Raw genomic sequence first — 71,725 nt, 5'->3', positions numbered from 1 at the left:
CTGTTGTCTTAGAACAAAAATTCAATTCGGCACACAATGAAAAAGAGCATTAGTTTTATTTTCCATTCTGCTGGAAAGAAAACATTTTTTAAGTAGTTTAATTCCGTGGGCCTTTATGTCATTAAAAGACATTCAGTAGTCTAGTGATAATTCGAGATGGAAAAGCAAGTTGGAGGCATATGTTTATCCTTGAAATGATTTGTGTCATATGGGATGACATCTTACTTATTTGCCTCTTTTTAGATAGTATTTTGAATCTTTGCATTTTCAAAGACTTTTTTTTTGGTTGAAATAAGAATTACAGTTAAAATGAATACATTGACAAGAATCCAAATGCCTGTTCGCGCTGAGCAAACGTAAAGAAATATTATACCTGAAGGTTATGCTTGAAAAGTTATTTGTCCTCATTGATAAGAAGAATCAAAATGATAAGGTTTTGAAATTTTCTTGAAGACCGTGATAGAAGGAGCTCTCTCATGTAATGAGAGTTATTTTTACTGATATTACAAAATATTTTGTGGGCTTTCCTATGTTTATGTCAATGTGTATTTCTTTACTGAAAAACATATACGGTGTTTATGATGGCATTTATTCCCACATGTAATGTATTGCTTGTTTATTTCAGAGTATTTCAAAGACTGATGACTCATCGGTGGTGTCTAAATATTAGTGATGAGCTTGTGAAAATAAAAATCAGTTTAGCCCAAGTGCTTTTTGAGGTTTGTTTTTTAATTTCTTAAAAAAATTAAAGTTAAAATGATGGAAATACCACAAATGAAAAAATTTTTAAAAAAGAATATTACTTGGAAAGAAGTAAAAACATTTTACTCTAGATGGGGTTTAAAATCAACTGTAAAAATAAGTTAGTCTTTTATTTTAGAAAGTTTTCTATCTGATGGTGTGGTATGATAGAAGGAGACATAGGCTATATAATGATCTAAAATTGCACAACGTGTATTAAAAAATTTGGATAAAGAGTCATTCACTCCAAAATGTAAAAGAATATTCTCTGTCGATTTAATTAATGAAGTGAGTAAAGGACTGTTTTAGTAAGCTCAAGTTACATATATAGAAAGATTTGTAAGAATAAATACTTTGGTGTTCTGTGGCCGAAAAGCAGACAGAACTATAATATAGCAAATAAAACTCCCTAGCATGTAGGCATCCAAGATCCAATTTTTAAAAAATTTGTCAGTTACAGAAAAGAAGGGAAAAAGCTTATTAACTCAGGGCAACTATAAAATGTTGACAGATATCAAGTTTCATAGCCAACCAGGCTGTTAGAAAACTGCTCAGATGTTGGTGGAGAGCAAGTTACTCTGTGAAACCAGTTTCACAGTGAATTATCTTCTTAATAAATTTAAACTCCAGCTTCATAGACTAACCATTTTCTTCCTCTCTCCTCTCCTCCCTCCCTCCCTCCCTCTCTGCCTTTTCTCCCCCGCCTTTTTTTTAAGTCTGTAAGCAGTTGGGTGAGGCTGCTTTAGTGAGGGTCTGAGCGACCCCCAGGGGGATTTCAGGTACTCAGCCTCACTGTTTAGACACTATTAGTGACACACATCGAGGTGAGATATATCTGTGCTCTCTCAAAACATTTATTTTCTTTCCTCATCCAACTGCTAGCATCTTTTAAAGAGAGAACCAGGCAATGTCTACCAAAGGCAAAATAAATCAGAGAATTTAATTAATTATTTGAAGAATTCAGGCATTGCTGCGCTTCCTTCTGCCTGGCTATTAAGAAAAAAAAAAAAGAGAGAGAGAGAGAGTGAAATTTGAACAGTCTAGATTGGCTATCTATAGTGATTAAATTTGTAAGCTAGCAACAAATTCTAGAAGATCTTGCTTGATTCCTCATTGTACCGATGGAACACACACCTGAATGGACCTCCAGGTGAGGCAGTTACTAGATATAAATAGAGTGGAGGGGGCTGACTTTCCAGGTTTGGCTGAGTACATTGATTGAAGTTCTTAGATAATTGTTCACCTTTCTACTTAGCCCCATGAGAGGAGACACACACATATTATAAAATACTTTAAATTAATGTTAAATAGTCCAACTGGGATTGCTAAAGTTATTTACATTTAGCAATGGATTAAAATGTTAGCATTATACATTTAATGAATTAGAATCTTGTACGCTCTGACTTGGAAACATCTGCTGAACACATTTTCAAGGGTCTTTTAGGGAGGACAATTTTCTCTGTGTAATTTGAATTCAAAGGTGCAGTCCCTTTACCTTCAGTGTGGGACAAAAATATGAGAGGACAATGTTATGTATTGTAGGTGGTAATTAGGTCCATAGACTATTTTAAAGTAGTCTTTGGTAGAGTAGGATAAGATTCGGGTTTAGTTTATAGAACATTAGTAAACCTTAATTACAGGAGATTTTTAAAAAGATATCTAGTTGCAAATATTATTTTAAAAATAGCACCTAGAATCTATATTAATGAGCTTTGCTTACTTTCTCAAAAATTTCTGGAAAATTATGTCACTACATTTTGCATTCATCTAATTAAACAACTGAAATATTGTTCTAACACATAAGCTACTCCAAGAACAAATAAAATGTATGCCAGATAAAAAATATTGCTGATTTCATATTTGCTATAATAACAAGAGGGAGTGGCCAGGTGAAAACTATAGGTGAGTAATGCTTTATATTTATTTATAAAGTTGTTTCATTACACTAACAGAAATTATGAAAAAGTGTGATCATCTTTTGAAATTTTTCATGATTCCTATTTCTAGATGCACCTAAAAATAGGGAAATACTTAGAGCTTTAATGTTTGCTTGCACAGAAAGTAAACATCTAGAAAAATGTAATGAATAAGTGAATGAAGGATATTTAACAACTGGGCAGTTAAACCTAAGATTGTACTTTTGCTATTTACCATTATTAGTCGTACTACCCTATTTTTTCCTTGAGCCTCCAAGGACTTACACAACGTGGAATTGTTACGGAATCACTCATTATTTCTCACCCCAGACCCTTTTCAATAAAATAATGCCATCCACTGAAGATTTATGGCAAAACAAGATAATAGGCTTATTATTGGGAAGTTCTCCTGTCATAAGAATTTACAAGATTTTTTGGAAATAATACCTCTAGGGATATCTATTTTGCTTCCTTTTTTCTCATTTTAGAGTTAAGGCCTAATTTTCCATGTTGGCCGTTGATCATGGTAGAGGCTGTTCAGAGGTAGCCATGTAATTTCTTTATCTTTCACCTGCAAATTACACACATTATTTTGCAGCTCAAAATAAGCATTCCCAATGAGTTGCATTCAGTAAATGTCTTTCACAGCATTAGTACAGAACTGAGGTACAAAAGAATATTAATCTAATACATTCCAAAATTCAAATACTTGTGATTAATAAGCATTATTATCTATAAATAAGGCCCTAATGATACTTTGGCAGTGTTGTAAACACAAGAATCAGAGGCAATTATTGTCATTATTGTTCAGCAAGTACTTCCCATGAATACCAAATGGGTATTGCTGTCCAGCTACTTGGCAAGTAAGGTTCCCATAAAGAAGCAGCTGTTGGCCAATCAGGACTGGCTACTGTTTACTGCCCTTAACCCCAAATGCAGGGTCCTTAAAGAAAGGAAAAAAAAAAACAAAACAAAAAACCCAAGCCATCAAAAGAGTTTTGATGCGATTTAAAAAAATATCGTTTCTAATAAATATAAAAGCATCTTGAAAATAGTGCTGTTGTGAAGTACTGACGTTGGTGAATTGGATACATTAGCAACCATTGTGTTCGCGAGAAGGAAAGGTCTCATTTGTGAGGCTCTAGGCCCAGTGTGGTGAGCTGCCCTGGAAGTAAAATCAGTGGACAACGAAAAATCAATGGCAACGACATGAATTACCCTTCAAAGAGCATGGGCTGGAGCACGTCCTCGCTTTTTTACCTTCCTCAGTCTACACAGAGCTCACCCCTCTCTGTTAAACAGGACCAGCCCACCAGACCCAGCTCTAAAGTGGGGTGTGAGTGAGTGTGTGTGTGTGTGTGTGTGTGTGTGAGAGACCTGCTGCAGTACAAGTAAAGTAAGTTGCTCATGTTCATAGGAAACCGGACACAGTCACACATGCACTCTGCCCTCCGGCTCTTAGAAGTCAATGCCGGACCGGCTTTGGTTGTGTCCATGAGCTGATTTTAGCTTGCAGTCTCAGTCAATTCAGTGGCACTGGTTAAAAGCTAAGTTGGTTTTCGTGGAGAGGGGGAAAAAGTTTCATATACATTTTCCTAAGGGATACATGCATTTAGCATCAAATGTAGAGTTGTCTATTTTTAAATTTTCTTGTGCCAAGCCTTATGCTTTAAAGATGTTATAGGTATACAGTGGGGGTAGGGAAGCATTGAATTGGTTTCCCAAGGCATCGGAGAAACTTAGGAGGGCTGGGGTGGCAGCGGGGTAGGTGATGCGGGAGAAACCACCGTTGGCAGTCAATTTGCGCGAGGGTGGTGGTCTTTCTGGAGCATGCGCCGTGCACCCGCTGGAGGTACAGACTCTCCCACGCCCAACCGCCGACAGGCCCCTGGGTACCAGCGCTTCGGGTTTGATGGGGTTTCCCCTCTTGCCCTCAGAAAACTGAAACAGCCGGGATTCCATTGTCCTCCCAGTAAACTGGGAGGGCGACCAGGGAGAGTGTCAAGCTATGAGGTCCTTCTGTCCTTCTGAAAATGTTCTTGCCACCGTCGCCTGGGCTTTGTCATGGGAGCGAGGTAGCCACGCTTGGGGATGCTGGTGGCTGGACTCCAAGGCTGTTGCTGATGGGAAACAGTGGATTCTAACCTGGTCCCTGGCCACCCTCTTCTCTCTCCCCTCTTCTGTCTCTTCCGTTTTGAACTCCTCTGCATGGGCTGGAGGGTGGATGGTCCACCAGGACTCAGCAGCTTGTGTTCGATCTCTGAGTTTGGGAAGATGAGAAAAGGCGAGCTCTTCCAAGCAAATCTTTTCTCGTTTTCAAGCATGAAGACTCAAAAGAGAATTTCTATGACAACAACAGTAATAATAACAACCACGTTTCACTAAGGACTTACCAGGTACCAGGTATTGAAACATGCACCTTGTGTGCCTTGTCCTAGTTAAGCCTCTAAACACCCCTTGAAATGCAGCCTGTATCCCAGTTGGACAAATGAGCCAACCGAGGCTTCCAGGGGCTAAGTTACCTGCCCAAGGTCCCGGAGTGGTGGTACCCAGTTCTGAACTTTGGTCATGTCTCTTGGAGACAAGGTGCTTGTACCAGCGATGCTTTACTGCTTTGCAAATTCTGGGACCCTGCTGCTTTCTCCCCTTCTTGGAGATCCCCAGATGTCCCCTCTTTAGGGCCACCTCTCTGCTTGCTTGCAAAGCAGTCCTGTGACATCTGTGAGTGCAGTGTCCCCAGCAGTGTCACGTCAAAACCAGGATGGTAAAGGCTCTTGGGACCTCTGTGTACACTAGTACCGTAGTGAGCCCCGTCTCCCAGCCCTCCGTGATCATGAGGGCGGAATAAGGCTCCATAAGGCTTCACGGATTCACCAGAAATGAGTATTACAATTTGGTTTGGATGCTCCATTAACACTGAGATATGGCAAGTTAAGGGGCATGAGTGTGTATCTGTAAACCTTGCACTAAATAGACAACAGTAGTGTGTCTGTTTCTCTGTATCCGAGCACCCTGGGGAGGAGGGTAACCTGCTGATGGGAAGCGCCATCCCTAAACGTGATGTTGGCTCTGAGTCCGGAGATGTCTCTTCTTCCAGGCTGATGGAGGAGCTCGCGGGGCCGCGCTGGCTGGTTCTGCTTCAATCTCTGCTCAGCCCGTAAACACCTTCGCGGGGACCATGCTGGATGCCTTGCAGCTACAGGCAGAGCCACTGTCTTTAACCTTCTCACCGATCCGGCATCGTTCGGAGACAAAGGAGCTGTTTCAGGCGAGCCCGGGATCAATCAGCGAGGCTGGACTCTGTGCCCCCCCGGGGAGCGCCTTGAATCTGGGCCACGGAGCAGAGTGTGCAAGCCTGGTTCCCGGCGAGAGGGAAAAGATGGGGTTTTGTCTGGGGTCCAAGAGGAAATAGAGTCGGCTGTGGAACCCTGAGAAACACCGGTGCTCCACCTGTGACCGTGACATCAAGGTTGAAAAAAGCTCTGCAATGATTTCATTCGAAATGACATCTTCCTTGCTGCCACTGGTCTCCAAAGGGCAAAATGTTATTTGTAAAGGTCAAAGTGAAAAGGTCACTTGGCTTTTAGAAAGTGACTTTCACCAAGTTATTAGTTAATTAATATGCTGCCTCATTCCAAGAAAGAATTTGAGGCAGTTTATAAAAATATGTGACAGGCGAAACTAATTTGGGGAAGATGAGCCAGGTGAAGTCAGCATACACTGATACATACCCTCAAATGCTTACTCTGCTTAGTGATGTTAGAAAGTCATGACGTGAGATAGGGTTTGCTTTCTCCACAGCAAAAAAAGAGAAAAAGAATAAAAAAAGAGTTTTACAATAAGCTATCAATCTATGTTAACTTTTATTTTAAAAAGGCACTCTTTTCAAGATGAACTATCAACTACATCTGACTTGAATGTATTTCCTAAACATCTTTGATATAATATTTAACCTCCAAGAAAATGTTCTGGAAAGAATTCACTATGATATCTTTTGTTTTAAAAATAAAAAAGCTAATCTTGAGTCCGTTAGGATTTTATATTGGAGAAAAAGTGTTATGATATTCTTTGACAATTTTTAATGCTAGCAATTGGCGTTTTACTTCCTATGTTTACTTCCCATAAGATAATTTGACACTTTGCAAAATATAGATCACGTCTGCTTCTTCTCAGTAAGTCGCAGGAAATCAATAAGTGATATATGTTTTGCTGTTCCTTCTATTTTTTTCTTTAGGTAGTCAAGAGGCAGGTAGTATAAAGAACTCAGTAAGTTTCCATATCTTCAGGGGTGTATAAATTCATGCACAAAGCCACAAGTAGGTTAGTGACGTGGTTCCCTCATGCCATCTTTCTGGTCTCAGTTTCTCATCTATTAAATCAGGGCATGGGATTTACTTGATCTCTGAGTTGCCTTCTAGTCATAAAATTCTGTGTTTTGAATTTTCTGTCATCCTGAGAATCCATTAATGTAAGCATGATTTTTAAATATCTAGTTATATTTCAATTGATACAGAAATGCATGGAAAGGAGATTACAGGGCATGCTATTATGCAGTGTAAATCAATAAAATGAAAATGTATCCATTGACAACATTTGTATTTTCACCTATTACAGAGCTGTGCCATCTCTTTGAATACAATACACTTTTATGCCCCATTAAAGCATGCTTGACATAGCTTTCAACTACTTGCAAATGCTGAGAAGTTGAAAAACATAACATTTACAAAAGATACATCTGGTGCATATTTACATGACTTGGAATAAGGAGTCATTTAAATACTGCTGAGCCATCTCCATATTAGGAGAAACGATATTCCACGTCCATATGTGAAATCGGTAGTAAAATACATGTAGGTTTAAATTTCTCTTAGGCATCTTTTTTTTACTTTACACATGTTAGAAATATGGAAATATTGATTAGGGCTTAATTCATCTATTTGAGTTGTTGGGATTGCTTTCTCCCTGTATTTTATAGATTACATCATTAACTCTAGTTTCTATTCTAGAGGAGATAAGTTTTGAAAGGGGTTGAAAGTAGCACTTTCTCCTTAGAAAACTTGCTTCTTCAGGTATAGGAGTTCTTAACCTGGGGACCATGGGCCCGGTAACATCCAGAGGCAGACTTCAGAGGCTCTGTGACCCTCCTGAGTTCATATGCAAACATTGGTGTGTGTAGATGTGCAGATCATCTTTTTTTTTTCCCCCTTTGGAGAAGACCTAACTTGTATTTGTATCTCAAAGAGATATGGCCCTGGTGTAGTAGAAAACTTAGAATCATAAGAAATACTTGGGGTTACCCCTTACTAGTTGTTGGACCCACCTTCTGCAGGCCTTACCTGTGAAGTAAAAGGATTGTACCAGATAATCTTAGATGCCCTTTCCAGCACCAGCATTCTCCAGGCAGAAACTTACCTCCATCTACCTAAATGTTTAAGCCACCGGTGCCCTCAGCATCTGTTCTATCCGCTGCGTTGCTTTTTAGGCTGTTATTGTGGAGTTTCTGCATGAAGTCTAGGCGAGACTGTGCTGCATAGCGTGCAGGGCTGCATACATAGCAAGTTGGGAAAAAAAGCACACCTAAAAATTGTACAGCTCTTCTAGAATGCCATGTGGTACAGCATATGAAATATAACTTGTACCCTCCAGCTCACACACACACTTTAATTAATGTTATGGGCTGTGCTTTAAACTGAGAGAAGTGAGAAAATCAAGGTTAAGGATGCTCTGTTCTTTACTATGTAGAAGGAAAAAAGAGACAGCTATATAAATGAAGGGTTTCGCATCTCCTTGTCAATTTCTTATCTGTTGTCAGTTTGAATGATTTCTAAATCAGAAGAATGCTGAAGATCTGTTTTCCCATCAGTTTTGAGCCTAAGGAATTTGGAGCTGGAGTTCTGAGCCAGGAAACAGTCCTGTTTTGAATTCAGAGGCTCTACTACTGAGCACAGATGCCAGGCTGATGATAAATTCCAAGAGGTTCAGCTTGATATTTCAACCCCAAGGTCAGAGAGAATTCCTTGGAGTTGGGCAAATGAAGAAAGTGAGTGTGGCCGGGGCATCTCCAGCGGTCGCCCTGGGAGAGGAACACCTCACCAGGTTGTGGCGATGTGGTCAGCTAGGAGAGACGCACCTTTACCAAGTAGAATATTGTGGTAATGGGCACCGCTGGCCTCAGGCAATACGGTAACCCTCAATTTCTATATATTTCACATGGTGTAGCTCCAACATCAAGAAGGCTTTCTAAAATTTTCACTTTACAGTTAGTTATTATGGTATCATGTAGACCCAACCTCCGAAGCTGATATGATCTATTGTGCAAAAATTCTTAATTTGAGACGTATTTGTTGTACAGATTCTCCCAGGTTTATTTATTTATTTTTGAGCCCTTAAGATGGATTATGACAGTGTGGGCTAACTCCACATGCATGCTGTACACCAGATTCCAACCTCAGAGGCTGGCACTCACCCCACCTTTCCTTCCTCTCATTCCCCAGATATTTTTCTGTATTGCAGATTTATTAACAACTCATTCAATACAACAAGAGGTGATAACTTTTTCTGAGTTCAAACCCCCAAAAGAGACAATTTTTCCGGGAGGTGGTTTGAAAGGGTCCTCTATCGAGATATCTGTGGTCATGAACTTCATATGAAGTCTGAAATATCACATACATTGTGATGTATCCTAATGACACTAGGAAATCTGAGCACCTTGGGATTTATTTACTATTAATTCGTCTTTCTAATGGTTGACAGAACTTTTCATGACCAATTGAAATGATAAAAAAAAGAGACATGATTAAGGATTGAAATATCACAGACCAAATTTCGATGAGGAAATAAACAAAAATGTATTTTTTTCTAAAGGGTCATCACTGTAATGTTCCAAAGCATTGTCAAAAGCAAAACTACATCCTGCACTGAATGTCTTCTGAAGCAATTGAGTTTTGGCTCTGCCCCTTAACCGTTGTTCACCTTGATGGAAAGATGCTTTGATTCAGCCTGCGTCCCAGGCAACCCCAGGAGGTGGGAGGTCCGAGTCAATTTGGGTAATGATGTCATGTTTTCATCTCTGGAAGGAAGGAAAATAAAAGACTGCCAATGTTCGATGGCATTTTGTCTACCTTGGAAAAGATCTGAGTGACCAAGTTTTGTCCCCTGGAGCTCCGTGTCCTGTAGCCTGTGATTCTCTGGAACACCACCCCACTCCCCTTCTGCCACAGGGAAGAATAGCCACGCGGGGCTTTGCTAAATGACATTTGAGCTTTCTGCCTTGGAATATTCTCGTGGGAAAAGCTCTGAGCACACGGCTAAAGCGACCACAGTAAAACTGAATGGCATGCTGTCGATGACATTAGCTGGTTTAGGTTAAGTATAACCCCGTCCATCAACAGTGTATCTGTTTATTCATAGGCGTTAACACTATTTGAATTCCAAGAAGAAGTGAAATAAAGTGTGTCTACAGCTCCTTAGAAGAAACTGCTTTACAGGTTGAAAGGATCGTTACCTCCTTTCAACGGGAGATCGTGAAATGGAAGGTGACAGAGAATAAACAAACGAAAAAGGATCTCTGACACTCCCTGTGATGCACCTTATTCAGACTTTCCCAAGTCCCTTCCCTAAGGCCTGGGCGATCCTGCTGTACTTAAGTACCTACCTTATTTTGATTTGGAAACCTCATTTGTTTACAATGGTAATTTGGGGGTTGGATAGCTTCAGACCAGGGATGGAATTCCACCTTGGGGAGGTTATGCATTTGCACAGGTGAGAACTGAGATCCTCTGCTGGGATTTCTAGTCTGGGGTCTGCCTAGAGAATGTTTTCTTCTGTCTCTTGAACCTTATTTATGTATGTATGTGAATTCCAGAGCAGTATTGCTAAGTAAATATGAAACAGGCACCTGGATGGGGAAAAAAATCAGTTGTTCAGCCACCTCACTTCTCTCCAGTGAAGGCACCGAGACCAGAAATCTCTATGATTCTTCTCTAGGAGTTATTTACAAAACACCACCATGAGATTACAAAAATGACCAGGACAGTTTCCTAAACTCTATTTTTGCATTCTAAGATGGAAAGCATTATCATTTTAAATATAAAAATATTTCCTTTACTTACTAGTTGTTCTAAGAATACTACACATGGTCTTAAGTTTCTGCTTTTCCTCATGTTATCAACCAGGAAGATTTTTCTGATGGAAAAGATGATTAAAAGAGATCAGGAAGTGTGCCTTTTAAAGGTATGATTCTTCATAAGAAAAGACATGGGCTACTAAATTATCTAGATAAAGTGGCCTGGGCTATTAAGTTATCCCTTCAAATTTGGGGATTTATGGATGAACATTCACTGTGCAATATTGAAGATTCGTGTTATAGATCCAGAATTTAAGAAAAACCATTTTGCCAATGATCTGCAGTGAGGAAGCGCTGCAAATTAATTACTATTGAGGAAAGCACATCATGTGTCTATATCCTTAAACAGCTGGCCTGTGTGGACTGAAATGAGTGATAATTCAGCTATAAATTCCAGTTAAGTTGGTGAACCAGTTAACTCAGTAAACAAATTCAGTAGAGCTAAGTTAAAAAAATTAATTGGATGGTTCAAGTAGATCAAAATCAAAGAATGCTATAAAGGAGTATGGACGTGCCTCCCCAAATGATGACTATCTTGTGATGCCATTTGCAAAGAAGTGAAAAAAGAGATTGCAAACATTTTTGTCAATTATTTGAGATGAACGTGTCCATTTTTGGGTACATAAAGTAGGAAAGTAAGTGGAGAAAAAGACTAGCTAAAAACCTGGAGGATTACACCAAAAATCTTTTTTAGAAACCTGCATGTGTTTTGAATATTAAAAGGCTTTCCTTTCTCTTCTTTCGGTTATGCTTTTTTAAGTAGCTAATGGTTTTATTGGCATTCTTAACCTGAGTCAGATGATTTGGCCTTTGATGTTTCTAGTGCCTCTGACGTCTGTTTCAACTTGTTTTCTAAGGAGACAGTGTGTATATACTTTTATGCAGAAATAATTTTGGCCATTTCAAACCCCTCAGTTTTAGGTTTATTTATTTTTTTTCATTTTGCTGCTTGGATTTTCTTCCCTTTTGTCCTTACCCTCTTTTTAATATTTAAAATCAATCTCCCATGCCCACATTTGCTGTTCTTTGCTTTGCTCCGTGGTTCCCTTCTTTCCCAGTGATATTGCTGGATTTCTTCTCTGCCCCACCATCAAGTTTCCCTCTTAATGTCCCATAGGCATCTGTTGACTGCCCTTTATCCCTGCATCCTTATCTTTTCCTGTTCTCTTTGCTTTTAGGGATATGGTATGTTGTCTTCTTCCCATAGATATTTCCCAAGCTATTGGAAATATCAAACCAATCTGTGTTGACAACGAGTTTTCATAGTTTTCATTTAGTTTGTAGGTGGACTTGCTCCCTAATTTCTTTTCCACAGTTGCTCAGTCCTTTCCTCTTTCTTATGGGCACAGATCCTGTCTTTCTTCCTCACTTGCCTTGTTGAGTCCTTGGTTGTCTGGTGAGCTTTGGTTCCATCGTGGAGATTTCTGCCAAGCCCACTTCACATGGGCAGTTTAGGACAGCCTCTTGTCGGCTAACTAGATCGTGCGTCCACACCCATCCTTTTGGAACAGACTTGGCTGGTCCCAGGAAGACACCCTAGGTGGGACATCGCACCGTGTACATGTTGAGTCAACAGACAGACAGTCAGAGTTCTGACCGGGGCTCTCCCCTTGCCACTGTTGGTGTCACCTTGGGTAAACACTGAATTCTCTGTGCCTCTGTGCATTCTTGGAGATAGTAACACCCAACTCATAGGGTTTTTGTGTGAGTTGTGTACTTGGAGCATTTCCAGTGTATGCTAATTCCCTCTGTACTTAGAGGTTGCAGAAAACTTAAAGCCTGTAAGTTAGACACAGCAGACACGCTAGATGTGATGGGAGAAATAATGCCGTGAATGTAGCACTTCTGGTGTTTCAAAGTATATTCATATCGTCCGTTTCACTTCATCTTTACAATGACCCCGAGGGCTGCTGAGGACTCCAGGCCCCTCAACAGTGGCCCTCTTGGGGCCACTGCTGCCATATGATTCACTTGGGAGGAAAGAAATGCCCACTAAAAAGCCACGTGGATATTATGAAGGTAATGGGGACAAAGAGGTCGTCCTGAGTGTAGAAAATTGGAGCCATTCAGCCTCATAGAAAAGAGGAGTTTTATGTTTCATTCCCAAGTTCAGAGAAAAGAAAACCTTTCCTTTTCTTTCCTCTTTGCTGTTGTTGGCAAGACTCTGTAAGACGGCAACTCACATAGAAGGCACACACTGGGCCAGATTTTCAAAGAGCCTCTATGCTTTGCATGTGTTAGATTTTTTCATGCAGAGCTGCAGCTCTGGGTGGTGGGGAAGTTTGTGGGGTGGAGGGGAGGGTGGGCACAGATGGCTTTTCACATGTGCCACCTCACTTTGAATGTGGAAATGTACTAATTTTGTGAGACTTAGTTTTCTTAAAAGTAGAGTTCCTTAAGAAGGCTTATATCCTGAGCAGTGCAGTCTTTAAATGAACAGTTCTGCAGATGAGACGCAACCTGGGTCTGTCTGGTGGACAGTGGAGCAAAGGTGCTTTATTGTTGGAAACAGAGCTCAGCTGAAGAGACTCCAAATTACCTTGCAGTCCGTGTGGATTATGGTGACTTTCAATTGCTTGCAGGTCATGTTATACCTTTGTCCTGGGCACTTTTTGCTAGAATAGACCTTTGCTAGGGAACGATTAAATGCCTCGGAGTTAGTGATTTGATAACAGAGCCTTGAGGATTTGGTTTAGTCTCAGAAAGATGTAGGTTCCTTCTTTCCCACGTGACCACCAGTGACTTTAAACTGTCTTCCTTTGGCTCTTTGCCAGTTGTATCTGTTCAGATAGAGAAGATTATGCTGTGGTAGAAAAAAAACATCAAAATCTCAGTGGCTTTACAGCAACAAGTCTGTTTCTTTGTTTTTTTTTAATTAAAAAAATTTTTTTATTGAAATATAGTACAATGTTGTGTTAGTTTCAGGTGTATAGCAAAGCGATTCAGTTATTTATATATATGTATGTATGTATGTATGTATGTATGTATGTATGTATGTGTGTGTATTGCAAGTCTGTTTCTTGATTCCATGTCTTGTCTGTTGTGGGCTGGAAGACGTATCCGCCAGCTGTAGACATTTAGGGACTCAGGGTGCTGAGGCCCTTCTCTGTACCTGGTCCCCCACGTGCCACAGCAGGGGGAAGGGGACCTGGTGAAGCTAGCTTTGGCTTCTGCAGCTTCTGCCCAGAAGAGCCACCTGTCACTCCTAACATCTCATTGGTCAAAAAAGTCATGTGACCATGCCTGATTTCAAAGTAGTTGGGGCCATTCAACCCTACTCTGAGCCTCGAAGGAGGGGAAGAGAAATATAAATAAACCGCCTCCGACGACCTCATCCTCGATTACACAGATCTACACAGGGAAGGGATTTCTCTATATTTATTGTAATTAGCACTGCCGGTGTGCATTTCTCTGCCCCAGACATTTTCGAGCCTTGCTAAAAAAGTGTCACGTGTCTCCACAACAGTCTCCATGCATTGACTGTTCTGCATCCTTGGACTCTTATGATACTTTGGAATGCTTTCAGTAACCATGATTAGAATGAAAATAATAGTGAAAAATAAAAAGTCACCCACAGAGAGAAATACACCTCTTAATCAGTTGCTTAAACTCCACTTCTTTTCTTTCTTTTGAAAGTGCCTTTCAGGTCTTTATCAAAGAACATCTTTGTGATCAGATTAATCAACAATTGATGGGTGAGGAAGCTAAGACTCAGAGAAGATAGGTAGAGACCTTTCAAGTCTCTGATATGTGAGTTCAAGTGTTTAATTCATTTTCTGGGATTTGACTAATCACCACCACCACCCTCACCACCACCATCCTCACTACCATCTCCATCACCACCACCACCCTCACCACCATCTCCATCACCACCACCACCCTCACCATCACCACCATCACCATCACCAACATCTCCATCACCACCATCACCACCATCACCCTCACTGCCATCTCCATCACCACCACCACCCTCACTACCATCACCCTCACCACCATCACCATCACCACCACCACCCTCACACCACCATCCTCACTACCATCTCCATCACCACCACCACCCTCACCACCATCTCCATCACCACCATCACCATCACCACCACCATCCTCACTACCATCTCCATCACCACCACCACCCTCACCATCACCACCATCTCCATCACCACCATCACCACCATCACCCTCACTGCCATCTCCATCACCACCACCACCCTCACCACCACCACCCTCACCACCATCACTAGTACCACCATCTATCATTATAAACACACATTTGTGTGACCCATATAATGTTTCTCTTCACAGCATCATGGGAGCCATAACATTGGTAAGATTTTTAGTAATTTTGGTTTTTTTTTCTACACATTGCCTAATCTAGGAATTAAAAGGTCATGGAAGAAAGTGACAGCTCAGAACTGTCTTCGGGACTGAGTTTGGATTAAGCCTATCTGTTACCCTCTTCAATTTGCATTTTTCTTTTCTTTTCATTTTCTTCCTGTGGTACTTTCCTCCTTGAAACTTGAAAGAGAACCAGAGCTAAAAAATGACGTGCTCCATGGCCTCCAGGTCCCAGGAAAGGGCTGTATTACTGCAGCACTGACTTTAAGTCCTTTACCACAGCCATCACTCAGGTATGTCCTTTTAAAGTGCACAGGTGTGGGGAATTCCCTGGAGGTCCAGTGGTGAGGACTCCGCCCTTCAATTGCCGAGGACCTGAGTTTGATCCCTGGTCGAGGGACTAAGATCCCACAAGCCACGTGGGGTGCAGCCAAAAATAAATAAATAAGTAAAGTGCACAGGTGTGGCTCTGATTTCCAAAGCTGAGGCTATTTTTCCTGCCATACTCTGCTCAGCAACCAGCAGGGGAAGCTAGAAGGACCAGTCCAAAGGAAAGTGGCACAATTACCCAGTGAATCAGAATGATTTAGCAGAATCATTGCAGTTGGAAGGTTTTACTTCATGAGTTTGCCTATCTGCTCTGATTTGGGTGTGATGCTCTGGGCCTCTGGGAATAGTGTTCGGAGTGGGCTTTCTTTGGAGGTGATTCCATTGCCCACTGAGCCGAGGAGATCAACGTTCTGTCGTAGCCTCTGGCTTATGTGGGAAAGATGGCATCTTTGACCCTTGCCCGTGGCCTATGATTTGTGTCTTTAAACACCGTTGCTGGCTGAGGTAATGGTGGAGAGTAGAAGGAATCTGGCCCAAAGCTAAAGCCCTAGAGCTTTACCCGCCCCCGCCTCCCACCCCCCCCAAATATTAACAAAACAAGGATGTTATTAAATTACCAATCCTGGCTCCAATTGAACATATGCCAAGAATTCCATGCTTCCACCTCACATAATACGTTTTATTTTTCTTTTGGGGATTTGTTTTCTGAATCAGTTTACTTCTTTGTGGCCCAATAATCACCAAATGGAATTCTCTCCATCTTTCATCCTTCATCATTAGGAAAAAAACACAGTATCATTTTCTGGCAAGAAATAAATATCTCAAAATGAAAGACAATATTTAGTGACCAAAAAAAAAAAAAAAAAGAATCCCTCGAGAGTACTATTTTTTCTGATGAATCAGAACTGGAAGTGATTAAGGGCTCAGTACATTAAAACAATGAGCACTCGTGTTCATTCCTCCATTTTCATAAGAAAATCAAACATCCTCTTTTATGTAAGTGGGGGGCTACTTAACAAATCTTTTAAGTGAGCCATAGATAAGTGCATTGGCATGGTTTGAGGAAATGCATAGAGGAAATTAAAAATATTTATTTTATTGAACTAATATTCCCTGCTGGAGATTAAAGTAGCAAATCGAGCCCACAACTGTAAGACAGATACTATTCAGCAACTGAGTGTCTATTTATTTGGTCCCTAACTATCAACTTGAACTTGAGTAGAAGTTTTAAATTGTACCTTACTAAATGCTTATAAGAGTGTTCCTTGAATATAAAATTGGGTTGTTTCAGATTGTATTTTCATAAAAATATACTTAGTCTGATTTTATTTGGATTGGTGGATTTTTAAAAAATGTGTTCGGAATTGAAATTTCTGAGAATCTTTAGGGTGACTAAAATTTTGGTATGGTGTAGAGAATTATGATTTTAAGATCATGTGTTGTGATCATGCCAGTTTGGAAAGTTCCTTATGCCATTTTATAATGTATTTCATAAGGAAATATTTTTAAAGGCATTATTTAGAAATCAGGACTAGCTATTTTCATTTCAGGCTGCTACCTCTTAGCTGTTTGAATCAGAGCATACTAGTTAAACTTGGCTGTGGCCAGTTTGATCATCAGTATCTTTTTCATGGATGTACAACTATAGTTGTAGTACAACTTAATTTTTATTTTAGATTTATAAAGGAAAGGCTATTTGGAATGGAGATGTAAGCACTGAGACAGGAGGCAGATAGTAGCTACAGTATTTAAGTTCCAATGAGTAGTTACTATGTTCCAATCGACTAAAGAATTTTGTGTCCAATATCACGTGGAGACACTTACTATTTTGCAGTAACTATAATTATCATCATTTTACAGGTGAGGAAACTGACAACTCAAAGAAGATACTAACTTTCCCGCCCACCGCCTCTCCTCCAAGCTGGCAGGCTCCCGAGAGGCCAGGTTGGTTTTCTCCACTGGAGGCTGGGATGCTGTGGGGTTTCCCTTGCAGTGGGCAGAGACCTGGGTAAAGATGGTCTTCAAGCTCCTGGGGCAAAAGGTGATAAGTGCAAAATGCAAGGCTGGCTTCCCATCCTCTCTCCCTTCATAGAAATTCTCCTGTACGACGTCCATGCATCTTCAAGCAGGCTTTTCCATGGAAGAGCTCACGTGGGCACGCGTTCAATTCAAGTCCCAGTGTGCTTTCCCCCAGGGGCTCTTTCACAAGATTACAAAGACTGGGAAACTCGCCCATGATTATTAATATTTAAAAAAAGTTATTCTGGCTTCTTTCAGGGCCATATCAGTTTCAAAGATCGCTGTCAGGGTGCGAGCAACTGAAGTTGAAATGGCCGGAAAGCGGAAACTTTTCTTCAGAGTTGTACAGTCGGTGGAATATTCATAGAAGTGTAATGTGACACAGGATGCCGAGTCGGTGTCGAAACTTTGTTCCAAACCATATTTGCTATTTGTAAAACTGGTCCCTCAGGGGCCAGCTACGGATAAGGTAAGGGGTGGAGGGGCGGGCTGGCTGCCCAGTGACTGAGACGGGGCTGTAGGAGGGGCTTCTGGCCACAGGAATCAGGGTTCTCGGGAGCGGGGAGAGATCTGGGGTCCAGCCTTTCCCACACTGGGAGGACCACCTCTGCCTCAGGTAGGGACACCTTTCCTTCATGGTGCCACGTGAGTTTTGTGCCTGAGTTTGAAACGTGAACTTTGGAGGAATTGATACAGAATCATTGTGCAGTTTTGCTCGTGGGGAAGTGACACCATTTGCTTTTTCCTTGAAAGTCTCCTGGTCAGGATGTTGATTAAAAAAAATATGGCGCCATGGATCCTGATGGGTGTCATCTCTCGATGCTGAAAGTATATTTTAAAACGAACCAAAGGTATCATCTACTGATGACCCAAATTTCCTTTCAAGAATTAACAAATCCCTCTCGTTTTTTTTCCCCCCTAGGAACTCTATGCATCTGTAGTTAATCTAAGAATTAACATTTAGCAAATTACTGCCTCAGTGCCTTAAATGAGGTATGTGCCTGGTGGCTCTGTTGATTAGAGCCCCGTGCTAATGAGGTCACGGGTTCAGTCCCCAGGAGGGCTGGTTCACTTCTCCATGGTCCCCCTCTGGACCCTGGCCACGCCTCCAGAGGAACACTGGTCACACGTGGCCTTCTGGGGAAGAATCAACACAAATTCTTCACGATTTGTGGGAGAAGACAACTCAGAGCAGATGCCTTGAGTTAACCTGGAATATGGCAGTGATCCCATGAGGTGACTAAATGGTACCCTAGGAGGCTGCAAAGACGTTCTACAGACTGTGCCAGTACTACGCTTCCTGGGGTGGCTTCCGTGCTGGGAAAGCTGGCTTTGATGTGTGTGTGGGACTCTGTCCTGCAAGGAAAGGGGAGTGTTTTCTAGAAACAGTGAGAGGCGGGGTGCCTATTCAAGAGGCAGAGTCAGGGGGATGCTTTAGGGGAATTTGGTTGCATTTTCATTGATCGCTTATTCAAAAGATGGATCATTTGGGGCCTGCCAATTAGTGTCTGTCGTCATGCACCCCCTGGGACCACTTTTCCTGCGGTCAGGCCACGCCACCGACTTGTCTCAAGCTGGCAGTAGACCCAGGAGTGAAGAGCTTTCAGGGCCTGGGGGATTCTCACACTCACGCATCCTCTCCATTTTTCACTCCCAGAAACCACTTTTTCAGGTCCAGGTTCAGTTCTGAAGCTAAATCTCAGCCAAGCATGACTGGATACATTGGTATCCTCTGAGGTCGTTTTTTTGGGTTTAGGGAAGGATAATGCCTAGTGACCTCCAGCTCTGCCTGGTGACATTCCTGGTTGAAACCAGCACCCTCGCTGGCTTGCTCCTATTTACCAAGAATACATTCTCCACCTCTCTTCTAAAAAATTTTTTTTAAAAATAATTTTGGTCACTAGCAGGATGCTTTGTATGTAGTAGGAGTTCAGTAAATATTTGTCGAATGAGTGAGTGGATGAAAGAATCAAATGTAGAATTGGTTCCATTTAGAAAAAGGCAGTGTTTTTAATTTTATCATTTTATTGCTTTTCTCTTTACAAAATTCTGTGTGGTTATTAAAAATAATTCAGAAAATGGAGATGAGCAGAACTTAAGAAAATAAAAATCACCTGTAATGCCATCACTTGGAGATAGCCTTTCTTGACATTTTGGGGTGTGTTATATTTATATCTATATGCATATCTATTATATATATGGGACTCAGACAATGTGTATTATTGTGTAATTTTTTAAAACTTATATCCAGAATCTTTGCATGATATTATATATTCTTCTGTGTTATTATTTTAATTTTTTCAGAGCATTTTATTCTATGACTTGACTTCAACTTAGTCGCATATTAAAACATCCCTGTAGCTTAAACTTTCTACATAGCTTTATTTCCTTGGGATAAATTCCTACAAGAGGAATTGCATGGTTCCATGGTTTTCTAATTCACTATATGTTGGCAAGTTACCGGTTAGAGCAGTGCCGCCAATACGTACTCCTACCTGCGATCGGTTCGTGTCTGGCCACACTCCTCCTTTGTTGAACAGTGTGTTGTCATTCTTATATTTGCTAATCCGTAGGCAAAAAGTATATCCAAGTTCTTCTACTTTGCATTTCTTTTTTTAAAATTTATTTTTATTTTTTGTTTTTTTTTTACTCTATTGCACTCTTTTATATTTTAAAAATTAATTAACAATTTTATTTTTTATTTTTTGGCTGCATTGGGTCTTCGTTGCTATGCGTCGGCTTTCTCTAGTTGCGGCGAGCAGGGGCTACTCTCCGTTACGGTGCACGGGCTTCTCATTGTGGTGGCTTCTCTTGCTGTGGAGCACAGGCTCTAGGTGCGTGGGCTTCAGTAGTTGCAGCATGCGGGCTCAATAGTTGCAGCACACGGGCCCTAGAGCATGCGGGCTTCAGTAGTTGTGGTGCACGGGCTCAGTAATTGTGGCTCGTGGGCTCTAGAGCGCAGGCTCAGTAGTTGTGGCGCACGGGCTTAGTTGCTCTGCGGCATGTGGGATCTTCCCGGACCAGGGATCAAACCTGTGTCCCCTGCGTTGGCAGGCGGATTCTTAACCATGTGCCACCAGGGAAGTCCCTATTTTTTTTTTTTTTTTTTTACGGTAGGTACTTGTTGGTTATCTATTTTAAATATAGCAGTGTGTACATGTCAATCCCAACTCCCATAGTGAAACTGAGTATTTTTTCATGTGGCCATTTTAACATCTTCTTTGCAAATTTCCTGTTAATGTTTTTGAAAACCCACATATTTGGGGGGCCAATATACGTACCCCTCTCTACTTCATGGACTATTGTAAGAATTAGTTGAAATAACCTATCTGAATATGTTTGAAACCGACACAGCAATACACAAATGTGTTGACCACGTTTATGACCTGTAGGGTGAGGGTCAGAAGGAATGGCCATCTGGAGACAAACGGGCTGAGTCAGTGGTACCCATTGAAGGCTTGGGCAGCTCTGCCTGACGACGTATGGGGAGAGGCACCTGTGAGAAAGGGAAAGGGGCCTTGACCTAGAGATTTGTTACTGAGAGAAGGCCACCGGAAATAGACAAGGTCAGTGGCAATACAGGGGCTGGTAGCTCAAAATGTTGTTTCAGTTGTTACAACTAGTATATGGTACTTCTCTAATTTGAAAATGATCCCATAAAGAAAAAAACAATTAAGACACTCCACCCTGCAGCAGGGTCGGCAATTCATGAGGCGACAGGAGCTGAGTTCTGGGCTGTCATGGATGCCCGTGCTGACTTGGACAGTGCAGCCCCAGGGAGCCCCTGAGAGTCATACCTGGACCCTGCAGGACGCCGAGCTCAAGGCCATCTCGCACTCAGATGACGGGGAAGTCGTGCCTCCTTGGCAAGCAGGACCCTGTGAACAGGTAAGACATTTCCCTGGCTGGAAGTAAACACAGGCCGTCCTTCCAGATCCAGTGTGCATCACTGCCTGGCAGGGAGAAGGCAGGGCTTAAGTGCAGTGGGAAGAACTTGAGTTTGTGCAGGAGGAGAAATGAGAGCTTTTCTTCTTCAGTTCAAGGGCTGCCACTGCAGCCGATGATAGAAAGCTATCTGACTGGGGTTTTATGTTATTTTACACCAGGTAAAGCTGCTTTGAGGCAACACTGTTTCCTGGGACAGGGCCTGTGCTAGGGCCTGGGGACAAAGTTGGGGACAGACTGTGATAATCTCTGGCTTTCCGGAGTCTCAGCTGGGTTGGGGACATGGACGGTACATGAGGGACCAAGCAAACAGGGAGAGCGTGGTCCATGGTAATGATGCTCCAAAGGAAACGGAAATGGGCAAGGATCAGGGCTGGGCCATTTTGGATTTGGAGGCAATGCAAGATCTTTCTGGGGAGAGCACATTTAAACCGAATTAAGAATGAGGAGACGGGCCAGCAGGTGAAGAAAGGCAGACCCAGGAGGGAGGAGGCGTCTCAGCCGTTCCACAGGGTGACAGCAGAGCCGTGAGCCGGTCAGGATGAGGTCTGAGAGGCCAGCAGGCATCAGATCACACCTGGCCTCATTCGTGCTTCATGTTTAGAAGTTTGATTTTACCCTAAGCGCAAAGGCAAGGTAAAGTGTGCTTAGAAATCCAACATCATAACGCCTTGCTGAAGCCTCAACTCAGCGTGTGTAAAGATTTGTTGAGTGAGCTCAAAATAAATAAACAAGTTGATGTTCTGTGCTTGGAAAACATCCTGTTTTATTTTATTCTATTTTTAAACTTTGGTTTTGGCTTCTATTACGTGAAAAATCACTCCCATTTAGATTTATTTTTGTTAAAAGACCAAGCTTACAGGGATGAGAATTAAAAGTCTGATGTTGAGAAACGTGCCTGAAATGCAAGGAAAGGTTGATGAGACAGTGTCTCCACAGCCTGGATCGTGTGGAGCGCTTTCAGAAACCATCACCCGTTGTGCAGGTGAGGCGGCAGCTCAGAGACGTGAAAAAAGGCTTGGCAAGGCCACAACCTTGTGTGAGGTCCCTGGAACGTGTGCCTCTGCTCTGGTGAACTTTCCGTGAGCCCAGGGCAAATGGTGGCCACCATGGCCTCATGGAGTTGCTTGGGCTCCTTTCTGTGGCCTCTGGGGCTCTTGCTGTAGGAGTTTGTGGAAACAGGAAGGATATGGGATGATCATGGGGGGTTCTCGTTACTCCGTGGGGCACTGGGGGCCCGTGTCTGCTCATCAGGTAGACTAGAGACTCGGCCCCCTAGCCTCCCTCTCTGACCACCAAGCGTCCACCTCTGAGACCTAATCAGGGCTCCCACATCTTGAGGCTGGGGAGGTGCCCAAGGAGATCAGTGGAATTCCGCCTTTCTCCTCCCATCCCAACACTTAAAAATATGGGCTGTGATGATTTTGGACGTGCCACCTCTCTACACATTGGCATCTGGGTCCTCTGTCCTCCTGGAGCCCTTGCCGGTCCTCCTCGTCCTCCTTGAACTTGTCTCCAAGGAAGTCTGCTGTGATCACTAGCATCACCCCTATTATCTGAGGTCCACTGAGGTGCGTCAGGGTTTTGGGACGCACACGTGGCACTCAGCCCAGCTACTGTAGATCTGCAGCCACCTTGGGTTTCGCCTTTCCTGGCAGGATCCCACTGGGAACTCTCTGGGACAAAACATTTCTTTTGCAATTTAATCGTCAGCAGGTGGGATACGCTATTCCCTGCCTGAGCTTGAATTGAAGGAACCCATAATCTTCGAGCTCCAGCTCTTGAGAAGAATGGCAGCTGCTGGAAGATGTGAACTTGACATTTGAAATTGGCCGACACCTGGGAGTTAGTGTGAGGTAGAAAAACAAACAAGGGCTGTGGGGTTGGGTAGATGCAGGTTCCAGACCAGCTCTGCACTTCCTGTCGTGCGGCTCTGGAGTAACGACTTGTATGGTCTCTGTGAGGCCCATTTTTCCATCTTTAGAATGGGGGTAGTATAGTCTACTGCATAATATTTCGGTGAGGATGAAAAGAAGAGAATGAAAATATCTGTCACACAAGAGATGCTCAAGAGACATTAGCTCTTATGTTCCTTTACCGTCAATAATGTCATGACTCCTTCCAGAAACAGAACATCCTTCATAATAGAATCCGACCCAGTTTTTGGCTGATGGGACATCCAAAAGGACATAGGTGCCTTTGTTTGGTTTGTGGTAAGTTGACTTTGCACTTTAAAAGGGAAAAAAGGGAAATGTGTAGTCCCTCAAACAATGACCCCTTTTAAAGCCTACGTTGGACTCCGATTTCAAAGAATATTCTTATTAACATAGTTCCTTATAAATGGAGCGCCACTCATCAAATATTTATAAAGAGTAGCCTGAGAAGCCAGTGTAGCGCTTGGCAAGCCTGGGGACATTTCCCACATGCTCTGTGGGATGGCGTAGGTAGGGGACACCCTTTAATTTTGTGACATGATTTGGGGGCTCCAGCGCAAGCTGGTCTTGGCATGGTTTCTCCCAGTTCAGGGCCCCTTCAGGCCTCGCAGGCAACTCCCTTTGAAGTCCACGGGAGCTCTTTGAATGGAAAACATACACAACGGGGTGCTGATGCAAATAGGAATCAGGCCTGATGTACGTGGGGAATAAAGGTGCTTCTCCACCCAAATATTAGCTCTTTAGCCAGGAAACTATGGTTTGATCATTAAATAAAAGAGCCCCTCCCTGCCGCCCAAACCCCACAATCTACCACCAGAGCTCCACCATCCATTTGCTCAGGAAATGATAAACCTGCTAGTTACCTGAGAGTTTTAAGTAAGCAACAGATACAGACAGTGCAGGGCTGGTTTTGCTTTAAACATATCAATAAAATAAGCATTCTCAATTCCAGGGCAACTTGCTCAACGATAAAAAAAACGAAGCATCACTATCTTTTGAAATATCACTCATCAAGTGTGATCATTTGGAAAAATATCTCTATTAGAGACAGTTAGAGATGTTTTTTGGTTGAAAATGCAGTTGCCAATGGAGTGCAAAACTGCAATTTGTAGACAGGTTAAGTAAATTAAATCACTCACTGTCTTTTTTTTTTTTTTTCTTTTCTTTTTCCTTTTCCAATGGCTTTAAAAGTTAAAGGTAATTTGCAAAGAAAATGCTCAGTTGAATTGGTTTGTAATATCTGTTAATGATCTTTAAAAAAATCCACTTATTCACAATCCTGTCCCTGAGGGAATAGCAGTGTGTTATCAGAAAAATCTCTAAAGTCTGAAATGTCATTAGCTAGTGATTTCTTTGAAGTAAAAAGCCCTGAAAAAATAAATTATATAAGGTATACAAGTGCGCAGGACAATCACTTTGATGAATAATATCTGTGTTTTTCGTGCCGCAAAATACAACAATTGAGATCCAAGCTGCTAAATTACAGAGCTGTCTTTTGAATTACGTCCATGTAGGCACATCTGCTCTGTTTATTTCACACGTATACTGAGTTCTTCCGTATATTTATAGATTGTTGATGTAAAAACAGTAGTGCTAGGAACAATTTTGATTCTATTCCTTGTGTTTACCTTTTGGAAATACAAGGTGTTGCCTAAATATAGGCCTACAGGTGTTCCATCCAGGATGAAAACAATGGCCTGTTTCAGTGCAGCAGCCTGGATCCCAGAGCCAGGTGCCGGGAACGGAGGTGCAAACGCCAGGCAGCGCCTGGATGGTTCACTATTAGATAACAGAGCTGTGAAATACTACGCCAAAGGGAAAATTTCCTTCCTGACCCCAGCTGGCTATCGGTTTTTGCCTGGAAGCAGGGGCGTCTTTGTAATATAATATTAGTCAGTGTAGCTGCTGATGCTGTTTTGGCTGCTATAAATAGCTAATCTTTTTTTTTTTTTGAGGGAGGAGTTGGATTTTACTAAACCATTGGCTAGAGGTTAATTATACATTTCATAAGAAAGTATTTCCTTGCAGCCAGCCTAAATTTGTTACCTTTTAATCCTGCTTTACATAAGAAGGCTGGAAATATGGGAGTCTCCCCAAGGTCCTTCATTATTGCCATTATTTTATACATTGGGTCTTTAATCGTTTTTTCCTCATACATTCCTTACCTCTTCGCTAAACTGCAGAGGGTCCCAGTTTTATTCATTTTTCCTCAAGAAAAGACATTCTCTTCTTCCCGGCCCAGCTGACCTCTAATTATATGTGTGGTTCTTCCCATTTTCTGCTCAGTAGCTGACATCAAGAGAGCAAACTGAACCCAGGTAAGAGCAAACCACTGATTGATTTTAATAAAGATATTCTATACTATTTTCTGTGTTAGTCCCTCCCTTTGCTTCACCTAAGAAGTAAACGTTTGAAACTTTTTTGAAGCTTTATTAGGGTTCCACATATGGAAGCTTGCAGAGAACAGAAGCACGTGACTCAATGTGTTATCCTGGAGGGAACACACCCCTGTAACCACCCTCGGGATAAGAAAGGCAACATAGCTATCCCTGATTGCTCCTGTGATGGGACCCCTCCTTCCTCCTCAAAGATAACCACCATCCTTATTTCTGACCTCATAGAATTTTTTTTCTTCTTTAGGGGGGGACATCATATAAATGGAATCATATGGTAGCTGTTCTTTTGTGTCTGGCTTCCTTCTTTCAACACTATGTTTGTGAGCTGTATCTATGTTGTTGGGTGTAATTACAGTATTTTTTCCCTGTTGTATTTCCTTCCATTGTATCGGTTACACAGCACAGTTTACCCGTTCTACTCCTGATGAACGTTTGAGTTGTTTCAGTTTTAGGCTATTTCAGAGAGGGTGGCTGTAAGCTTTCTTGTGCACGTCTTTGGTGCGTGTGTGGGTGTGTGCATTTCTGTTGGGTGTGTAGACCAAAGGGGGACTTACCACGTTGCAGGGCACAGCTGTGATTGGCTTTAATAATGTCAGTTTTCCAAAGAGGTTGTGTCAGTTTCCACTCCCACCAGCAGTGGGAGAGACTTATGCTGCTCTACATCCTCGTTAACATCTGGTTCTCTTGGTCTTTTTGATTTTGGTCGTTCTGGTGGTATGTAATTGAGTCTCATTGTGGTTTTAATTTGATTTCCTGGATTATTAATGAGTTGAGAATCTTATCATGAACATTGGCTATTTGGGTATTTTGTGAACGGGTTTCCGAGTGTCCTGCTAGTTTTCCGATTGTATTGTTCATCTCTTTTACTGATTTGTAGGCGATATATATTCTGGATATGATCCTTTTTTGGTTATATATATTGCAAATATCATATACCACCATGAGCTTGACTTTTCACTTACTTTATGGTGTCTTTGGATGAGAGGAAGATTTTAATTGTAGTGTAGTCTAACTTACCAATACTTTCCTTTATAGTTAGTGCTTCCTATGCCCTACTTAAGAGAGCTTTGCTTACCCCGATGCCATGAAAGTGTTCTTTTATATTATCTTCTGGAAGCTTTATTGTTTCACCTTTCACATTTACATCTGTAATCCACATGGTGTTGACTTTTGTATATGGTGTGAGGCTGGGATCAAGTTTGTTTTTCCTCCATCATATCTACTTACCTTACACCATTAATAAAAAAGACTTCCTTTCCCCAGTGCTCTGAAGTGACACTTTTGTCATAAATTAAGTACTCATTTATAGACTGATCATATGACTTTTTCCCCTTTATTCTGTTAATGTGGTGAATTATTCAATAGGTTTGTGAATGTCAAACCAACCTTGCATTTCTGGACTAAACTGAATTTGTTTATGATATATTATTTATTTCATGTATTATTGCATGTTTTGATAATTTTTACAATATGTATGGATGAAATTTACCTGTAATTTTACTTTAGTGTAATGTCCTTGCCAGGTGTGTTATCAAGGTTTAGCTGGCCCATAAAAGGAGTTGAGAAGTGTCTTCTTTACAGACTTTAAAAAACTTAAAACATAAATGAATCTGATCTAATATAGTGATTAAAAATATACATAGTTTGTCCTAAGTATATTAGTCAGGGTTCTCCAGAGAAACAGAACCAATAGAATAGACATAGACGTATATATGATCTACTATAGGAATTGGCTAGCACAATTATAGAGACCAGGAAGTCGCTTGATCTGCTGTCTGCAAACTGGGGACCAGGAAGGCTGGTGGTGTAACCCAGTCCAAGTCCGAAGGCCTGAGAATTGTGGGGTTGGGGGCTGAAGGATGAGCAATGGTGTAAGTCCTGGCTGGATTCTTTTCTAATTGAAGCAGAGTTGATTTATGATATTATATTAGTTTCAGGTGTATAGTATAGTGATTCAGTACTTTTACAGATTATATTCCATTAAAAGTTATTACAAGATAATGGAATACACCTGTGCTCTACACCTGGTTGGATTCTGAAGGCCTGAGAACTGGGAGCTCCTATGTCCAAGGGCAGGAGAAGATGGGCATCCCAGCTCAAGCAGAGAGAAATTCACCCTTCCTCTGCCTTTCTGTTCTATCCAGGCCTTCAGTGGATTGGATGGTGCCCACCGCAGTGGTGAGGGTGATCTTCTTTACTCCATCCACCCATCCAAATGCTGATCTCCTCCAGAAATACCCTCACAGACATGCCCAGAAATAATGTTTCACCAGCTGCCTGGGCATTCCTTAGCCCAGTCGAGCTGACATGTAAAATCAACCGTCACAGTAAGTATTTATTCATCACAATTATCTTTCATTCCAAGCTTCTGTATATTTTACATTAGACTTTCAGCAGGAAACTGGTTTTGTGTGAGTTTTGCCTGGGAAGGTAAATAGAAGTTAGATGATCTAGGAGTTTTCATGTGGCTCTCGGCAGTAAGCTCGTGTGCCCAAGGCTGAACTGTGTCACTGTGTCTCAATCCCAAGACCCATGATCAAGGTCCATCCTGGGTTTAAAGGAGAACCTATAAGATGAGAACTTTCTGGACGTATGATAAGCATTCAGATAAAACACCTGATCCCAGTGAGAATCTTCAAAGCCAATTTCATCTCCTCCTTTTGACCCTTCAGTCACTGTTCCACTGAGTTTTTTTTTTTTAATCTCCTTCAATACTGTATATCTCATAGCTCACCCATCTTTCCATGCCTTCTTGCTGTGGTCCTCCGGACTGTGGCACTTCTAGAACACCTAGCCTTCATTTCATCCTCTTCTCAGCCATGCAAGTGCTCGCTCCAAAATGGACAGCTGGCCACCTTAGCCCTTGTTGACAACTCCTTGATGGCTTTACAAGGTGAAGTGCAGGCTCATGAACACATACACGGTGCCCCCACTGGCTGGGCTCTTCCTTCCTCCTCGGCCTGCATCCCCCTCCAGCATCTCCAGCTGCCTGCGGTTACTGGTGTGCGCTGTGGGGTTTTGTGTGTGCTGCTCTTTCAAATCCCAGGCATAGGCTGTCCAGGGCTTCCTCCTGGATAATGCATTCTTTGATAATCAGCTCAGGCCAGAACCCTTGACTCCTCGCAGCTGGGGCTGCGTGGCCAGCTTCTAATTTCCGTGGTTAGATGGTGAACTCTTTGCAGGCAGGGTCCAGGTCTCAGCCTGGTAGCCAACAGGTGCTCAGTAAACATTTGTAGCTTCAAACAGAAGGGACAACACTGACTAGTTGACTAGCTTGCATTTCATTTCATCTCTTTTTGGAAGCCTGAGATGGACTAAGATGGCCCAAATACCGTGAGGTAGGGAGGTAGGAAGGCCAAGGCTATGGAAAGGCCGCAGATACCATCTCCTCCTGTATGACTGAATTCAGTTCAAATGGTTAAAACTCTCTTACGTGGCATTCGCTTTTTGTAGAATGGATTAGCAGCAAGGATTTTCTATAAAGATAGATTTTTCCGGAGTAACAAATATGAACCATTTACTCTAAGAATGTAAATGAAAAAAAAATAATCCTACTTAAAAGGCAACTGACTGAGATCCTTCCCCTTTTCTCTTATTAATAAAAGAGTTTACACAGAAACTCTATAAGAAATTGTGTAAGAGATTCACAAGGATCATTAAAGTCCCTACTAGACATTTACTTTCACTTTGTGAAATTGGCTATACTCTCCAAATGGTATCACATAAAAATGGACTTTCTGGGGCTCTTCTATATGAATGGGTTTTAGCTGCACAGTGGTGCCATTCATTTTATTTGGCCCATTTATTGCAAGTACATTCTAAATTTGGCCTTAATTATTTTTCCTTTCACAAAAATATTTTGTGGGATCTTTTTGAACCCTGACTACTTCCTTCTTGTCCCTTAAAACAGAATCCAGGAGTGTTATTTTTGTTCTCTTCTAATTAAAATAATTGCTTGGTTCCTTTTAACTAGATTCATGCAGTTATTAGCCTAATACATGGATGGGTGCCATGGGGTGCTTGAGAGACAGAATGAAAAGTGATCGTGTAGCTTCACATGAAAAAGGTTCTGTGGTGACAAGGAGCATTTTTCCCTTTCAGCCGGCGTTTTATAAGGGCCTTTAGTAAACCTGGCCCCCCATCCCCTTACTAAAAGACGATTAAGCGAAAGAATAGTTCTATTTTCTTTATTAGGTATACAGCCAACCCGGTACAATTTGAAGAGGGGCACTTGATATTGCTGGGTATGGCACAAAGACCTGGGGTCTGGTTTTAATTTCTGCCCCTGCTTTGTCTTCCAGAATAACTGCGTTTGAAGGGTAAAAGCCCCATGTCTCCTCGGCCAGTGGGTGTTTATCAGAGGACAGTGGAAAAGAGGGACAAAAATGCCTGGATATAACATTAAGAGTTGGCAGGACCCGGCCTCTAAAAGGAAGTGTTAAAACAATGTTTTTGACATCAAGGCTCTTCTCAAAGTTGATGTAAGTCCTGGGGTTTGTCAAAGGCCCATGGGCTACATCTGACCTGTTGCCTGTCTTTGTACGTTAAGATTTATGGGGCCATAGCCATACCCATTTGTGTATGTGCTGTCTACGGCTGCTTTTGGACCGAGATGTGGAGCAGTGGTGACAAAGACTCTATGGTCTACAAAACCTAAAAGGTTTACTATATGGTTCTTTGCAGGAAAAGTTTGCTGACTCTTGATATAGCGTATCCAATTCACTGAGTATCTGCTTGACATCTACTCCGTACTGAAAAATGTGTTTATAGGAATTTTAATTGTGGTCCTCTTTTGATGAGATGCTGAGGGCCTTTGGTGATGTGCTTTTGTCATGGGTGATCAGTATAGGTGTATAGGTAGCAGGAAGTGAGAAGGATTTGGCCCAAGAAGTCATGGTTTGAGAAAAGGTTCTGCCATGATTGTCTTGGTGGCAGGTCATGGATCACGGCTGGGCTCTTCCTTTGTCTGCTACCTGGAGGAGAAGGTGTTGATGGCTTGGAGTGCACCTTTATTAGTGACTTAAAGGTCACCTTAATAAAAGAAACATCTATGGTCAATAGGTGGACTCCTGCTGCCAGGCCAAAAGATGGGCCCCCTCTGTGCCAGTTGGTTGCGAGGGTCAAGTAGAGAGAGTCCAAGTGTTTTCTAAGCCACGAGGCGCTGTATTTGTGGCATAGATATTATCCATAAAACATTGGATAAGTGTTATTTCTCTTTGGCATGTGAGAAAATGAGACTTAGCCTATCAAAGATTTAATAAGCCAGTAGAAGCACTGGAAGCTGGGTCTCCTGGTTCTAATCAGTGTGCTTTTCAGTGCCCATATGCTTCTGTACGTCATGTTTCTTTCCACGGTTTCAGAAATACTCAGTTCTTTAGCTCCTTCTCCTCCCTCCCTCCCTCCCTCCCTTCCCTCCTTCCTTCACTATTCAACAATATTTATGAGTCTGCTATGAACTGGAAAAAGAGCTGAATTTTTCAGGGAGAGTGATGACTACTTAAAGAAGAGTTGGAAGACTCTTAAAATAATTTTGTTCTTGGACCCCTATGGCTGAAGTCCAGAAGTATATAGATTTCCTCATGGTTTCTCCTGAGCTGCCCAAGGAGCTGGCCCTTATTTTTGATATGAAGAAAGAGGGTAGATGGGATGGGAAAGGGAGAGTAATCCTGTCACTCAACAAAATGTTGCCGGAGACATTGTTTTGGATAGTGTGTGTGTGTGTGTGTGAATGTGTGTATGTGTATGTGTATATGTGTGTATGTGTATGTATGTGTGTGTGAACGTGTGTATGTATGTGTGTGTATTTGTGTGTATGTGTGTGTCTGTGTCTGTGTGTGTGTATGTGTATTGTGTGTGTGTATGTACGTGTATATGTGTATGTGTGTAGGTGTGTGTGTGTATGTGTGTGTATATGTGTGTGTATGTGTATTTGTGTGCGGGTGTGTGTATGTGTGTATATATGAGTGTATGTGTGTGTTTATGTGTGTGTATACATGTGTATATGTGTGTATATGTGTGTGTGTGAATGTATGTGTGTGTGTTTGTATATGTGCGTGTGTGGTTGTGTGTATGTGTGTTTATGTGTGTGTATGTGTGTGTGTGTGTGTAACAAGATAGGAAAGAGAAAGAGAGATGGTGAAATGATGATAGCAGATTATACCAGCAACCAAAAGATGGAGATAGTCTAGGTTTAGAAGATTTGAAAGTTAGAATTTTTTACCTAAAGTCCAAGAGAATCCCTATCAGAGACATTTTCAAATATGAATTGTCCAATTAGGCGACATATATGAAACATGCCAGTATGTTGACCATACTGTCCAATACCGTCTTAATCAGATTGTATTCCTTCAATGATGTGTCTTGTAATTTTTGAAATGATGATTATCAAATGTGCCTGGAGGAAGCAGCTTTAACCAAAATATTGAATTTGTTGTGTCCTGGTAGGTGAAGTGAAGGTCTTGAAAGTTCTGTTTTTGGTACTTGTCCTTTTAACAGGGACGTTTGCCAGTATTCCCCTTATAGTCAAATAGTCAATGTCGTTGGCTACTTAACGCTCTTCAGGTAACCTTGAACCTAAGAGTCATATGATTCCTGCAACAAGGGTACCAATGAAGTTGCCTCATCAAAACAAAACAAAATAAAACCTTCCAGCATCTTCCATTGTACGGTTGTCACCGCAAAGACCTCTGGGAAGTACAGTAGAAAATTATGCCTTTTCCTCCTTTTTCTCCCACATCAGTGAGTCACAACCCCGCTGACTGAATTTGGAGATGGGTGTATATGACCCTGCAATTCATCCTTGAAGCTGTGCTACTTCTCTGATATTCCCTGGACCCAGGACGCTCTTGTTTTCAGAAACGCAATTTGTTTCAGCACAAAAAGCATATGCATTGCAGGACTTAACGCTGATACAGATAACACTTTTCCTCTCTAAGAAATTTGTAAGCATTAACCAATTTATTTAACTTTCCTGCCGTGAAGTGAATTTTCTTCCGTTTGCTGTGGGAAAACCCTTCTTTTTCTAATTCTAATCTTTTAGCAGGTATTCGACTGAGACATTGTCCCCACGCTGGAAATGTTTTGTAGAGGGGGAAAGAAATCTCTCAACACAGTGTAAAATTCTACTGAAATAGATGACCTCCATTTCCTCAGTGTCTAAGCCTCTTTTTTTTTTTTTTTTTCTTCTAAGCCTCTTTTTAAGCGATTTAGCAATGCTCCGGAAAAAAGTAAAATCTCATTGAAAACTGTGGGAACTATTATTGTATTACTACTGCTGTTACTACCATTACTGTGTGCAAAGTTCTTAATGATTTATGTGTATAATTTTGTGCTCCCCAGAAAGGAGAGCTTGCGGAAAAGCTCATGTGCTGTCTCTTCAGTGGAGAGTTCAATCCAGGAATAAGATGTGATTAAGAATCTTGAGATGGAGAGTTACCTTGGATTATCTGGGTAGGTCCTAAGTCCAGGTGTAACTGTCTTTATGATAAGGAGGCAGAGACAGAGGCAGATTTGACACACAGAGGAGGAGAAGGCAGTGTGACCAAGAGGCAGAGGCTGGAGTGATGCGGCCACAAGCCAAGGAACGTGGGCATCACCAGGAGCTGCAGGAGGTGAGAAGGGGACCCCCCCCCTCCAGCCTCTGGAGGGGGCACAGCCCCTGCTGACAGCTCCGTGTGGGCCGGCGACTCTGATTGCAGACAGCTGGCCTCCAGAACTGTGAGAGAATACATTCCTGTTGTTTAAGCCACCAAATTTGTGGTAATTTGTTACAGCAGCTGCAGGGCGATAGTGCAGGGACCATCCTCCCAAAGCATGAACTATTAGGTCTCAGGAGAAACTGACCCAGTGGATGAAGGGGAGGAAGAAACGGGAGAGAATGTATCTGCCAGTTCCAACCTCTGATTGTTCAACGGCTTTCCTCAGGGGACATTAATACCCCTTTATTTCCCCCCTTACCTCCGGGTCAAGCATGGTTGGAGACTGAGTTTTGCTGGAGGGTCTCAGGTTTCAGGGTCACAGGGGATCCCCAGGGTGGGAGGGCAGAGGCCAGTAATGGGGAGACAAGAAGAGCCTTCACTGGTTGCAGCCTCTGAAGTCTGTTGCTTGGAAGGTGAACTTTCAGGTAGGGGCAGCCCAGATCAGGGTGTCCAGGTCACCAAGGCATAGCGGGGGTCTGAAGCTGTGATCTCCTGGTCCTCGTCACAGCCCCGTAAGCCAGGTGTGACGGGCCTCCTCCGACGAAGCCCGTTCCCCAAGCTTGAACGCCTTCAGCTTGTGGAGCTCACTGTCACTCAGGGCTGTGCATCTCACCTTCAAATGCAGTAACTGAAATCTCCTCCTTCAGTTGAGTGAAAACCTGCCTTCATGTAGATGCCACGATTGGTTCTAGTTTTACTTCCTGATGCACATAAAGTAGGGCGCACTCTTATACACTAAAGTTCTCACCAAATATCTGAAGACAGTTTTTCTCCGTTTTCTTTTACCAGGCGAAGCACTGCCCGTTTCTTCAACTCTGGAGCTGTGGAGGAGTATTTTTTTGGGACTGGAGGCCACACCCATCCCTTCTCTGGGCGTGTTATCTCCCTCTGTCTCATGGGGAAACTCACACCATGCACTGGAGCTTCAGGTACAGTCTGCTCAAGCACACGGCTGTCTTGTCTCCTTGGTTCTCACATCACTGAGTAGCTAGAGATAGTTGCTATTTTAGGTTTTGACAAACACATCATTTTTAGTTGTACTAAACTCAGCATTGATGAAAATGCCCTTTTGGTAGCCTTGAGTACAGATGCCTATACGGAAGCATATGTTAGTACCAAAGGAGCCCTAAGAGCCCCAAGGCATTAACCAATATGCTAGGGGTGCTACTGTGTGAGACCTGTAGAGGTCAAATGCCACCCCACATCACGACATGAAAATACCCACAGTTTTATACAGAACTGAGGCCCGTCGGTGATGCCTAAAGGTCAGCCACGCCAGCCTGGGGAGCATTCTCAGACAACCTATCCTCCCACCAACCTTCCTCCTCAAAACAACCAACCAGCCAAACCCACTCCTGGAGCATCTTCTGGCCTGGAGGTGGGCATGTTCCTTCTTCTTGTCTCTTAGCAGGAAGCACTGATTTGGCTTCTGTTCCTGGTCCAATCCAAGTCCCAGCATCGTCGGCGAGAGGAAGAGCCGTTGCCATGGACTAAAAGGCCAGTGTGCACGGGCATCCCCTCCACCACCTCTCACGGACGGAGCGGCCCCGCAAGGCAGACATCACAGCCTTCAGTTTACAGGTAACGACATTAAGCTCCGTTCAAGGTAACTTCCCCAAGGTCAGAGAGGAGCACAGCCAAGGTGCAGACTCGGCTCGCCCACGCGGTGGCCAAAATGATTTGAAGTGTAGAAGAGACGGGGCGCCTGGACCACGGCAGGCGGACCCCGCCCGGAGCTGACCCTTCCGAGCCCCCGCAGGAGCTGGGGAGCCCGCAGGTGGCACTAGGTTTCTTAACCTCTGTAGGTTTCCCCTCGGTGACCGGGTCGTCTCATGTCACATACGTGAGAAAACAAGGCCCAGCTGGCCCAGCTTCCGAGGTTCACAAACATGGGAGTTTCTGTGGCCCGACAACTATCTACTAAGTGCCTGCTGGGCCTCCCGGGCCAAACCGGGGCAGGATGGGAGAAGAGAGGCCCTAGCACAGGTCCCATGTAGCTGGAATAAACCTTCCAAAGTGGAACTCCTAAGCGCATCATTTATAATTACACCCCGTTTCTTCTGCTCAGTTCAAACAGTTAACCTGTTGATAGTGGTGAACATCACCTTCTTCCTCATGGCGTCACACCAGCAGATCCCCTCACAGCCCCCCAGGAAAGGGTTCTCACGACAGCTGCTTTCACTGTGCTGCTCAGAAGGGACGCACTTCAGTGAGCTCCCCGCGCCCCCAGGCATTATGCCGAAATCGTATTTCCAGGGGGCAGAGGTAAGTGCCGTGTACCTATCTGATTAAACTGCCCGTTGTTTTAAATCTATTTTCACAGAGACTTACGTCCTCCAGGACACAGGCAGTGACACAGCACATTAAAAATTATATCTGTATCAGTGGTTGCCTCTGCTGTGTTTATGTAGTGCGTGCACGCGTGTGTATGTGCGTGCACGCGTGTGTATGTGCGTGCACGCGTGTGTATGTGCGTGCACGCGTGTGTATGTGCGTGCACGTGTGCGGGCACGTGCTAACCCAGTGGTCTCTTGTTATGAAGGATATGCATTCAATGATTATGAAACAATCGCAGCTTAAAAAAAAGGTTGCATACATACTTGACTGACCAGTTAAAAAATGAGGGAATTCTGTGAAGCACCAAATACGTAAATTACATTAAAAGGAAACAAGGATGCGCTCTTCGCCCAGACTTTTCTGTGTGAATGGTGGACCCTCTACTGTCAGGGGCAGGGCAGCAGCAGGCCTCTCTTCCAGGCCATTTTCCTAATATTTCTGCTTTTCATCAGGGCCTGTGGACCAGGACGGTGGGGATCTCAGCCCTTGCCCACTGCCCACGTTAGAACCTTCATTAATCTGTGAGTTCTTTGCCCCCTCACCTTTACCCAAAGAATAATGCCTCCCCCAGAATTACACAAAAATCAATGGCAAAGTTAATTGAAATCTGGATCTCTTAATGTTTTTCTCTTTCTTAAGTGATTGCTTGGTTTCCAAAGAGTGAGGTTGAACTCAAAGGATGGCTTTAATTGAGCAGGAGTGAATTGGTAAGAGAGAGAAAGCAGAGGTAGATAATTTTCCAAGTGACTGAAAGATAGGGTTTTTTCTTTTTTCTGAAAAATAATGTATTTTGAACTTAAGGAAAATAATATTGTTTCAGTGTTTTAAAAGATGTATTAATGGAAGTTTAAGTTGGAATTTAATAAAAGCTAAAATTTGCAGTAATTCCCTTCTGAACAAATTTTCCTACTATACTTTTCTCCCCAGGGTATCCACATTTTGCCTTTCCTTATACAATTGGCATATTTATCTATATGAACTGTAAGATCATCTTATACTTGATCTTTGAGTTTTTGGATTTTTTTAAAATTAATTTTTATTGGAGTATAGTTGCTTTACAATGTTGTGTTAGTTTCTACTGTACAGCAAAGTGAATCAGCCACACATATACAAATATCCCCTCCCTTCTGGATTTCCTTTCCATTCAGGTCACCACAGAGCACTGAGTAGAGTTCCCTGTGCTATACAGTAGGTTCTCATTAGTTATCTATTTTATATATAGTGTTTCCCTTTAAGATTTCATTTCTTTTCAAGTTTTATGCTGGGGCTTCAGGAATGTTACTGGATGGGAAGAGTGACCAGGGCATTTTCCACGGCCCGGCTTACAGCTCTGCTGGCTCCTTAAAGGGCTGGGGATGCTTTGAAGGAGGTTGACACCTCTTCTCTTTCCTCCCAGGGGACCAGGGAGGGGAAGAGGGAAGCGGGAAAGTGATGGAGGTCACTAACCACTAGAAAGAAGGTGTCCAGCTTATTTATTTTAAGGATTCTTACTTTCCTGATAATTGTAGTGTTTGTATCATAGGTACTTGACCTGTAATTTGGCTTCATCCTGCAATACTTTTTATATTTATAGCAGTCTATAACACACAGAGTAAACGCTATTTCACTGGATTCTCATATCAATTTGCTGAGGCAAAAGGGACCAATATTTTGATCTCTGCTTTGTAGAAGAAGAAACCAAGTCTCCAATGGATTGGAATTTGTCCAAGATGACCCAACCAGTGATGGGGCTTGGGAGGTACAGGTCTTCAGGCTTTTAGGGGAAGCGAAAAGGGGTGGAGGGCCGAGCACTTACCCTGATGGAGCTCTGGATAACTGGGGGGTGGGCAAGGCTCATCTTCAGTCAGTCGGGACCCACACAGCATCCCCGTGGTGCCCTTGCTTGGTGCCAATCCGACCACTGGGAGCTGCAGTTCAGAACGCTGGTTCCCACTCTCGTTGGTGTCTGTAGCTTCCAAAATATTCAGACAAAGGGCTCCGAAAGGCATCTGGTCAAGCTTTGCAAAGGGAGAAAACTTATCCTCTGATTCCCGAAGGCCTGAAGTCAGGGATTTGATTATGCTTATCACGATCTCAGCTTCCACCGCTCCAAATGTGGTTAGTTTTGTAATTAGTTAATGTCATTACCTGTCATCAAATCCAGACAACGCTGGTCTCCAAAACTTCCCATAGCAGAGAAACCCACAACCTGACATCTTTCCACCGTTTAACACAGAGTTTCTTTAATAATCCTGGCAACTGTCCCCTCCTTCCTAGACCACAGGTCTGAAAGTTAGGAGAAAGATGTATTTCTCGTATTTTTTTAAAGGCCATTTAAAATTCTTCAGTACCTTTTCCCCAAACTTTTCTTCACTCCAAGCAAAGCATAAATATAATCTTTTCAGCAACTCTTCTACTCTTCTCTATTTTCCTTCTTATATATGTCGGTTGTATTTTGCTTTGGGCAGAATGGCCAAAATAAGAACGGGTTTACCGTAGGGAAACACCCCGTTAAGGACTATTTTTATCTTTCATAAAATGCCGCTTGTCTTGTTACCCCCTTGCTGTTAAATCCTGGGTAAGCGGTTTTCTTCTGTGCTCCTGTGCAGTCATTTGACAAATATTCTGAGTGCCGACTGTGTGTGGCTACTTGTGGGTACTTGGGACACAGCAGGGAACAGACTGTTTGCATCCTGGTCCTCCGGGAGCTTACGGTCTGGTGGGAAAGGAAGACGATAGGAAAGTCAACAGTCTGTGGGCTGGACATCTTCCGTGTGCCCCTCCAGACCCCGCTCCTTACCTCCCTGTGGTGTGGGGAGCCCTGGGGAGGGAGGTCGGCAAAGGTGCATCATCAGTGGCCTCTTTACCCTCAGGGTCTGTCTGGGTCAGGACCCTAAACGGGGGAGCAGGACGGTGGGCTCTGGGTGCTGATGGCCCCGTCCCCTCTGCCGGCCCAAGGGTGACACAATTGCTTTTCTGTTGGTTAGGAATCAGTCCTTCCCACGGCTGCTTCAAGCCCGGGGTGATAACTGCTCTTCCAGGGTTTGGTTTTCCTAATCTTAAGAACCCTTCCATAAACAGACCACCCGTTAGCTTCTTCCCAGTCACCCACTTGAAGGCGCCTCCTGTCGCCACCGGACCCTGACTGCCACCGTGGTCAGAAGGCAGTGCCGCGGGACCTGCCGTCTTTTCCACGCTTAGTGCATCAACGATGATGCCTTCTCACCTGCACACTTTTGGACTAAGCGTCCTGGGGTTTCAGGCTGCATCCCTCCCTATGACTCAGTTGCTCGTTGATAAGGCACGTGATGTATGCATCCTCACCATACGTGCATCACTATACGTGATAAAAAAAAGCGCACCTCCTCTGCGTGCCCTCTGACCCTGCCATCCTGCTCGGCCAGCCCTCAGTGCCTCCCGGATTCCGGGGGCCCCAAGGACCTGCCCATCCGCAGGCCAGTTCAGCAAGCTCCCCACAGCCTGCCCGAAAGGGTCCAGCGCCTTAATGTGGCCGCGGAGACCCTTCTCCCCAGCACTACCTTCGCTCTGCCAATGCTACCCTTGCTGTGCGCTCAGGGGACCGCTGGTCCGTTCCCGGCCCCCCACTCATTTTTATTCCTCTGTGATGGAGGCCCAGTTCAACAGCTCTTGGGAGCCTTTGCTGGTTTCATCATTTTGAGGAAGGGGTAGGGTTTTATCTTTTTTTAAAGGTTGTAATTTTTATTTTCTATTGTCCTGATTATGAAAAAAATGCATCTCCATGAAAAAACCCTAGAGAACATAAAATACAGAAGTTAAAAAATATGTCTCACTGTCATATATAAGTTCCAGGGACAACTGGGATGTACTGGGGGGGCTTTGTCTTTAGCTTGGGAGGCAGAGCACGTTTATACATTGCCAGGCCACCTCTGCTGACCAGTGTCTGTCTTTTCTAAGGAACTTTTATAGATTCTTGGGCTCTTCTGCCTGCCCGGTTCACACTGGCCTGAACTGTCCACTTAAGCCAAACCAAGTATTTTCCTTGTCTGCATTTAAGCTTATTGCTTGTATTTCGGGGAGTGAATCTGGGCTCCAAGCTCTGCAGTTCATGGCTTCGCCTCTTCTTGGAAACAAGGTCCAAGGATTCAGATGGCCTGGAGCACATTCATCTCAGTGGGTGGCTTATACACTCATCGCTCTCCTTCTGGAAGCCCCTGATGGATGCCATCCGGGTGAGCTTGGCTGCTCTGCCCAAGGTTTTCAGGGTTACTCTGTACTTCCCCCCAAGAGACATCAGTGTGTGTGAAAGCCACACTAGGATTTCCTGTGCAAAAAGCCCTTGAAATATGAAGTTCCCCTATCTCCTGACGATAAAAGCGATGCAGAAAGAAAAAAACCCAACATAACAGCTTTGTTACCTGATGGTACTTATTAGTAAGCTTCCCTCAGAAAGAGCGCTGAGAGATTTCTTGCGGATCTGGGTTATACTCTGGGGAATTTGTCTGCAAACGCTACCGAGTGGCCACCATTCCTGTGTATGTGTTTTTCGTCCGTGATAGATGAAATCAGGATAATATTCTTCATTTGGTGATGCACTCGTTCAGTATAAGTTTAAGTTTAAAACTCTTAGTTTCCAGCAGCTTATTAAAAAGCACACACCAGTCTGGCTAAAAAATATCCTCAGGAAACCAGGCTGGAAGAAGAGGCGGTGAGACAGGAGTGAGCTATTTAGCTTTTCTTGGAAAATGGCATAATTCTCAGAGGAACGAAAGGCCAAGCATTCCCCGGATTTTTCTCAGTCACACGTGCCAGGCCACAAAGTGCTGAAACCCCAGACACAGAATCTGGATTGATTTCAACTTCAGTCATTCAGGTGTTTGTGGCACAGAATAAACACCACCCAGAAGGCTGTATCCTGAGTTCCCAGAAGTCCCAAGGTCCAATATAATTTTAGGCAACATTTTCGGCTTCTACACAGGGATAGTAAGGTAGTCATTCAGTCCACATAAGCAGAATATTTTACTCTTTAAAAAGAGAAATCCTAAATCAACTGACGTTTGGCATGAACCTGCTGAAAGAATTTATTTTTCTAGGTCATGCAGACCTCGCATTAATCTGTTCACATTTCCATAACTCAATGGCATGTTTGTTGAGTGAATACTGTACAGTCCCATTGTGTCAGATGTTACGAGCTATCAAAATCAACACGGTATCTGCTGCTTTCAGGGAGCTTGCAGTCTATCCAGTGACACTGGACGCAAACGTAGGAAACAATCAGTGGATAGCACAAGGCATTCAATAAATAAGGATGGGACAGGAGTTGGGAAGAGAGAGAAAGACAAAGCTACTGGACTCTTTCAGAGAAGACTTGAGGCTGTAGGGTGTCATCTGGGGGAATTTGAATAGGTTGAGGAAGAGAAATGGTTTATTAGGCTGGGATTTAGCAAGAGAAAAGCCACCAACTAGAAGAAAATGAATTGAGTATCTATACGCCAGGTGTTTCTTAAAAAATTAAGATCTTTACCTGCATGAGCTAAATTAATTCTAATAATAACCATGTGACAAGGTATTTTAGCTCCCATTTTAGAGGTGAGCAAAATGAGTCTTCAGGGTATAAGTAATTTGCTCAAGATCCCACGGAAGGAAGCTGCTAAACTGGGATTGTCTTGGGGACATGGCAGCAGTCTGTCTGTCCATTTCCCTTCCTTCAAATTAAAGCAGTGGGAGCCCTGGTCACCTGCTGCTTGCATGTTCTTGCCTGGTGAGCGGAGAGCTGAATGGGAAAATTTAGGTATGAAAACAAAAATGCATCTGGACGTTTTCTGAGCTTCAGAGCCGACGAGGAAGGGGAGGGTTGGGCATGTTGACGTCCCCTGCAGTGACTGCCACCCCTGAGGTCCTGCTGCCCCTCGAGCTCCCCACACCTCCGCCGCGTGGCCGGGGATCCTGGGTAGGGGGTCTTCTTCCTCTAGTCAAAGACAGTCTGCACACAGGCTCTGCTCCCTGGACAGGCCCCAGGATGTTTTCTACTCAGAGAGGAGTCTAGGAACCCGTGGCAGATGGCCAGTGTTCTCCAAAGCTGTCTTCTTTTCTCCCTGGATGTGAAGTCACTCATCTAGAGGCTTTACTTCCCAGCTTCCCTGTCTGGACCTAAGATTACATTTTTGCCCATAAAATGTAAGCAGAACTGATGGGAACAGCTCCTGTTTTCTGTCTTCACTGGGCATCGCTCTTCCTAGTCTCTCTCTCTTTCTCCCCGTGGGCTGGAACCTGGATGTGCTGGCGACCCCCATTAAACCGAGCAGATGCGCGGTACCCCGCAGGACAGCGGGACGACGATAGGGAAATAATCTGGATCTCTTCATCACCGTGTGAAACGGAGCACCCTGCCAGCCTGGACCGTCCACTCCACAGAGTTATGTGAAAGAGAAAGCAATTCGATCATGTGAGCCACTGTATTTTGGGGTCTGTTTAATCTAAGAGCTGAGGTTTTTACCCTGAGTAATACAAGACATTTCTGGGTGGGGAAGTAGAGCATTGATTTCAAGTCAATATCTTGTCTTCCTTCATTGTTTTCCTTCTTTCCTTCCTTCTATAAGTATTTATTGAACACCAGCCGTGTACCAGCAATGGGCACGTTACCGGTGATGGTAAACAGGAGGACCGTGTCTCTATCTTCCTGGAACTGTGTCCCTACCTTCTAGTAGGGGAGATGGACCAAAACAAGTAGACGGGCATTAAATTAAGACATTCCACCTAGAGACTGGGCTCTGTTGCTGTGAAGGATGTATCTTTGGGGCTGGGGAGAGAGAAATGGGCGAGAGAAAGCTACTTTAGCCAGCGTGCTCAGGGAAGCCTACGTGCTGAGCCCTAAAGGAGACACGAAGGCAGGCGTGCAAGCAGAGGGGAGCATGTGCTGAGGCCCTAGGACAAGGAAGAATCTGAGGGACTGAGACAGGGGTGGAGGAGGGGAGAATGCACTAGGAGGTGGGCAGTACCAGTGGGGCCGGATCTGGGTTTCACTCTCTGTGCCTTAGAAGCTGTTGAGTTCACAAGGAGTGTCTGTGTGCGGAGGGGGCAGACAAGTCACCTGATTACTGTATAAGGTCACCTCTATTGCTTTCTGGAGAAAGGACCCTGAAAAGGTAAGGCTTTCCACAGCTGCCGCAGGCTATCTTGGTCCTGGCAGTGGTGATTGCGAAAATTTATTTTAAAAGATCATTGAAGAATTTCTCTAATCACACAGTATTTGAATTCATTAAAAAAATAAGTCCAAGCCAGTAGTTTGAAGAATTAAGTTGCCAGAAGGTTTCTTAGACCGTATGCCGTCCAGTTGCAGGCAGGCTGGGAAAGGCTGGTGAGAGTTCGGTGGTGCCATCCTCTGGTCCACATTCGTGGTTTGCGGTTGTGGACGAGGCTGGTGAAAGGGGTTGGAGTAGTTGCAGTGGGGCTTTCGAAAGCGTCTAAGGGGCCTGGACTTTGGAATTTCTACCTCTGGTGCAGAGGCAGCAAAGGAGGACATGGAAATGGTAATTTATAAAACCTACCCAGCCCACAAAAGCCGCCTACCTATTATTCCCAAGCAAGTGAAGTCCGTGTTTAAGGACCATCCTTTCCTGCGAATATCAATTTTTTAAGTGTGATTTTACCTCTTGAAGAGCAGTATCCTGGCTCCTTCTGCAATAACTTTGAACAAGTGAGTTATTTCAGGAAGGAAACAGCATAGTTCCCAGACTTTCTGATGTCCGTGCAGTTATTATTGGGATTTTCTTTCAAAGGTTTTCTTTTCTCCCCCGATTCATGGAGATAAAAGGACATCACATTGTATAAGTTTAGGTTTACAGTGTGTGGATTTGATACACATATACTGCAAATTTCTAAGGTTTTTAACACTGTCCTCAGAAATAGGAAATTGTTTGATTTCTCTCTTTATTTTATTTATTTATTTTTGATTTCTCTTTTTTTTTTTTAGAGGAGTGATATCAGGATCTGAAACAGACCGAGTGAAGTATATTGCGAGACTCCTTTTGTTGGGTTAGTGTTTGCATATCTGAACAATCTAATAAGAAAGGAAGTCCAGGTTTTAGCTTCTGCACATCAGGAAATGGTTACGTGCCCCAGCCTGGCCTTGCAGACGGGCTGAGGGGGGAACCCTCCTTTCTCCCCTCCCCCGTTCCATCTCTCACCCTGAAGTCATCTCCGAGGACTTGGGGTGCGCTTGACCACCCTGGAGAATGGCCAGCGGTCACCACAGCTGCTCCCGGGCATCGGCCTTGGAGCCGGGCTCTCCTGGGGGCAGGAGAGGGAAGGGGGAAGCAGGGGTCAAACACGGCTGGATTTCCTGGGGCAAGGTTTCCCTGTGTGCGCCCTGGGAGACGCCTGGAGAGCCATGTCAGATGTGCCGGCTCAGAGCCCAAGCTGGGCTGAGCTGAGTCCCAGGCTGGGAATTCTCAGTTTTCAAGTCTTCCTTTCTGTCCTGTGGAAACAGATAGGGAAGGTTAATGAGATGAATGTGGCCAAACACTGCTGGCTTCCGAGAAGGAGAAGAGCCTGTTACGCACTCCTGCAAACGCAAGCCCTCTAGATGGGGACGGCTTACTGAGCTCTCCTCCAGGAAGACTTGATTGTCTTCATCGGACAACTCAAAAGTAGCATGTATTCAGGGCTAGTCACTCAGCAGGACATGCTTGGTGAGTCAGGAATCAAGAAAACATCCTATTTTGCTTCTGACCTTTGCACCAGCTTTGCCCAACACCTGCCACCTTTCCAAATATGCAGTGATTAATATCTGGAAAGGATAGGTCTTTTTATTCAAAGAAGAAGTTGGGTCTGTGATGAACTGTGATAAAATGAAAAAATAGTTAAGGACCAAAACCAAACAGTATATGGAGCGGAAAGATGAGATACCTCTTTGGTTGGAGATTTTCTGCAGAAAATATTCCAGAGAAGAGGGAAGATGGAAATGTATGTGTGTGTGTGTGTTTAATGAGTAGTTAAAAAAAAAAAGAACTCTAAGTGGGAAGAAGAGAAGAAAAAAGAAATTTGGGTGCATCTATAAAATCGCTACAATTTATGAGAGTTTAAAAAGGCAATTTCTTTTTCAGGAGCCAATTCCTAATTTCCCACATAAAAAAGTATGGGAATTGAATGGTAAATCCTTCTCGGCCGACAAGACCCCTGAAAAGGGTTGGGAGAAAGAGTTACTGTTCCGTTTCCATTCATGTGTCTTGAAAGCCCGTGGCTGCGAAACTGCCCGGGACCGCAGAGGCCTGGGTTTCAAAGCTGCCCGATGACTTTTCAGAGCTGATCTATTGTGGGGCTTTGTTTCGTCTGGGTCGCCCTCGTTTTGTTCTGCTTGGGCTGTATCACTCTTCTGCCGCTGCGATTAATCCTCCCTGTCTACTCCTCTCCATTCAGAGGCACATTTTAACCCTGCCCCGCACAGGGCGCAGCATGAAAGGCTGAAAGGCTGAGCATCCCTGCGGGGAGAGGGACTGAGAGGGAGGGGAGGGGAGGGGAGGGGAGTGTGGGGTGCTGGGTGCACAGGCTCACCTGGGTGGCTGGGTGTCCAGGAAGCAAAGAGCAGGGAAGCAAGTGGTGTGAACCAGCTCTGTCCATCTGCTGGGAGCCGGGCGAGCTGGAACAAACCTTTTTTCTCACACTGTCACCGTCTGGCTGAGCTGCCTGCTCAGGCACCGGGAACTCAAGCTCCTGGAGCCTGCAAATGAGCCGGCCCTTATTTTTCAGTTTTGATTCCATTTCCTTGCTTGTGTTTAATAGGCTCCTTATAGCTCAAGCGTTGTCGGACTGGGATAAAGTGGCGAAAGATACAGTGATTCGTGTAAAAAAAAAAAAAATTAAATCAGAAAACTGTTGTTTGGTTAGTAACTCAAATTCGGTTCCTGTCCTTATGCCTTCCCGGAAATCCTATTATATTCAATTATATTCCAAATAGAGAAGATGCTTCTCTGTCCTCCGCATCACTCCCTTTTAATGGTGCAAGGGGACCGTCCGGAAGGCCCAAAGGGTCCCGAGAGATGTTGGGTTATAAAGTGGTAACAAACGTTCCCCAAGTGCCTGTGGCTTCACATCATCTGTGGTTCTCACGACACAGCCAGTGGGGGTCCCTCACGGTGGTTCAGGGACCCCTGGTGATGGAGGGCTGTTGTCCACATGGGTACCCACGAGCCCCGTGGACGAAAGAAGGGACCTCTCAGGGCTCTCACCTTGGCGATGAGATCTCCAGCTTGACAACGCTTCCACAACAGCTAGCCCAGTGGTCGCACCCGGCTGCCGGGCCGGGGGTCTCTATCTCCGGGTCCAGGAGGAGGAACAGGCGAAACAGGCATCCCTCCAGGACACCGTGCACACGCTCTCAGGGACAAGCAGAGGGCTGCACGGAAGGACAGGGCAGCAAAGTATTTTCAAAACTTTAACTGAACAGTGAAAGTCAAGGATTACATGGTTTGAATGTAATATGCTTAGTCGCATATTTGCCCTCCACAGCCATTTGGGCTGCACGGCCTTAGGCAAATCACTAACCCACGGGACGTCCACTTCATCGCAGATATGGAGGCTCAGTGGGTCTGGATCAGTGGTTCCCAAACCTGAGTGGGCTTTAGATCGGGGAGGACTTATTTAAGCTTTAATGGTAGGACCCTCCGCCCTAGTGTCTCTGATTCAGCAGGTCTCGGGGGAGGCAGGGGGCAAGGCTCTGCATTTGTAGAAAGTTTCCAGGTGATACTGACGCTGCTGGTGCAGAGAACACACTTTGAGATGGTCCCTAAAACTGGAGAGTCCGATGTGGCTGGAACATCCAGTCTTTCCTACATGTGACGGGGTAGCATCAGCTGAGGAGTTGACTACTGGCTGCAGTAGAGTTTTCATGTGGAAATTTGACTGGAAAATGATTCACCAGAGCATCACTAACCCCTAACCTTTTTTGAGAGCACATTTGCATGCTGGGTTGACACATAGAGTTTAAAGACACATCTCAATTACAAGATGTGATCCAGACAGCTGCCCTTGTGGGGACAGAGGCGGCCACTAAACTCTGAGCAATTACTTAAAATTAGACTTGTCAGATTTGTTTAGGGTGACCAGGCAAGTACATACATTGACCCAATGTCACTCTTCCTGGGAAGAAGTTGTAATGATTTTGTATATCAGTCAAACTGTTCAAATACTAATGCCGCCTTCATGCTTTAATCACCATTCTAGTCAGATGTCATTTTTAGAAGCCCTTGGGGATTTGCATCCCTTAATGATTCTTCAATACCCAAACCAAGCATTCTTTAATTGGTATAAATTGAGCAGTGTTTCAGTGCAAACAAGGAGAGGGCAGACTGATCAATGATGCCGTGCATGTCTGGCTATTGGAAAGCCATCGTCATTAGATCAAGTAACAAATCCTCAACTCCCTCTGCCTTTGAGGAAACACCAGCTCATGAACCCGGCAAATACTATTTCTACTTGTTGTCACCACTATCGGGAAGCACAGAGCAAGTTGTGATCCCCAAATCTCATCTTTTAGGAAAAGGGTTAAAAAAATCCATCATAAAAACACTCTCTGTTCCAATGTCAGAAACTGTATTCTGGAGCCTTCAGTGTGAATTCAACTAGAAACAGTATTTCTATCCTCTGGGGATTTGGTGTCTGTCTCTCTTTCTCTACTTGTAGATTGCAAACAGTATACAATTTTTGTTAACTTGACAAGCCATTTTTTCCCATGATTTTTTTTTGTTCCTGATGGTGCGTTATCCGTCTAACAATCTGAGTGTGCTTGGGAAACATGAAACAGGTGTTCATTCCCTCCTACTTTTCGTATGATTGAAAAAACTCCAGGCACTATACTTAAGAAGCCCAGGACAAATCCTTCTCATAAATGTGTCAAGCCCACTTTTCACTCCTGTCTCTTTCCATCAGCTCTCTCAAATTGAATACTTATTACTGGGGCGGTGGCGGGGGTGGGGGGGAGAAGAAAAGGCGGCAGCAGGCCCATCACACACCCCTGGCTCAGGCCTGCCGGCCTCCTGCCCCCTGGCTCAGCAAACTGTGCTCAGATACTACAGGTCCGGTGGCTGCCTGTGTTCATTGTTAATTTATCTGGTTTTTGACAAAATGTGCTGACTCTTGCGGGGAATCTCTCAAGTTGATTTCAGTTTGAGTTTTACAGTGGTCCAGTGCTTCAGATGAGTGGAAAGGAGGAGTAAGAGGCTGTCAGCATCCTTGACAATCTTTGCTCGGAGCTTGGATTTAGAGAGGAGCTTTGGGTGGGTCAGCACACTGGGGCAGCCTGTCTGTATGCAGTGCGCTGTAATCCACACACATCCTCACAGAGGGTGTATTGCTTCCTTTAAGATGCTCTTGCCAAAGGTTTTGAGGACCTTGGGATAAACCTTATGGGGGTGTCTTAGACTCCGGGATTCACTTTTGGAGCCCGGCTGGAGAAATGAGACAGAATGACACCTGAGCCATCTCCCTGTGCCGGTAGGTCTCGTGGACCAGAATATCACTCTTAGAATGAAAGCACGTTCTTGCTGAGAAGCCAAAGGGGGTCAGTATTTCTTTATCTGGATCAACTTTGATGGTGTCAAGGAGCAGACTTGGAAGGGGCTGCAGAAATGATCTGCCCCCCCGACATTTTTGAGGGACCCCTGAGTCTGCAGTGCTGTGGCCCCCTGTCCCAGCAGTCTTGTTTCTGTCACCTTTTCTCTTACAGACACTGCTTCCTGGCTTTCTTCAGCCCTGTGATGGGTACAGTGAACTTGTGGGCAGAATGCTTGTTTCCAGTTCTGGCTTCTTCCCTGAGCAATCACGTGACCTCTCTGGGTTTCCACGTCATCGTCCCTAAGTGAGGGAGTTGACTTAGATGAGCCCTAAGATCCCTTTGAGATCTCACAGCTGAAGAGTTATTTTCTCCAGCGCCAGCTCTCATGAAAGTCAAGGGCAGGGAGCCCACCTCACGTGTCTTTGGAGCCCCTGGTCTGACTCTCATTCATGGAAACGAGCATCTAAACCAGCACTTCCCAAACTTGAATGTGCGTTCAAATTGCCTGGCATCACGTAAAGAGAAGATTCTGGTTCAGGGGGTCTGGGGTGGAGGCTGGGATTCTGTTTCTCTGACAGCTCTCAGGTGATGGAGCCAGGCCGAGGAACGAGGCCTCAGACCAGAAGCTAAGTGAGCCCCGAGGGCTGGTCTGCTCTGCTCAGCCCTGGACCTCGGCACAGCCTGTCTCAGGGAGCACAGCTACCACGGGGTTTGGGTAAGGGAGTCCTGTGGGGTGTTCAGAGAGAAGGCTGAGCCATGGACGACGGGTGCCTTGGCCAGGTCTCATCCCCGCCACCTCCCATGTTACTTCCGACGGGATTGCAAGGCTCTGGCTGCAGACCTGGCCCCTGGCCTCACCGGGCACCGCGTGCGAGGGGCAGGAGACAGGCAGAACCTGGGGGAGGGGCTGGCGGGGAGAAGCAGCTGCCCGCCCCCTGCGTCCTGGCTCCTGGCGCATTGCCCAGGGCCACAGCTCTCAAGCATGTACTCGCAGGTGCTCTCCTTTCCCCTTTGGTTGCTTCCTCTTTGACGTCCATTTCAACCAGCGCAAATTACTTAGAGGCAGCGGAGGGTTCCACACCGTCACTGTGGCTCCATCGTCATTTTATGGGAGGAGCATCGGTCTGGGAGACCAGCTTTATGGGTGTAATTCCGGCCGGCCCACGAACCAGGGCCGTCAAACGCCCGAGACCCTAGCCCTCTTCCCTCCCGTCCACACCCACACGCAGACCTAGGAAAGGGGCTTTCCTAGTGCACAGTGTTTTCTAACTGAGATGAAATCATATAACATAAAATGAACCACGTTAAAGTGTGCACATCAGCGGCGTTCAGTCCGTTCACAATGATGTGCGACCACTCCTGGTCTCTAGTTTCGAAACTTTTTCACGTCCCCAGAAGAACCTACCATGCCCGTGCCTTACTCCCATTTCCCCTCCCCCCCAGCCCCTGGAACCACTCATCTGATTTCTATCTGTGTGGATCCCTATTCTGGGTATTTCATGTAAATAGAATCATACAGCCTGTGACATACCTTGAAAAATTTTACTTATTTATTTTTACTAGCTAGAGACATTACATTGAACATTTCAACAATTAAGACTTGAAACATATAAATCCACGGTGTTTGGAACCACGGACTTCATGTGCGCATGTGGATACATGTGTGTGGCCACATATACGTGTGCATGTGTGTATGTGGGCGTGTGTGCATGCATGCGTGCGTGCCTGTGAGTTTAAGGTCCCTAGAGAGCCTAATATCCAGCTGAGGGTGCTACCACGCCCCAGGTCCCCTTTAAGACAGATTCAGGGAATTAATAAACCAAGTACGGACATAAACTCTGTCTCCCGGAGGAGAGACCCTTTCTATTCATAGTCTGCTTTGCCTTCTGAAGGGAAGAGCGTGGCATGTGGAGGCCAAGGGAAACCATAGGTAAGTCTGATCAAAGTTGCCATTTGGCAACAAACTCTACAATCACCACTCAGCCCTTTGGAAATTCTTGCCTTCCTTTCCCTGTCCTTCCGGCTCTTGTCTGCTTCTTCTCCTCCTTTGCAGTTTATTCCACCCAGTAACTCTGGCCCTGCCTACCCAGCTTCCTCTCCATCTTATTTCTCCCCTCCTGCCATCCTGTTGGTTTGCTACCAAAGGCAATGGGTATCCCCAAAGGCATGGGGTTCTTGGTCCTACTTACAAATACAGGAGTTTATTAGAGGACGTATCGCCAGGCTTTTTTAGGTTGCTCACCCTGACCACTAAAATATTTTGAGCATAAACTCCCGATATATGCTTGCTAATCTATTATTTCTTATTTATGGTGCACCGCTACTATTGCTACTAGACGCTATACATTATAAAATATACATAAAGGTGAAAATTCAAAATAATGAGAATTTTACGGAGACGTAGAAGTTCTAATATTTTCTCCTCACAACCCATGGGGTCCCTTTGGTGACCCGTAGACCAGAGGTGGAAAACGCTTTTCCAGTCTAACTTTAGGGACCCCAGGGGCACTACAAATTCCTTGCCCTTCCTGAAGACAGGTCTTCCTTCCACAGACCATCTGCCACCCCAGCTGCCCACTGGGCTCCTGGGAATCACAGAATGGAAGTCGCTGCCGCAAGTGACCTTAGCTGTTTCTCCTCTTGAGGTTTCCTTGACGCCCCTCCCTGGCGTGCAGGCCTCACTGCTGCCGTTGGAGCGCCTCATCCCACAAATGAACTTTCACTTGTTCTGGGCTTTTTTTCCCCAGTACAACCATCCCTGCTTTGTAAAAGAAATTACAAATTAAACAATTTTTAAAATTGTATGATTCCTTTAATTAATTAATTATTTAAAAATTGAAGTATAGTTGATTTACAATGTTGTGTTAATTACTGCTGTGCAGCAAAGTGATTCAGTTATACACACACACACACACACACACATATATATATATACACATTCTTTTCTTTAATATTCTCTTCCATTATGGTTTATCATAGGATACTGAATACCGTTCTTTGTGCTATACAGTAGGGCCTTGCTGTTTAACGATTTTTTTATCGTGGTAAAAAACATAACAAAAAATTTACCATCTTAACCAATTTTAATCATACAGCATTAATCAGCAGCATTAAGTATATTCACATTGTCGTGAAAAAGAGCTTCAGAACTTAGAAATCTGAAACTTTATAACCATTAAATGACAACTCCACTTTTCTCCCTCCCCCAAATGTCTGGTAGCCATCATTCTACTTTCTGTTTCTGTGAGTTTGGTTATTCTAGATACCTCATATAAGTGGAATCATACAACATTTGTCTTTTTGTGACTGGCATATTTCACTTAGTGTAATGTCTTCAAGGTTCATCTATGTTGTATAGTATGTTATAGGATTTACTTCCTTTTTAGGGTTGAATAATATATCATTGTATGTACATACCATATTTTCTTTATCCATTCATTTTTTTGATGGACATTTGGGTTTCTTCCACCTCTTGTCTATTGTGAATAATGCTGCTATGAACATGGGTGTGCATATACTTCTTTGAGGCACTGCTTTAGATTCTTTTGAATAGATACCTACAAATGGGATTGCTGGATCATATGGTAGTTCTAGTTTTTAACTTTCTGAGGAACTTTCATACTGTTTTCCATAGTGTTTGCACCAACAGTGCATAAGTGTTCCAATTTCTCCACATCCTCTCCAACACTTGCTTTTTTTTTTTTTTTCCCCAATAGTAGCCATCCTAAGGGCCTGTGTTTTTTTTTTTTGTTGCATTATAGGAGTTCTTTATGGATTCTGCATATTAACCCCTTATCAGATATATGATTTACAAACATTTTTTCCCACTCCATAAGTTGCCTTTTCACTCCGCTGAATGCTTCCTTTGAAGTACAGAAGTTTTATAGTTTGATGTAGTTCCATTTGTTTATTTTTGCATTTGTTATCTGTGTTTTTGGTGTCTTATCCAAGAAATCATTGCCAAGTCCAATGTCATGAAGCTTTTTTATAGTTTTGGGTCTTACATGGAGGTCTTTAATCTATCTTGAGTTAATTTTTGTGTATGTTGTAAAATTAGGGTCCAACTTCATCCTTTTGCATGTGGATATCCAACTTTCTCATCACCATTTGTGGCAGAAACTGTCCTTTCTCCACTGAGTGGTCTTGGCACCCTTGTTGAAGCTCGTTTGACCATATACAAGAGAGTTTATTTCTTGGCTTTATACTCTATTCCATTGGTCTATATGTCTGTCTTTATGCCAGTGCCACACTGTTTTGTTTTGATTACTGTACCTTTGTAATATGTTTTAAAATCAGGAAGTATGAGTCCTCCAACTTTGTACTTTTAAAAAATATCTTTGGCTGTTTTGGGTCTGTTGAGATGCCATATGAATTTTAGGATGATTTTTTTTTTCTATTTCTGTAAATAATGCCTTTGGGATTGGTAGGAATTTGGTTGGATCTGTAGGTCACTTTGGATAGTATTGATCTCTTACCAATATTGTCTTCCAATTCGTGAGCATGGGATGTTTTTCTATTTATTTGTGTCTTCTTTCAGTAATGTTTTGTGGTATTCAGTGTACAAGTCTTTACCTTCTTGGTCAGGTTTATTCCTAAGTATTCTACTCTTTGTGATGCTATTGTAAATGGATTTTGTCTTCTTAATTCCCTTTTTGGATTGTTCATTGTTAGTGTATAAAAACACGAATCATTTCTGTATGTTGATTTTGTATCCTGCCACTTTGGGGAATTCATTTATTAGTTCTAACAGTTTTTTTGGGGGGGGAAGTGTGTGGAGTCTTTAGGGTTTTCTACATATAAGATCATGTTATCTTTGAACAGAGATAATTTTGCTTCTTCCTTTCTAATTTCTATGCTTTTAACTTCTTTTTCTTAGTACTATGTTGAATACAAGTGGTGAAACCAGGCATCCTTCTTTTGTTCCTGATATTAGAGAAAACACTTTCAGTCTTTAACCATTGAGTATGATGTTTGCTGTGGGCTTTTCATGTATGGTCTTTATTATGTTGAGGTAGTTTCCTTATATTCCTAGTTTGTCGATTTTTTTTTTTTTAAATCGTGAAAGGATGTTAACTCTTTTCACATGCTTCTTCTGTGTCAGCTGAGAAAATCATGTAATTTTTGTCCTTCATTTTGTTAATGTGATATATTTCTGTCCTTCTTTGTTTGGTTCCTGGGTCCTGTTAAATATTTCTCCCCAACTTTCAGCTCTCTGACAATAGCCTCAGTTTTCAGTAAAACTGTGGGTTGGGATTTTTGTCCATATGTTATATGTTGTGATTTCTTAATTTTATAGCGCATTTGATTCTTCAAGCATGCACCATTCTGAGCTTTGTTTAGGAGAACACGACTCCATTCTTTTATAATCACCCAGCCCTCTATTGTAAAACTTCTCTCCAAGTTTTCTTTGGACTCTTCCCTTTTTCAATCTCTTTTCAAATCCCTAAGTAACCTCCTATGTGTCCCCCCAAAATTCATTCTTATTCTTTTCTGTGAAATTGCTCTGTCTGGTGACTCAGCAGTGAGACGATACTAAAACAATAGTAGCTGGAACTCCACATTCCCCTGGATGCCAATACCACCCCCTGATCCTGCGTATTTTCTGAGTCTTAGAAAATACAACTTGGATGTACGTCTTAAGCATATTTCTGGTTACTGGTGCAAAAACAAAACAAAACAAAACAACAACAATAAAACCCCACAAAAAACAACCCAATAAACAAAACAGAATGATACCTACACTTAGCAGGCAATTGGTAGAATAGGAGTTTTATTTTTAAAGTCAACCATACTTTAAAACCTAAGGCCATTTTATCAATGCTTTATTATAGATGTAATCAATTCCGTTCAGAGATAAATGCCTGAAGAATTAGATCATAAATGAAGGAGAAACAATGTGGAACAAAACTGTAAGGATGTGAAGCATGAGCGATGTCTTGTCCTTTCTGAAATTTGTGATACCCAAGCTCTGTTCGTTTTTGGAGAAGCCATGAACCGGCAGAGATGAAGATAAAACACAAGGGGAACAGCACAGAATCAATCACGAAATGCTGTCTTACCACAATTATTTTTCTAAATACTACCATAATTACACTTAACTGTTATTAGTTATATATCACAGTGATGTTAATGAAAATGACATAACAAAAAGGGAAAATTTACATAAAGCTTTCTGTTGGAGGCCCATGAAAGCTAGCTGAAAAAAAAAAAATAAGTCAAAACTTCAGTTTGGACATTTTCTAATTAGGTAATTGGCAATGGAATCTTACTTATCTTTTTATCTTGAGAGTTTTTTTTTCCAGATCAAAAGCTTTCCCCCTTATTAACATTAAAGTAATAGCCAAGTGTCTGCCTAAAACTATTATTTTATGGGTAAAATGGTTCCATCTTTGTACCAGTATTATAAAATTCTGGATTTAATAATTCAAAGTTATGGGGCTGACATAGAATTTCTTATGAGAAACGCACACAGAAATCCAGGATCTTACAAAATGATTTATCTTTCATTCATGTTTTAATTCTATTTTTAGTAAAACTTGATTGATAGTAGATACAAGCTACCGTGAAGCCTTGGTCATTTTGTAATAAATGATTTATCATTACCTACAGCACTGGAAACTCCTCACTTCTTAAAAATGAAAAATGCACGGCAGGCCCCAATTTTTGTCTTTTCTGAAATTGCTAAGCAAATCGGAATTGCCTGAATCCTCTGCGGGGTCATGTTGAACCCATTCTAATCTCCTGCGTGAACTCAGGGCTTGTGCTTTCAGACCCTGGTCGTGGCCTTCTGAGACCTCTGAGGAGCTGCGAGCAGGACATTCTCTGTCAGCAGCTTACGGTACGTATTTTATGCAGCCAAGCTATAGGAGTATCAAATTTACCTCTGACATCTTGGCTTTGTGGTTTTAAAAAACCCAAACAGGAATTCTTCTGAAATAGCTGTTGCAAGAGTCTTAGCTTGGCTGGTCTGACTCCCAAGGGTTATTTGTGGCAGGATAATCTCTCGTAAGGGTGAGAGGTTCTGTCTTATTTCACTTCAGGTTCAAGCTCTTTTCTGGCAGCGGATGGTGTGATCATAGCCACTGTGATCTCCTTAAAGGAATAGATGGGGTTTAAGACTAGTAGAAGGACAAACTGAAATATATAGGTGTGATCCAGAGGGGGAAGAACATGCCAGTATATGAAGAATTATAAGAGTAACATGAATTTAAAAAGTTACACCAGCAGCTAGTAACACAAGCATATGGGCTCCCTCGTTACTGATGACCATGGGGCCTCGTTGCTCAGAAGGAGGGGCGCGGCGGGGCCACATGAAGGACCCCCAAGGCCCTTGTCATGCTCTTGCCCAATATCTGTTCAATCAGCACCATCCTTTGAGGATTTCTGTCTGCGTGGGGAAGTGAGGGTGGTCAGCTCCCTGCTGCTCTGGAACTCTCCATCCGCACGTTCCCTGACCATTACTGTCTGGAACAGAGTATAAACCTAGCAGATGAAGGCTTGGTCCATCACTGGTCAACTTACCCAATTCAGGAATTGGTTAAGTATCCTGACAGGGCTGGCAGGGGTGGCGAGGGATGTCCAGGCCTCTCCCTCAGCAGGTGTGAGTGACCCCTCCTTCATCTCTTCCCTGACAGCAGGGCTGCCCAAATACAGATGCTGGGCCACCTCCCTGCTGGAAGGGAGCATCTGGGGAGGCTTCTCGTGGCAGCCTCCAGAGGCTGGGCGAGACCCTCAGGCTTAGCAAACCGGGCTGACGAGACGGTAAAATATTTATTGTGATGCCTCCTCTTTTTTTTTTTTTTTGAAGTTCAAAAATCCTTGTCATCCTTGGGCTGAAGTCCGTGGCCATGAGAGGAATTCATAATTAATCAGAGGTGGCCTGCTCCCACTTACTGATGACCTCGGCTTGCAGCAGGCAGAAGACAAGTGATGGTCTCTGCCTACTTGCTCCATTGAGTGGTTTTTTTTCCTAATAAAACAGAAAAGTCCATGAAACAAAAGAAAGCAATCCAAAAAACTTGCCTGTTTGATGGTCTCTCACTAGTTCTCGGTGTGTGAAATATTTTCTCACATGGGTGAAAAAAGGGGCAAATAACTTTGCTAGTTTAAAGTAGACTTTTTAAATGAATCATGTTTAGTCTTAAGGCTACTTATTTCTTGGGACTTCCCTGGTGGTCCAGTGGCTAAGACTCTGTGTTCCCACTGCAGGGGGCCCGGGTTCGATCTCTGGTCAGGGAACTAGATCCCACAGGCCGCAACTAAGAGTTTGCATGCCGCAACTAAAGATCCTGCAAAAAAAAAAAAAAAAAAAAAGAAGAGAGAGAGAGAAAAGATACTTATTTCTTATCTCCCTTGAGTGTCTACAAAAAGCAAAGGAAGGATTGTGGGATTCTTCAGATAATTCAGACCAAAATGCTGATTTTCCTTTAAATATGTAGAGAATGGAAGAAAAATCTAGCTACATCTGACATGTGTTGCTTGAGTACTCTTTTGAGTTGGTGGATAAGGCCATGGCCTTACCCTTAAGCCGAGTCGCCTATCAGTGGAAAAATATTACATATTTGTTATAAAGGAGGGCTTCAAGTGTCTGCCAAAAGTGGACAAATGTTTTCCTTCAGTGTACACACTAGTGAGTAATTTGGCATTTACCTGTTTCCATCAGTCATACTCTGATTGGTGTATGGATTACGGAGAAAGATGCACTGATTACGGAGGAAGATGAAGGCTCCCCATCGGGGTATAAGGTGACTCCTGCTTTGGGTCTCCCTACCTGTCTAGTCCCAGCACCTGCCATTCCCCAGGGGATCTCTTGCTCCAGGGAAACTTCCCTGGTGTTCCCAAAGCCGTCCAGATCACCTCCTTCTCTGTGGCTTTACATCTGCTCTGCTCTTTGTTTGTTTATTTATTGATTACTTGATAGATTCATTCATTTATTTGGCTGCGTCAGGTCTTAGTTGCGGCATTCGGGCTCTCCATTGCGGTGTGCGGGCTTCTCTCTAGTTGTGGCGCCTGGGTCCTGTAGTTTGTGGCACGCGGGCTTAGTTGCTCCGCAGCATGTGGGATCTTAGTTCCCTGAGCAGGGATCTAACCCGCGTCCCCTGCATTGAAAGGTAGATTCTTAACCACTGGACCACCAGGGAAGTCCCTGACTCTGCTCTTTGGGCAGCCTCCTCTTTGGTACCTTTCTGACCAATCCACCTGCCATCCCATCCTCTGCTGAGAAGGGCATCTCTCCTTTGGCCTCTCATTTTCTCCTCTTCATGTCTCTAAAATACCACATTTCTCCTTTCAGCGGCCACAGATATTCACTGAGGGCCTCTCCTGCCATTGGCTCTGCTTGGATGGTGAGAAAACACAGCCCCTGCCCTCGTGGTGCTCACATTCTAGCGGAGAAGAAAGATAATAAACATGCATATAAAATGACGCCAGGTAGTGTGATGACGAAAATATGCAGAGGTTCTCCTGTCTGACCTTCCCAGCACACTGTGAACCCCAAGAGCAAGTCCTGCGGGATCCAGCACAGAGTATTCACGTGGTGGTAGGTGGTGAATGAATGAACACTTGAAAGGAGCATTCGTTGGACCTCTATCTATCTTCCCAGTCTTCCCAGCACTGGAGGATGTAAAAGAAATAAGAGCTAATTTTACTTGTTACAGCTGGAAAGTTTTCTCTTCTTGAAGAACATCTCTGTGGTATTTTCAGAGATAAAAAGGAAACTTCCCTCTGACTAGAAGATCACTGTTGGTTCATACAGGCAGACACATCCCTATAAACATCTTCTGCCTGCCGTTAAGTCACCGTTCAAGTAGATTACCCCCCAGACACGTAAAAAATGATGGTTCTGTACTACAGGTTTTCATTCCTATTAAATTCTATGGCATGTGATCTTGAACAAACATTTGTAGTCAATATTTGATAAAAAGTCCGATTCCGTCAAGTAAACAAAGCATTAGAAAAAATAATTTCATTCCTTTGCTAAACTAAATCCATTAAGACTCTAACACAAGTAGAACTGGGGCCAAAGGATATTGGAAACAAAACAAAACAAGTGAGACTCATTGCACATTTGCATTTTGAAATTAGTTGCTGCCCTAATTATTTGCCAGTAGAAGCATAAATTAGGCAAATAAAACTTAGAGTAAGCTTTTAGGCACCCACAGGATTCTCTCCTCAAGAGTAAATTGTCATAATGGTTCAGTGTGACGGTTTACTTTTGCTGTCTTTCTGTGATGGAGGAATGACAAGAAATTGAAATGGAGCCCATGGAAATGAAACAGACTCCAGAGAAAGAGATAGACGCAGGTGGGTACTTGTGGTTTCCCCTGTAAGGTGTGGGTAGGTAACAACAAATAAACCAAGCATGTTGGGACCAGGAGCTGCTCTGGAAATATTACCTATTAAGTGTGACTTCATGACTCCAACGTGGAACCAAAAGATGAAAGATGCAGTTAGCTTGGAGCTGTTGTTCATCTTGCTGACATAAATAGGATTGAATGATTGGAGTATTTGCTCTATCTGCTTTCCCATACACCACACCATGTCCATGGAGCTAGAGGCTTCTACTACAGCTGGAACGTTTCTTTCTGTTGCATAATTAGGCATACATTGTTGGTGGCCTCTCTCAAAAGCTATGAAACAGCACAATGATGCTAAGTAACAAACAGCTCCAAATCTCAGTGACTTAAATCAACCCCTAGTTTTGCTTGCACTCCAGGGCTTCGGGTCAGCTGTGGCTCGGCTGATCCGGGCTGGGTTCTGTTGGGTGGCTCTCCTCCAGGTACGTTCCACAAGTGTGCGGGCCAGTTGGGACAACCCTGCGTCAGGCTGCAGGTGGAGCTCAGGTCTGTTTCATCTGCCTCTCATTCTACAAGGATCGTCGGAGGGCTTAGAGCTATCTGGCCCGTGATCTTTCCAAGGTGGAGGTGGGTGCTCTCAGAGGAGTGAGTGTAAACACGCACGCCTTAGGCCTGGACTCCAAATTGGCACGTGGCGTGTCTGCCCACATGTTATCGGCTAAGGGAAGTCCCGTTGTCAAGCTCAACATCCGTGGGATAAGAAAGCAAATTCGTCCCATGGAAGTCAGTGTTGTATGTGTTTGGGGTGTGGAGTGAATGTTTGCTAAACAATAATTTAATCTACCATGACTACCTATATGTAAAAGAAGACCTTCATTTTCCGACTGGGGCCTTTACACATGAATTGTTTAAAGTCTGCTCTTTTTTCTTTTTCTTTTTTTCCCTCTCATGAGTTTGTTCATTATAAATGTGTTAGATTAGCTAGAAAGACCTTCTTTCAATAAGACAGAAAATTTAGAAGGAAACATGGATTAACCTCCAGCAACAATGGCCTGGGGTGACACGGTGGAGTCTTCATCCTGCTGTTGGAAGGAGGGGGTCCGTGGGATGTAGGTCTGCAGGTCTTACTCGGCTTCGGGGCCGTGCATGGAGCTGCCGGGTACAGACCAGCCGGGCAGGAATCCCACCTCTGCAGATGCGTGCATGACTCTCCTGCTCTGATGACAGCACCCCTCTTCCCTGTCACCAGTTGGCAACCCCCATGGCAGAGGATGTTTTTCTGATCATTTTGCACTCATTAAATGCAGCTGTCACAACACAGGATGCGAGGATGCATGCAAAACTTTTCTACCACGTCAAAATAAAGCTGAAAAGCTTTTTAAAAAGGAGCTGAAACCTTTGAAGCTTATTCTCAAGGAATATAGGAAATATCGCCTTTTGTTGTTGACAATTGAAAGTGTTCCCTTGCAGCACAAATTAAATCTTGGCCCAGGCGAAAGAAATATTGTTCATCAGAAATTTGCAGCAGAAACCATTTGGCCAACCAGTTGGGGTTTGACTGTGCTATTCCTGGGGCTGAACGACCTAGAGGCTCCATACCCATTGGCCTGGCTGATCTCTGATAATGGTTCAATGGAGCAGAGTAGCTCCTTGACTCCCAAAGAAACGCTATGAGAATGAAATCATCGCACACCTATCGTATACCTCATTAGAGAAGTAAAAAAAACGAATGGATTCTGGGGCCATAACACACACCAACTGGACTGGACTCGCTGGGTAGAGGTGAGGACCTTCCAGGATCTTGGCATGGTCATCAGAAGCCCTTCCTCCAATCCACGGACCTCCATGGGAACCAGCATAAAGGACTATATTTTCAGTAATGTGCTTACTGATGTAGCTAGTACCTCTTAATTCTTGCTATTTGCTAAGTGTCACTCTTAACTTTTGACCAACTCAAAAGTTGATCCTGGCTTTTGCTCCTCTGAGAAGCCTTTCCCCTTGAGAAAAGAGGAAGAGAGAGGTCTTGCAAGCTGAAACGGGCCAGACCTCTAACACCTGATGTGATGGGTCCTCTCTAGGCAGTTCTTCTCTCTCTACATCATGCTGTGCACACAGAAAGGCCTGAAACGTATCCTTGAGGTACAGATTTTTATTGGTAATTTTGAAAATCTATTTTACTATACGCTTTCTTCGTGGTTAAAAATTCACACGGTCCTTTGGGAGATTGGGATTGACATATATACACTAATATGTATAAAATAGGTAACTAATAAGAACCTGCTGTATAAAAACAAAAAAAAAATGAACACGGCTCTTTGTATGTTGAAGTAGTCCCCAAAATATGAATATATTTACGCTGACTCTTTAACTCCATCATGGCTGGTTCATTTTGTAGAGAAATGAAAAACTACAACCATCCACATGCCTTCAGTGTGACACATATCTATCTTCTGTTTTTTATATGACACTTTTATTAATAAAATATTCTGGAGCAAAAAAATAAACCTGGGCTGGGTAAGGGGGCCACCGGCTGTGATCCCTCGTCCACCCCGATTATGACCACAGTTGCGATGACTGTTCTCAGGTGTGTCCACCTTGTGTCCACCTGGCGTCCCCACTAGACTGGGATTTTGGGGGGAATGATAGGGTTTATCATCACATGTGTAGCCCTGATAGTGGAATGCAGGGCTGAGTCCAAAAAATGGTGAAGGGCAGAGGGGAGGAAGGAAGGAGGAAGGGGGTTCCTAGGGGTGGCCACACATCTGCATCAGGGGACACAGATAGAGATGTTTAGACCCCTCCCCCCCGCCTCGCCCTCCTCCACCTCAAGGCACACATCACAGGTTCTTGGGCACATGGCAGGAATCATCAAATAACCGAGGAGCACGTATCTCCTGGGGAGGGTCGCAGTCTGGGTCCAGGTAAGAAAACCCACCTCCCTACACATTTCCTACCTCTCAGGCTCCACATAAGATCCCCTTTGGACAGATTCTAAAGGGAGTGGGAGGATGGATGTGCCTGGCTGAGCCCCAGTCCCACGGCCCTAGAGCAGAGAGAGAAGGGCAGGGACACTGGCTTGGTGATCATGAGAGCCAGGGGGACACAAGGTGGACACACGTTCAAGTGACCCACAGCCAGATGCACGAGCTGTGGGTCTGACGGCTGCGTCCGCCTTGCTCTGCATTCTCGTGCTTTGGGATGATCCCACGGAGGACCTCGAGGAAGCAAATGCAAGAAATTGAGAGGCTGGCTTCACCGTGATGCCACACTGGTGAGAAAACCCAAAACCTGGACAGAAAGGAAGAACGTCAAGGAATTGTGGGTGAGAACCTAGAATTCTCTAGTGTTTTGGTTGTCATGCTGGGCACTGAGCAGAGATCGGAAAGCAGACGTACAGGAGGAGAGTGGGAGCGCAGAGCCTGGGGTGTGGTCCCCTGTCTCAGGTAAGCCTGGGAGGACCATCCTCCTGGAAAGTGAAGAATCCACCTACTGGATGCTTTTGTCTATACACAAGAATATTTTGGCTAGAATTTATTTGAATTTAGATTTGAATTAGATTCGAATTGATTAGATCTACTTTATCAACTCTTGGAGAGGCGTCGGTTGTGTCTCCTGCATGTAGGAGACCCCTGCCGCGATTGCCTTCCTCCCCCCTTGCTGTCCCCCTTCTTCCTTCTGTGCCCCTTCTCCCCACCCCGAAGACCCCCTCCTCAGGAGCTGTCCTTGGAGATCCAGTTTGAAGTTGGTCTCTTCCTCTCCATCAATTCGTATCTTAGGCTCTAAGATAGCATAGCAACTATGTTGCTAACACAAATTATAGTTTGTAATCAGCTCCCTTCCCTGTTTCATTATTTGTTTGCCTCTTCCAGGAGGACAGGGTGATGCTCTGAAGGTAGAACAGAGTCTGTCACGTAATGGAAACGACACATGGGCACGACCAAGTAAATATGCACAACGCAGCGTGTAAAATTGAATAAGATCCACTCCTTTTCTTCAAGACTTGAGACTATTGAGAGGAGCCCTATATACAGTTAAGAATCAGGACACGGCAGAACAGTTCCTATGGTAGTGACACCACAGGGGCGCTAGTGGAAAGGGCTGCCACCGTCGTGGGCAGGCGTGTGGGGAGGGACCACTCTTCCTCAGATGAGAAGGGCGAGCAGAGAAGCAGAGAGCGTTCACGGTGGAAACAGGACCTTCCTCTCCCGACGCCTGAAAGATGCTCTTTCCACTCGTGGTGTTCTGACCCCCAGTCAGGGTGTGTGTGTGTGTGTGTGTGGCCTCAGCCTGGAGCAGCAGGGAACTTTGGTGTCATGGGCAGGTGCCAGCCTGTGTGCGGTGAGTTGCCCTGGGTATCTTCTGCTCTGTCTCCTCTTGTTTGCTCCCTGAAGTCAAGCTGACTGTGCTGTGTCCTCTGTGATGGGGGCCCATGTGCTTGTCATCCCCAGGGGGTGACAGTAGCTCACACCCATTCCAGAGGCGACACAGACAGTATTTAATTATACTATTCATGCCTCTCTTAACAGGGCTGTGCATATACCTTTCATTTTAATAAAAAAGTGTTCACGATTCGGTATAATTGGGACCATTTTTGAGTATTCCCGAAAACTGTTGAGGATAATTCAGAGGGCTTTGGGGTTTGCTGAAACCAAGACTGGGTCTCTGAGGGTTAACGACGTTGGCCTGGAAGAGGACCCGAGCAGCTCCTGGGAAGGACCCGGCCCGACCCCGAGGATTAGGGTGGGCCACCACCTAGCATGGGGAAGACCACCCCGGACTTGGGAAGCCTTCGCATTTATTTTTTCATTAATGAATGCTTCAGAAAGTGCACTGTCCCTAATTCCCTTTTGAAAGATGGAAACTTTAACGTGCAGTTAATTAAATGTTGTGTTGATTTGCAAACCCTGAGCTCTCAGAGGCCTCAGGGAGTTGGAAGCAAGTTTAGAAATCAAACAACGGGAGGACTGGCTGTCCCCATCTGACCACAGAGCGGGCGGCACTGTTTGCTCCAGACGCCCGGGGGGCGATGCATGCGCCCGGTGGCTGGGACCGCGGAGAGGAGCAGGCCGAGCCCTGGGGGGAAGGAGGCTGGTCCACCCCTGCCTTTCTCTCCGCTGCTTTGCTTTCAGAGGCATTCTTTTTCCCCCCTAGCGCTTCAGTACTTCTTTGTGCTGAGCAGAGCTGTGTCACGCTGGAATTCTTTTCACACAAACTAAAGAACCCAGCTGGGCTGCTGGACGCGGCCCGCAGAGCTGCAGGCTTCTTGCGCGCCGGTGTTTCTGGGGGCAGGTCAGCCGCCCAGGTGGGCTCCCCGCGTCCAGTGCAGTGCTGCACGTGCGTGGGTAGCAGTGGGCTTCTGGGGAAAGGGAGTGGGGAGAGGGCTTGCTGGAAATCCGAGCCCTCAGGATAGGAGGCTACGTGGGGCAGGACCCCAGAGCCCACCTTCCCTCAGTCCCATCTTATGGATGGGAACATGCAGGCAAGAAATTCAGTAGCTTGATTTCGCAGGAGAAAGCACGGTTTGCTCTAAAGAATGAACACCTGTTAGCAGTGACAAACTTATCATCCTTTTGGCCCTGGCGAAAGGCACAACTTATGTAGTCACCAAATGACAACTTGCAGGGTTATCTGCTATCAGAGCACGCTTTCTCGAACCCCACGCCTGGCAAGAACCAAGCACCAGGACCCGATGCACAGATGCTTGCCTATCATCTGGGCGTCTGAACTCCTTACCTGCCACCCTCCTGTGTGGTCATCTTGTTTGTGATGCCCCGAAGAGCTGGCTCAGCTTCCGGGACTGACTTTGGAAAGTGTTGGCAATGCGACTATATTCTTATTATGAATAAAAAATTTAAACCCAAGCTGATAAACATATTTTTTTTTCACACTGAATTCATCAGGAATACATTAACATTTTCTAAAAGGTAAAGACAGAAATAAAAGAAAAAAAATGAAAGAATTGTAAGGAGAACATTAGGATGTATTTGGCCATTAGGATTCCCGTTGCCATCAGCTCCGGTGCACAAGCCAGACTGTCACCCTGTAGAACTCAACGCCTGGGGAATTAGCCTGTGGAATAATTATCACCCCTGATGAAGAGAGTAAGAGCCTGTTCCCGTGTGCGCAGAGCCATTCATCCTAAGAAAGAAATCTGGAGTGAAAGCTCACAGCATATTTTGCACAGGTCCTGTAAAAGGATCCAGGCAAAACAGGCTTTGCAACATTAGTTATGATCATATATGGAAAAAGCAGTTACTTTCTGTGCTGACATATGGCTGAGTTGGTACCATGCCCAGGAATCTCAATGTCCCCCCCAGGAGGGTGAGCCCAGGCTTCGTCCTTCGCCCCGTTGTCGTCAGGACCCACAGCAGAGGCAGCTTGCAGAGAGATCACCAGCGAAGTCAAATTGCATCCACGTGTGCCAAGACCAGGCTGCTGTGGGCACCGGCAGTGCGGAGGTGCCGCTGTCCCCGTCTGTGATGATGACTTTTCCCAAATCAGGGAAATTATGAATGGAGCCCAAACCCATCTGCTTAACATTCAAGCACAGTGACAGGCCCTAGTAAACAAGAACGGCAACAACAATGCAAAAGCACAAAAATGCTTTTACCATGAGGGTGCTTCCAACCTTAGAGGATGGAAATTTAATCTTGTTCTGATAATATTCTGTAACCCGTATTAACTCACTTCCAAAGTGTTTAACGTGGCGAAGCAAACACTTCGAGTTTTGTTATGGACGAGACAGAGGCGTGTCAAGATCAGGGTGGTCATCCGTCCGCGCACGCATTTATCTGACCACCACTTTGTTCATTGAAACCTCCCTGCGTGCCGGCTCTGTGCTCGGCCTTACGGATGCAAAACTGACCTTGTCTTTAAGGAATCAGTCTTGTGGGGAGGACAGACACACCAAGGCCACCGGGTGACACATGCTCTAGTGGTGGGGACTCCTCAGAGGGAGTGAGGGACATTTTGCAGTTGACCCTAGGAAGGTGGGGAGGACTTAAACCTCCTAAGTGGCACTGAGTGGAAATGGAGAGGGCAGTGTCGTTGGGACAGAGCGCATCTTGCCGAGCCTCCTGGCTGGGCTGCTTCCTAGCTGCCTACAAATGAGGGGCCCCTTCCAGTCTCGACTTCCTCGCTCGTAAATCCAAGATGGCAGTGCTTCCTCCCAGCATGTTGCAGGGTTTCACTGGGGAATTTTGCACAGAGCTGAGTGGGGCCCTGGGTGACGGTGGATGCTGACGGTGGTAATTGGTGTTACTAGCGGAAAGGGAGCCCCCCGGGGCTTTGGGGTCCCGGATGGTCTTCAGCATCGGGAAGACCCTCTGAGATCTGTGCTTCGGAAGGGACACTTGGGAGGCATTTTGGGATCTGGATTAGGAGAGGGAAGCGTGGAAGATGTAAACCGCCGGCTGCAAGAGCAGGAAGGGGCGCTGAGACCACTGCACACGTGCTCATGACGCTGCCCTGTGCCAGGGAGGGGGCAGGGAAGAGAGGGATTGGAAACGCATTTGGGAAGTAAAACGGGCAGGGATGAGAAAAGAGAGAGAGAGAGACAGAGAGACAGAGACAGAGTAGGGGAGATGGGGGAATTTCCAAGATGAGGTTGACGGTGATGACTCAGACTGAAATGAAGAATAAAGCGAGAAACAGACGGGGTGGGAAGGGCGTGAAGAGGGGCCCCCTCCCTTTGCCCCAGGCTGGCAGCCACTGCCCAGACGGCTCCCGTTTGCTCCCCAGCCCTGCATCCCTCTCAGCTCCCACGCGTTCCTGAGTGTGGAGTCAAAGAAGAGATGAGCCTCTGGCATCTCCTGCACATGCTGGTGCAGACCCTGTAGGAGTGGAAGCCAGTGACCTCCGGAGTCCGCAGTGTGACCTCAGCAGGTGCCCCTTCTGTCCTTTGCAAGCAGCATCCACCGAGCACTTTGGGCAGGGGTTTTTGAACCCTGATCTTTGGATTCTGAGAACACAACTCGTTATATTATGGCCTGTTGCCTCTTCCAGGTTCCTTTCTTTTTTTTTTTTTAACATCTTTACTGGAGTATAGTTGCTTTACGATGGTGTGTTAGTTTCTGCTTTATAACAAAGTGAATCAGTTATACATATACATATGTTCCCATATCTCTTCCCTCTTGCGTCTCCCTCCCTCCCACCCTCCCTATCCCACCCCTCTAGGTGGTCACAAACCACCGAGCTGATCTCCCTGTGCTATGCGGCTGCTTCCCTCTAGCTATTTTACGTTTGGTAGTGTCTTGATTTGCAACGATTTTCTTTTCCACTCTTGTTGGGCACTTCCGCAAAGGAATAGGAGTTTGGGAGAAGCTCAGTGAAGAAGTGCTAGGTGGAGGGCGGCTAGTGCTAAATTCATGGGCTCTTTGTAAATCAAATGAGCCCTCTTCTCACCGTCAAGGAGCATCCTCCGTGCACCTGGGCCTCTTTCTTCTAAATAATGACGAGCATCATGCAGCCCTCGAGCCACAGCAAGATACTCTCCATCTAGTAATTTCAGGAACAAAAACTTAGCTCAGCTTGTTGAACCCCAGGAACGCACACTCACTCTCACTTTGGAGCAGTAGCTGGTCTTCCAGTGGTGCTGACCCCAGCAGCATGGCGCACGGGAATCCACCACCAGCCCCGGGGGAGCTCTGGACGGGGGCCGACCCAGAGATGTCACCACACCAAGGCCAGGTGCAGGCAGCGTGTGCCCTAGTTTGGGATAAAGAGTCAAAGAGACATAGACCTTTCTCCCTTCTATACACTTCCTCAAGGAAGATGTTCCCTTTTCACTATTTTACAAGTAGTTGATGAAGAAGGAAACCCCATCTAGAGAGCATTTTGCGACCCTTCTGTCCCTGTGCTGTCACACTCCTTGGGATGCTCCTAAATCCCCACCCAAATGATGGGGCCCCTCTGTCTCATCCACTTCCCCAGAAGCTAGGAACCAGCCGTGGATCTGTCTTTCGTGTCCCTGCTCTGGAGTTGGGCTCTGGTGCTTATTTCTCTCTAACTGGTTTCTTCTTTACTATTTATTGAGTGAGAGGCCATTCCTCTCTAAAATCCTTCTGTCAATCCTCCTTCCTCACTAGCTCTTAGCGCACAGAAATGTGTTCATAACATGGAATTTTTCAGATTCTGATTTTCATGCTACTTTTCGCCAAATTTCCCTTCTCCTCCACAAAAGCAGCCAACAAGTCCCCCATGAATGGGGCGATAGTAAAAGAGGGATGGAGGCTTGAGGATATTTGTAGATTCTGAAAAATGCTGTCTCTAGGTGTATGATATATGTAACTCATAAAATATGCAGACGACAAACATTTTTATTTTTCCTGAAGTGTATTTCATGCAAAAGCACATTATACTTTAAGTTCTTAATGACAAGAGTAAGATGAGCTACTGGTGAAGAAAGGTCACTTTGCACGGCCTCTAGCTCTGGCCAGTTGTACTTGGAGCCCAGACACAATGGCTGGCCGGTGTCTGTGGATTATGAGGTAGTGGGAAGGCCTTCGCTCCCCACTGCACTGGGGCTGTGTCCCATGCCTCCTCCAATGGGAGAAGGTTCTTTGTCATCTCAGGGTCCTGGGCCTCACGTGGCTGGAAGACACCACTGATTGTGACAGTGATGGTCAACAGAGATGCCGACTTAAAAAAGATGCACAGCGTGAGAGCTGTGAGTTAAGTTTTATTTGGGGCAAAATGAGGTCTGTAGCCCGGGAGACAGCCTTTCAGATAACTCTGAGGAACTGCTCCAAAGAGGTAGGGGAACGTCAGGATATGTGTGATTTTGGTGAAGGGGGAGTCCATGCAATCAAGCACATATTTTTTGTAGAAGGTTGCTGCCAGTCTCTTGAAGGTTACCGCTAGTTACGAGGAGCAGACGTCACCATGAAGGATTTTAGTGCTTTTCCAGTTACGAGGAGATACAAGAGTTGGGCTCATAAAAATCTTCTCCTGAAAATATCTAACTATCTGAAGACCTGTTCTGCCAGTTTTCCCCAGAGCACGGGGCACCTCATTCCTGATCTCCACCCGGAACTCCTTGCAGGGGTGTCGAAGGTCAGCGGCTGCAGCGGCTCATGATTCAATCCTTGTAGAGGCAGATGGCAAGTGCCAATTTGTAGTTGACAGGGGACCTGAGACAGCTTCCTCCTTGGATCCGTCCTCAACAGGGCCGCGGCTGGGTTCTTCTCCCTTCCGCGTCTGCCTTCAGTGAGCTCTCCTCCAGATGCAATCTTAGCTCTGAGGTCAGATCTTGAAAAATATTCCTATGGAACCACCTCTTGCCTCCTTCTCCCATTTCTGACCACCTCAGGTGCATTATCCGAGCCTGATGCTATGACGGCAAGCTCAAAGGAAAGTCACAGAAGACGAGAGACAGCCAGACATGTTTTTCATCCCCTGTGCGGCTTTCAGCCGGTGATCAAAGGGGCTGTCGGGAAGAAATGCAGAAAGCGTTCGAAGGGAAGTTGGTGGTGGTCTCTGGAGGGCTGGTCTCTGCTGTGAGGTGGGGGTGGTCACATCAGAGTTTGCCAGGGAAGCCACGGGGCTCACTCTACCCCGGCCCCTCGAGGCTCTGCCGGGCCTCTCTGAAGAGAGGGTCCCCAGGTACTCGACCCAGGGGGCCGGTGGCGGGACCTCACTGATGCAGTTAGAGTGAAGGACACGCGGGGGTCTTGGCCCTCAGTGGAGCGGATAGACACTGAGTCCACGGCTACCTGGGACCACGGCTCTAGGACACTGTGGTCATTCTTAGAGCCTTGGTCATTCAAGATGGGCGTGTGCTGCTTTGGCCTTTGAATTGCCTATTTGGACCAGTTAATGCTTTTCTCATATGTGGAAAAAAACTGCAATTTAGACCTAAAGACCTGGACACCTTATTATGAGCTCCTCTGCAGGTTTTTAATCCCCTGGGGTCAGGGATTGTGACCTCCAATCTGGGTGTTTCACACAGCATCCGATAAGGACCAACACCTACAGGAGGCCCACACTGACGGGCATTTTACACCTATTTTTCCCTTCACCGTAAGCCTAGGCGGGATGTACGCTATTATCATGTTTATTGTGAGGCTGAAAAATTGAGACAGAGGGCAATTAAGTGACTCTCCCAAGATTTCACAACTGGCAAGAGGCTGAGCTGACCGTGGGCCCTTGAGGGCCCTCCCTGAGGGCATCTTCCTCCTGGGAAGATGTGGGATGCAGGGACTGGAGGAATTGTCTCCTTGCTTTCCTCTTAAGTGGACTCCTGGGAGAGGATGGCAAGCGTCAGCCCGCCCAGAGAGCCGACGATCTGCAGGAATGGTGACACCCTCCCGGGAAGGACAATCTGCCTGCTTTGGCGACCTCCACCAATGTCCTAACGATTGTCATTGTTGGGCCGCCTTTCTTCCTATTGAACTTAAATCCTTCTCACTCAAGTTTAAGCCACCGGCTTCTCACTCCCTGCTAGATGTTGGTGAAGAACAGCTGGTTGCGATATTCTGTGTGTAAATCCTCAGTTCTTTGAGAGATGAAAACACACACACACACACACACACACCCCCACCCCAAACAATACAATTCCTCTCCGTGCCTTCACTGCAGCAGTTAAAAGCTCAGAGTTCGGTCTTCAGGATTATTTTTTTTTTCCCTTTGGAAAACATTCCAAAGAATGTAAAAAATTAACCTTCAATTTCTCAGAAATTATATTTCCTAGCTGATAGATACAATTTCCATATGTATATTTTATAGTGACATAGTGGATCCTTAAATTATGGAGTTTCAGAGTCTAGCCAACAAACTTCTGAGATTAGGAACTAGAACACCTTCCTATAGAAATACATGCCATCGATAATACGTTTTTGGAAAGAAAGCATCCATGAACTTAAGAGTTGTGTGATATTGTCTCCCTGAATCTTAAGGCATCAAGACCTCGGTTTTTAAATTTGGGAAAATGTAGACCACATTGCAGTTTCTGCCACCTAAGAGAATAGGCTTCCATGTTTGTTCTATTTTTATTTCCATCGTGGATTACTTTTGTGCATTTTTTTTTTTTTTTTTTTTACTTTTGTGCATTTTTATGAGAGTCTATTCGGAAAGAAGCCAGGATTCTGCAAGCAAACAGTTGCTTTCCAGCAGGACGACACCCGAAGCAATGGGTCTGGGGCGGGTGGGGCTGAGGAGGGGTAGCAAGGCAGGGGCATCACTGGGGATGAAGCAAAACATCCCTCATCCTCCCGGCCGCCCCGGCTCCCTTCCCCTCTGGGCGCTGACCTTGGCCGTCACAACTACCAGCAAAACGCAGGAGTGTGAGGTGGGCGGGAAGATCTCGGAGGGGCCTCTAAGGAGGGCACAGGTTTCTGGGGGCAGGAAATCGTTTCTGATTTTGCTCCAGAGGAGAGAAGGTAAGAATGAGAAAGACAAGGAGACAGGAGGGGTGGAGAGCAGAGGAGAGGCCGGGGAGGAGCAGAGAGAAAGGGACGGGGCAGAGGAAGGAGAGAGAGAGGCCGGGCCGCAGCTCTCAGTTTCTGGGAAAAGCGGCAGAAAATAACAGTGACATCTCTGGGCGGAGAAGCCCCAGGGCGGCTAAAACCCTGCTGGGTGGACTCAGCCCCTAAGCCAGCTGCCCTCGCACCCTGCCCTCCCACCTTGCTCTCCCCAGACCCTGAGGGTGGCGTTCGCAGTGTCACACAGGACACTTCACTCATCGGGGTCCTTCACGTTTCCATTTTCTCCCTCTGTTCCCACCCTGATGGACTAGATCCGGACCTCCTCAGCCCTCCCCCATCTGGCTCCATCTCAATGCAGCCCTGGGGCCCCTGGGCCCCAGAAGAGCCCGACCCCCTGAAACTCACAACAGGTGCCCCTGGCCGCCTCCCAGCTACCCCTCCTGCCACGCTGACCTTGAACCCAGTGTTCTTGCCACCCAGGAGCATCTGTGATCTCCCCGAACAAATCAAGCTTTCCCATGGAGTTGCACATGCTGCTTCCTCGATCTGGAATAAGACAAACAAGGCCACAGGTCTCACAGGAGCGCCAGGCACGGGCATGCCTTCGACCCTTGGAGGTGGGCTCTGGGATTGCTTCCACTTTCCGGAGAGGACTGAAGGGACATCTTGCCCATGTGGAAAAGTGTATTAAATAAGGAAAGAGAGAAAAAAAAAGAAGCACACAC

The 71,725-nt window shown here is 44.7% G+C and overlaps 1 protein-coding gene and 2 long non-coding RNA genes across 3 annotated transcripts in view; all 3 read left to right on the top strand.

The window, feature by feature from the left end:
* LOC133105034 (collagen alpha-1(I) chain-like) overlaps positions 1–7,282 on the top strand; it is a 19,577-nt gene extending 12,295 nt beyond the window's left edge. The window contains exon 8 of the mRNA XM_061210914.1: positions 5,755–7,282. Coding sequence (XP_061066897.1) covers positions 5,755–6,069 — 315 coding nt within the window. The 3' untranslated portion in view covers positions 6,070–7,282. The remainder of the gene's footprint in view (positions 1–5,754) is intronic.
* A 7,147-nt stretch (positions 7,283–14,429) lies between these two features.
* Positions 14,430–36,585, top strand: LOC133104701 (uncharacterized). Its single transcript, XR_009703693.1, has 15 exons — positions 14,430–14,532; positions 15,306–15,410; positions 17,308–17,391; positions 17,725–17,935; positions 20,859–21,032; positions 21,160–21,354; positions 23,537–23,624; positions 25,635–25,663; positions 27,886–28,068; positions 30,043–30,222; positions 33,080–33,190; positions 34,228–34,367; positions 34,847–35,019; positions 35,507–35,703; positions 36,228–36,585. It is a non-coding gene; the product is annotated as an uncharacterized LOC133104701 (long non-coding RNA).
* A 4,351-nt stretch (positions 36,586–40,936) lies between these two features.
* LOC133104702 (uncharacterized) lies at positions 40,937–43,767 on the top strand. The gene is made up of 3 exons (XR_009703694.1): positions 40,937–42,178; positions 42,771–42,878; positions 43,706–43,767. It is a non-coding gene; the product is annotated as an uncharacterized LOC133104702 (long non-coding RNA).
* The last annotated feature ends 27,958 nt before the right edge of the window (positions 43,768–71,725 follow it).

This window comes from Eubalaena glacialis, chromosome 14 (assembly GCF_028564815.1).
Source record: "Eubalaena glacialis isolate mEubGla1 chromosome 14, mEubGla1.1.hap2.+ XY, whole genome shotgun sequence".
NCBI classification, from domain to species: domain Eukaryota; kingdom Metazoa; phylum Chordata; class Mammalia; order Artiodactyla; family Balaenidae; genus Eubalaena; species Eubalaena glacialis.
Note: the sequence above shows the minus strand (reverse complement) of the source record. Positions and strands in the feature narration are given on the sequence as shown.